A 72,089-nucleotide genomic window follows, 5' to 3' on the forward strand; every position below is an offset into this window, starting at 1 on the left:
ATATTAGGCTTTATTATCCACTTTTATATTATTTTTGGGACTAACCTATTAACCGGAGGCCCAGCCCAGAATTGTTGTTTTTTTGCCTATTTCAGTGTTTCGAAGAAAAGGAATATCAAACGGAGTCGAAACGGAACGAAATCAACTAGAGAAGTTATTTTTGGAAGGAAAGCTACCGGAAAAGCTTGGAGTGCACATCAGGAAAGAAGGGAGGTGCCCACGAGGGTGGTGGGAGCGCCCACCCCCCTAGGGTGTGCCCCCTGCCTCGTGCCCCCCCCCCTTCGGTCCACCGACGTGCTTCTTTCACCCATATATACCTACGTATCTTGAAACTTCCAGAACAGACAATAGATCGGGAGTTCCGCCGCCAGAAGCCTCCGTAGCCACCAAAAGCCAATCTAGACCCATTCCGGCACCCTGCCGGAGGGGGCAATCCTTCTCCGGCGGCCATCTTCATCATCCCGGCGCTCTCCATGACATGGAGGGAGTAGTTCTCCCTCGGGGCTGAGGGTATGTGCCAGTAGCTATGTGTTTGATCTCTCTCTCTCTCTCTCGTGTTCTTGAGATGATACGATCTTGATGTATCGCGAGCTTTGCTATTATAGTTGGATCCTATGATGTTTCTTCCCCCTCTACTCTCTTGTAATGAATTGAGTTTCCCCTTTGAAGTTACCTTATCGGATTGAGTATTTAAATATTTGAGAACACTTGATGTATGTCTTGTCGTGCGTATCTGTGGTGACAATGGGATACCACGTGATTCACTTGATGTATGTTTTGGTGATCAACTTGCGGGTTCCGCCCATGAACCTATGCATAGGGGTTGGCACACGTTTTCATCATGATTCTCCGGTAGAAACTTTGGGGCACTCTTTGAGGTTCTATGTGTTGGTTGAATAGATGAATCTGAGATTGTGTGATGCATACCGTATAATCATACCCACGGATACTTGAGGTGACATTGGAGTATCTAGGTGACATTAGGGTTTTGATTGATTTGTGTCTTAAGGTGTTATTCTAGTACGAACTCTAGGGCTGTTTGTGACACTTATAGGAATAGCCCATCGGATTGATTGGAAAGAATAACTTTGAGGTGGTTTCGTACCCTACCATAATCTCTTCGTTCGTTCTCCGCTATTAGTGACTTTGGAGTGACTCTTTGTTGCATGTTGAGGGATAGTTATGTGATCCAATTATGTTAGTATTGTTGAGGGAACTTACACTAGCGAAAGTATGAACCCTAGGCCTTGTTTCCTAGCATCGCAATACCGTTTACGCTCACTTTTACCATTAGTTACCTTGCTGTTTTTATAATTTCAGATTACAAATACCTTTATCTACTATCCATATACCACTTGTTTCACCATCTCTTCGCCGAACTAGTGCACCTATACAATTTACCATTGTATTGGGTGTGTTGGGGACACAAGAGACTCTTTGTTATTTGGTTGCATGGTTGCTTGAGAGAGACCATCTTCATCCTACGCCTCCTATGGATTGATAAACCTTAGGTCATCCACTTGAGGGAAATTTGCTACTGTCCTACAAACCTTTGCACTTGGAGGTCCAACAACATCTACAAGAAGAAGGTTGTGTAGTAGACGTCAGGGGGGTCCTCCTAAACTACTCCTGGTCGTCGTCAGCGGGCTGCACATAGTAGTAGGCACCTCTCAAGTAGTAGTAGTCGTCATCGACAGTGGCGTCTGGCTCCTAGGCTCCAACATCTGGTCGCAGCAAACGAGTATAGGAAAAGGGGAAAAGGGGGAGAAAAGCAACCGTGAGTACTCATCCAAAGTACTCGCAAGCAAGGAGCTACACTACATATGTATGCACTGGTATCAAATGGATTAAGGGTATCATATGTGGACTGAACTGCAGAATGCCAGAATAAGAGGGGGGATAACTAATCCTGTCGAAGACTACGCTTCTGGTAACCTCCATCTTGCAGCAGGAGAAGAGAGTAGATGGTAAGTTCACCAAGTAGCATCGCATAGCATAATCCTAACCGATGATCCTCCCCTCGTCGCCCTGTGAGAGAGCGATCACCGGTTGTATCTGGCACTAGGAAGGGTGTGTTTTATTAAGTATCTGGTTCTAGTTGTCATAAGGTCAAGGTACAACTCCAAGTCGTCCTGTTACCGAAGATCACGGCTATTCGAATAGATTAACTTCCCTGCTGGGGTGCACCACATTTCCCAACACGCTCGATCCCCTTTGTCCGGACACACTTTTCTGGGTCATGCCCGGCCTCGGAAGATCAACACGTCGCAACCCTACCTTGGCACAACAGAGAGGCCAGCACGCCGATCTAAATCCTATGGTGCAGGGGTCTGGGCCCATTGCCCATTGCACACCTGCACGTTGCGAACGCGGCCGGAAGCAGAACTAGCCCCCTTAATACAAGAGCAGGCTTACGGTCCAATCCGGCGCATGCCGCTCAGTCGCTGACATCACGAAGGCTTCGTCTGATACCACGACGTCGAGTGCCCATGATTGTCCCCGCGTAGATGGTTAGTGCGTATAGGCCAGTGGCCAGACTCAGATCAAATACCAAGATCTCGTTAAACGTGTTATCTTGAAATAACAGCGAACGCCGACCAAGGCCAGGCCCACCTCTCTCCTAGGTGGTCTCAACCTACCATGTCGCTTCGCCACAAAGATCCACACACAAGGCCGTCGGGAAAGTATGTCCTTCCAGCCCCCAATTCGTGAATCAACCGCGGGTACTCCTTGAGCCAACCCGACTTTAGTCATCACATGTATCATGTATAAAGTATATAGTATATACCCGTGATCACCTCCCGAGTGATCACGGCCCGATAGTATAGCATGGCAGACGGACAAGAATGTAGGGCCACTGATGATAAACTAGCATCCTATACTAAGCATTAGGATTGCAGGTAAAGGTAACAACAGTAGTAGCAAAGACAGGCTATGCATCAGGATAGGATTAACGGAAAGCAGTAACATGCTACACTACTCTAATGCAGGAAATAGAGAGAAGATAGGCGATATCTGGTGATCAAAGGGGGGGCTTGCGTGGTTGCCCTGGCAAGAGAGAGGGGTCGTCAACACCGTAGTCGTACTGGGTAGCAACGGTGTCGGTCTCGGTGTCTAGCGAGAGAAGAGGGGGAAGAAACAATAAATATTAAGCAAACAGATGCATGATGATGCATGACATGACAAAGTGTGATGCTAGGTGTGCCCTAACGCGGTATGAAGTGGTACCGGTGAAGGGCGAAAACATCTGGGAAATTATCCCGGTGTTTCGCGTTTTTGGACAGATGAACCAGAGGGGGAAAGTTACGTGTTTGCTATGCTAGGGATGTGTAGCGGACAAACGGGCTGTGTGTCCGGATTCGTCTCGTCGTTCTAAGCAACTTTCATGTACAAGGTATTTTCATCCGAGTTACGGTTTAATTTATATTAATTTTCAAAGTTTTAAATGATTTTCCAATTTCCTGGATTTATAGTAAAAAAATATTAAATAACAAAACGCTAGGTACACCCAGAAGTGTACCCAGCCAGCATATGGCAGGTGGGAGACAGTTGACTTGGTCAACTGCCCAGTCAGCTTTGACTGGTCAAAGCGAACAGTAATAGTGGGCCGAACATGTCATTGGCTTAGCTATTTTTTTAATTTAAAGTTAGCATTTTAATTACCAACAGGGGCCACATGTTAGTAGCACATCAGACTAACTAACTAATTAAATTAACCTAATGTAGACTAAAATGGGGCTGGCCCCACACGCATACACACACAGCGCCCGCCCGTGGCCACGGCTGTGCCTGCGCACAGGAGGCGCCGGTGGCCAGGACAGGGAAGGCGCAGGCGGGATGGCGCCGATGGCGGCCAGGTGCGTCATGGGGCAGGCGGCGCATTCGGACGATGCAGGCGAAGGCACAGGAGGGCGCGGCGGCGACCGGAGGCGAGGCCAGGGGCGGCCAGCGAAGGCGGTGGGGAAGGCAGCAGCAGAGCGGGAAGCGGGGTGAGTCCATGGCGGACAGGGTCGTGCATGAGTGCGTGTGGCGTCGTGGAAGCGCACGGGAGGACGGCACAGCGAGGCGAGGCTGGCCGGACGAAGCTGTGGGGCGCGGCGGTCGGGCACCAGGCGTGCCAGGCAGGGCGCGACCACGCGCTCGTTCGGGAGGCCGTGTGCTGCGAGCAGGCAATGGCGACACGGGGCGTGCAGGCCAAGGCAGAGGAGCGGGAAGGCGAGAGAGGGGAGCGTGCTCACGGGGCCCTGTAGAGGTGCTAAAGTGAGCTCGGGGAGGCGCCAGAGCTCGGGACGGCGGTGGTCGACGGCGGGGACGGTGACGGCGCAGTGAGGTGGCGGCGTTCGGGGAGGCGCGACACCAGATCGGGACGAGGTAGTTGTTGGAAATATGCCCTAGAGGCAATAATAAAATGATTATTATTATATTTCCTTGTTCATGATAATTGTCTATTGTTCATGCTATAATTGTGTTATCCGGAAATCGTAATACATGTGTGAATACATAGACCACAACACGTCCCTAGTGAGCCTCTAGTTGACTAGCTCGTTGATCAAAAGATAGTCATGGTTTCCTGACTATGGACATTGGATGTCATTGATAACGGGATCACATCATTAGAAGAATGATGTGATGGACAAGACCCAATCCTAAGCATAGCTTAAAGATCGTGTAGTTCATTTGCTAGAGCTTTTCCAAATGTCAAGTATCATTTCCTTAGACCATGAGATTATGCAACTCCCGAATACCGTAGGAGTGCTTTGGGTGTGCCAAACGCCACAACGTAACTGGGTGACTATAAAGGTGCACTACGGGTATCTCCGAAAGTGTCTGTTGGGTTGGCACGAATCGAGACTGGGATTTGTCACTCCGTATGACGGAGAGGTATCTCTGGGCCCACTCGGTAATGCATCATCGTAATGAGCTCAATGTGACCAAGTGGTTGATCATGGGATCATGCATTACGGTACGAGTAAAGTGACTTGGAGGTAATGAGATTGAATGAGGTATTGGGATACCGACGATCGAGTCTCAGGCAAGTAACGTACCGATTGACAAAGGGAATTGTATACGGGATTGATTGAATCCTCGACATCGTGGTTCATCTGATGAGATCATCGAGGAGCATGTGGGAGCTAACATGGGTATCCAGATCCCGTTGTTGGTTATTGACCGGAGAGTCGTCTCGGTCACGTCTGCGTGTCTCCCGAACCCGTAGGGTCTACACACTTAAGGTTCGGTGACGCTAGGGTTGTTGAGCTATTAGTATACGGTAACCCAAAAGTCGTTCGGAGTCCCGGATGAGATCCCGGACGTCACGAGGAGTTCCGGAATGGTCCGGAGGTGAAGATTTATATATAGGAAGTCAAGTTTCGACCATCGGGGAAAGTTTCAGGGGTAATCGGTATTGTACCGGGACCACCGGAAGGGTCCCGGGGGTCCACCGGGTGGGGCCACTATCCTGGAGGGCCCCATGGGCTGAAGTGGGAGGGGAACCAGCCCCTGGTGGGCTGGTGCGCCCCCCTTGGGCCTCCCACTGCGCCTAGGGTTGGAAACCCTAGGGGTGGGGGCGCCCCACTTGGCTTGGGGGGCACTCCACCCCCCTTGGCCGCCGCCCCCCTTGGAGATCCCATCTCCTAGGGCCGTTGCCCCCCTAGGGGTCCTATATATAGTGGGGGGAAGGGAGGGCAGCCGCACCCTAGGCCCTGGCGTTCCCTCTCCCTCCCGTGACACCTCTCCCTCTCGTTGTGCTTGGCGAAGCCCTGCCGAGATCGTCGTTGCTCCCACCACCACGTCGTCGTGCTGCTGGATCTCCATAAACCTCTCCTTCCCCCTTGCTGGATCAAGTTGGAGGAGACGTCTTCCCAACCGTACGTGTGTAGAACGCGGAGGTGCCATCCGTTCGGCGCTAGGTCATCGGTGATTTGGATCACGACGAGTACGACTCCATCAACCTCGTTCTCTTGAACGCTCCTGCTCGCGATCTACAAGGGTATGTAGATGCACTTCCCTCTCCCTCCTTGCTAGATGACTCCATAGATTGATCTTGGTGATGCGTAGAAAATTTTAAAATTCTGCTACGTTCCCCAACAGTGGCATCATGAGCTAGGTCTATGCGTAGTTTCTTTGCACGAGTAGAACACAAAGCAGTTGTGGGCGTCGATATTGTCAATTTACTTGTCGTTACTAGTCTTATCTTGATTCGGCGGCATCGTGGGATGAAGCGGCCCAGACCGACCTTACACGTACGCTTATGTGAGACTAGTTCCACCGACTCACATGCACTAGTTGCATAAGGTGGCTAGCGGGTGTCTGTCTCTCCCACTTTAGTCGGATCAGATTCGATGAAAAGGGTTCTTATGAAGGGTAAATAGAAATTGGCATATCACATTGTGGTTTTGGCGTAGGTAAGAAACGTTATTGCTAGAAACCTATAGCAGCCACGTAAAAACTTGCAACAACAATTAGAGGACGTCTAACTTGTTTTTGCAGCATGTGCCATGTGATGTGATATGGCCAAAAGGATGTGATGAATGATATATGTGATGTATGAGATTGATCATGTTCTTGTAATAGGAATCACGACTTGCATGTCGATGAGTATGACAACCGGCAGGAGCCATAGGAGTTGTCTTAATTTATTTATGACCTGCGTGTCAACATAAACGTCATGTAATTACTTTACTTTATTGCTAAAGCGTTAGCCATAGTAGTAGAAGTAATAGATGACGAGACAACTTCAAGAAGACACGATGATGGAGATCATGATGATGGAGATCATGGTGTCATGCCGGTGACAACGATGATCATGGAGCCCCGAAGATGGAGATCAAAAGGAGCAAATGATATTGGCCATATCATGTAACTATTTGATTGCATGTGATGTTTATCATGTTTTACGTCTTATTTGCTTAGAACGACGGTAGCTTAAATAAGATAATCCCTCGTAATAATTTCAAGAAAGTGTTCCCCCTAACTGTGCACCGTTTTGAAGGTTTGTTGTTTCGAAGCACCACGTGATGATCGGGTGTGATAGATTCTAACGTTCGAATACAACTGGTCTAAGCCAAATTTACACACGCAATACACTTAGGTTGACTTGACGAGCCTAGCATGTACAGACATGGCCTCGGAACACAGAAGACCAAAAGGTCGAGCATGAGTCGTATAGAAGATACGATCAACATGAAGATGTTCACCGATGTTGACTAGTCCGTCTCACGTGATGATCGGACACGGCCTAGTTGACTCGGATCGTGTTTCACTTAGATGACTAGAGGGATGTCTATCTGAGTGGGAGTTTATTGAATAATTTGATTAGATGAACTTAATTATCATGAACTTAGTCTAAAATCTTTACAATATGTCTTGTAGATCAAATGGCCCACGTTGTCCTCAACTTCAACGCGTTCCTAGAGAAAACCAAGCTGAAAGATGATGGCAGCAACTATACGGACTGGGTCCGGAACCTGAGGATCATCCTCATAGCTGCCAAGAAATATCATGTCCTAGAAGCACCGCTAGGTGGCGCACCCATCCCAGAGAACCAAGACGTTATGAACGCTTGGCACTCACGTGCTGATGATTACTCCCTCGTTCAGTGCGGCATGCTTTACAGCTTAGAACCGGGGCTCCAAAAGCGTTTTGAGCAACACAGAGCATATGAGATGTTCAAAGAGCTGAAAATGGTTTTCCAAGCTCATGCCCGGGTCGAGAGATATGAAGCCTCCGACAAGTTCTTCAGTTGTAAGATGGAGGAAAATAGTTCTGTCAGTGAGCACATACTCAAAATGTCTGGGTTGCATAACCGCTTGACTCAGCTGGGAGTTAATCTCCCGGATGACGCGGTCATTGACAGAATCCTTCAGTCGCTTCCACCGAGCTACAAGAGCTTTGTGATGAACTTCAATATGCAGGGGATGGAAAAGACCATTCCTGAGGTATATTCAATGCTGAAATCAGCGGAGGTGGAAATCAAAAAGGAACATCAAGTGTTGATGGTGAATAAAACCACTAAGTTCAAGAAAGGCAAGGGTAAAAAGAACTTCAAGAAGGACGGTAAGGGAGTTGCCGCGCCCGGTAAGCATGCTGCCGGGAAGAAGTCAAAGAATGGACCCAAGCCTGAGACTGAGTGTTTTTATTGCAAGGGAAGTGGTCACTGAAAGCGGAACTGCCCGAAATACTTAGCGGACAAGAAGGCCGGCAACACTAAAGGTATATGTGATATACATGTAATTGATGTGTACCTTACCAGTACTCGTAGTAGCTCCTGGGTATTTGATACTGGTGCGGTTTCTCACATTTGTAACTCAAAGCAGGAGCTGCGGAATAAGCGAAGACTGGCGAAGGACAAGGTGACGATGCGCGTCGGGAATGGTTCCAAGGTCGATGTGATCGCCGTCGGCACGCTGCCTCTACATTTACCTACGGGATTAGTTTTAAACCACAATAATTGTTATTTAGTTCCAGCTTTGAGCATGAACATTGCATCAGGATCTCGTTTAATTCGAGATGGCTACTCATTTAAATCTGAGAATGATGGTTGTTCTATTTATATGAGAGATATGTTTTATGGTCATGCCCCGCTGGTGAATGGTTTATTCTTAATGAATCTCGAGCGTAATGCTACACATATTCATAGTGTGAATACCAAAAGATGTAAGGTTGATAATGATAGTCCCACATACTTGTGGCACTGCCGCCTTGGTCACACAGGTGTCAAACGCATGAAGAAGCTCCATGCGGATGGACTTTTGGAGTCTCTTGATTATGAATCATTTGACACGTGCGAACCATGCCTCATGGGTAAAATGACCAAGACTCCGTTCTCAGGAACAATGGAGCGAGCAACCAACTTATTGGAAATCATACATACTGATGTGTGTGGTCCAATGAGCGTTGAGGCTCACGGTGGCTATTGTTATGTTGTCACCCTCACTAATGACTTGAGTAGATATGGGTATGTCTACTTAATGAAACACAAGTCTGAGACCTTTGAAAACTTCAAGGAATTTCAGAGTGAGGTTGAGAATCAACGTGACAGGAAAATCAAGTTCTCGCGATCAGATCGTGGGGGAGAATACTTGAGTCAGGAATTTGGCACGCACTTAAGGAAATGTGGAATAGTTTCACAACTCACGCCGCCTGGAACACCTCAGCGTAATGGTGTGTCCGACCGTCATAATCGCACTCTATTGGATATGGTGCAATCTATGATGTCTCTTACCGATCTACCGCTGTCATTTTGGGGCTATGCTTTAGAGACTACCGCATTCACTTTAAATAGGGCTCCGTCAAAATCCGTTGAGATGACACCATATGAATTATGGTTTGGGAAGAAACCTAAGTTGTCGTTTCTAAAAGTTTGGGGATGCGATGATTATGTCAAGAAACTTCAACCTAAAAAGCTCGAACCCAAATCGGAAAAATGCGTCTTCATAGGATACCCTAAAGAAACTATTGGGTATACCTTCTACCTCAGATCCGAAGGCAAGATCTTTGTTGCCAAGAATGGATACTTTCTAGAGAAAGAGTTTCTCTCGAAAGAAATAAGTGGGAGGAAAGTAGAACTTGATGAAGTATTACCTCTTGAACCGGAAAGTGGTGCAACTCAAGAAAATGTTCCTGAGGTGCCTGCACCGACTAGAGAGGAAGTTAATGATGATGATCATGAAACTTCAGATCAAGTTGCTACTGAACTTTGTAGGTCCACAAGGACACGTTCCGCACCAGAGTGGTATGGTAACCCTGTCTTGGAAGTCATGTTGTTAGACAACAGTGAACCTTCGAACTATGAAGAAGCGATGGCGGGCCCAGATTCCGACAAATGGCTGGAAGCCATGAAATCCGAGATAGGATCCATGTATGAAAACGAAGTATGGACTTTGACTGACTTGCCCGATGATCGGCGAGCCATAGAAAATAAATGGATCTATAAGAAGAAGACAGACGCGGATGGTAATGTGACCATCTATAAAGCTCGGCTTGTCGCTAAGGGTTATCGACAAGTTCAAGGGGTTGACTACGATGAGACTTTCTCACCCGTAGCGAAGCTGAAGTCCGTCCGAATCATGTTAGCAATTGCCGCATTCTATGATTATGAGATATGGCAAATGGACGTCAAAACGGCATTCCTTAATGGTTTCCTGAAGGAAGAATTGTATATGATGCAGCCGGAAGGTTTTGTCGATCCTAAGAATGCTGACAAGGTGTGCAAGCTCCAACGCTCGATCTATGGGCTGGTGCAAGCATCTCGGAGTTGGAACATTCGTTTTGATGAGATGATCAAAGTGTTTGGGTTTACGCAGACTTATGGAGAAGCCTGCATTTACAAGAAAGTGAGTGGGAGCTCTGTAGCATTTCTCATATTGTATGTGGATGACATACTGTTGATGGGAAATGATATAGAATTCTTGGAAAGCATAAAGGCCTACTTGAACAAGTGTTTTTCAATGAAGGATCTTGGAGAATCTGCTTACATATTAGGCATCAAGATCTATAGAGATAGATCGAGACGCCTCATTGGTCTTTCGCAGAGTACGTACCTTGACAAGATATTGAAGAAGTTCAATATGGATCAGTCAAAGAAGGGGTTCTTGCCTGTATTGCAAGGTACGAGATGGAGCACGGCTCAATGCCCGACCACGGCAGAAGATAGAGAAAAGATGAGTGTCATCCCCTATGCCTCCGCCATAGGGTCTATCATGTATGCTATGCTGTGTACCAGACCTCATGTAAACCTTGCCGTAAGTTTGGTAGGAAGGTACCAAAGTAATCCCGGCATGGAACACTGGACAGCGGTCAAGAATATCCTGAAGTACCTGAAGAGGACTAAGGATATGTTTCTCGTTTATGGAGGTGACGAAGAGCTCGTTGTAAAGGGTTACGTCGATGCTAGCTTCGACATAGATCTGGATGACTCTAAGTCACAAACCAGATACGTGTATATTTTGAATGGTGGGGCAGTAAGCTGGTGCAGTTGCAACCAAAGCGTTGTGGCGGGATCTACATGTGAAGCGGAGTACATGGCAGCCTCAGAGGCAGCACAAGAAGCAATCTGGGTGAAGGAGTTCATTACCGACCTAGGAGTCATTCCCAATGCGTCGGGCCCGATGACTCTCTTCTGTGACAACACTGGAGCTATTGCCCTTGCCAAGGAGCCCAGGTTTCACAGGAAGACCAGGCATATCAAGCGTCGCTTCAACTCCATTCGTGAAAGTGTTCAAAATGGAGACATAGATATTTGTAAAGTACATACGGACCTGAATGTGGTAGATCTGTTGACTAGACCTCTCCCTAGAGCAAAACATGATCAACACCATAACTGTATGGGTGTTCGATTCATCACAATGTAACTAGATTATTGACTCTAGTGCAAGTGGGAGACTGTTGGAAATATGCCCTAGAGGCAATAATAAAATGATTATTATTATATTTCCTTGTTCATGCTAATTGTCTATTGTTCATGCTATAATTGTGTTATCCGGAAACCGTAATACATGTGTGAATACATAGACCACAACACGTCCCTAGTGAGCCTCTAGTTGACTAGCTCGTTGATCAAAAGATAGTCATGGTTTCCTGACTATGGACATTGGATGTCATTGATAACGGGATCACATCATTAGGAGAATGATGTGATGGACAAGACCCAATTCTAAGCATAGCTTAAATATCGTGTAGTTCATTTGCTAGAGCTTTTCCAAATGTCAAGTATCATTTCCTTAGACCATGAGATTGTGCAACTCCCGGATACCGTAGGAGTGCTTTGGGTGTGCCAAACGTCACAACGTAACTGGGTGACTATAAAGGTGCACTACGGGTATCTCCGAAAGTGTCTGTTGGGTTGGCACGAATCGAGACTGGGATTTGTCACTCCGTATGACGGAGAGGTATCTCTGGGCCCACTCGGTAATGCATCATCATAATGAGCTCAATGTGACCAAGTGGTTGATCACGGGATCATGCATTACAGTACGAGTAAAGTGACTTGCCGGCAACGAGATTGAACGAGGTATTGGGATACCGACGATCGAGTCTCGGGCAAGTAACGTACCGATTGACAAAGGGAATTGTATACGGGATTGATTGAATCCTCGACATCGTGGTTCATCCGATGAGATCATCGAGGACCATGTGGGAGCCAACATGGTTATCCAGATCCCGTTGTTGGTTATTGACCGAAGAGTCATCTCGGTCATGTCTGCGTGTCTCCCGAACCCGTAGGGTCTACACACTTAAGGTTCGATGACGGTAGGGTTGTTGAGATATTAGTATACGGTAACCCAAAAGTTGTTCGGAGTCCCGGATGAGATCCCGGACATCATGAGGAGTTCCGGAATGGTCCGGAGGTGAAGATTTATATATAGGAAGTCAAGTTTCGGCCATCGGGGAAAGTTTCAGGGGTAATCGGTATTGTACCGGGACCACCGGAAGGGTCCCGGGGGTCCACCGGGTGGGGCCACTATCCCGGAGGGCCCCATGGGCTGAAGTGGGAGGGGAACCAGCCCCTGGTGGGCTGGTGCGCCCCCCTTGGGCCTCCCCCTGCGCCTAGGGTTGGAAACCCTAGGGGTGGGGGCGCCCCACTTGGCTTGGGGGGCACTCCACCCCCTTGGCCGCCGCCCCCCTTGGAGATCCCATCTCCTAGGGCCGGCGCCCCCTAGGGGTCCTATATATAGTGGGGGGAAGGGAGGGCAGCCGCACCCTAGCCCCTGGCGCTCCCTCTCCCTCCCGTGACACCTCTCCCTCTCGTTGTGCTTGGCGAAGCCCTGCCGAGATCGTCGTTGCTTCCACCACCACGTCGTCGTGCTGCTGGATCTCCATCAACCTCTCCTTCCCCCTTGCTGGATCAAGTTGGAGGAGACGTCTTCCCAACCGTACGTGTGTTGAACGCAGAGGTGCCATCCGTTCGGCGCTAGGTCATCAGTGATTTGGATCACGACGAGTACGACTCCATCAACCCCGTTCTCTTGAACGCTCCTGCTCGCGATCTACAAGGGTATGTAGATGCACTTCCCTCTCCCTCGTTGCTAGATGACTCCATAGATTGATCTTGGTGATGCGTAGAAAATTTTAAAATTCTGCTACGTTCCCCAACAGTGGCATCATGTAATGCCCTCGATGCGGCTATATCTCCCACGTGTCGAAGCACGACTTAGAGGCATAACCGCATTGAAAGCAATGTCGCAAATGAGGTAATCTTCACACAACCCAAGTAATACATAAGGGAAAAGATACATAGTTGGCTTACAATCGCCACTTCACACAATTACATGAATAAAGCATTACATCAACCAAATACAATCAGGGCCCGACTATGGAGCCAAAATAAAAGAAGACTACCCCAAATGCTACACAGATCCCCGATCGACCCCAACTGGGCTCCACTACTGATCAACTAGAACGTAACAACACAAAGGACAAGATCTTCATCGAGCTCCTCCTGAGCTTGGTTGCGTCATCTGCACGGACTCATCGGCACCTGCAAGCTGGTTTTGGAAGTATCTGTGAGCCACAGGGACTCAGCAATCTCGCACCCTCGCGATCAAGACTATTTAAGCTTATGGGTAAGGTAAAGGTATGAGGTGGAGCTGCAGCAAGCGACTAGCATATATGGTGGCTAACATACGCAAATGAGAGCGAGAAGAGAAGGCAAAGCACGGTCGAACAACTATGATCAAGAAGTGATCCTAGAACAACCTACGCCAAGCATAACTCCAACACTGTGTTCACTTCTCGGACTCCGCCGGAAAGAGACCATCACGGTTACACACGCGGTTGATGGATTTTAATTAAGGTCAACTTCAGGTTTTCTACAACCGGACATTAACAAATTCCCATCTACCCATAACCGCGGGCACGGCTTTCCAAAGTTCAAATCCCTGCAGGGGTGTCCCAACTTAGCCCATCACAAGCTCTCACGGTCAACGAAGGATATTCCTTCTAGCAGGAAGACCCGATCAGACTCGGAATCCCGGTTACAAGACATTTCGACAATGGTAAAACAAGTCCAGCAACACCGCCCGAATGTGCCGACAAATCCCGATAGGAGCTGCACATATCTCGTTCTCAAGGCACACTCAGATGAGACATCCTACGAGTAAAACCAACCCTCAAGTTTCCCCGAGGTGGCCCCGCAGTCTACTCGGTCGGACCAACACTCAGAGGAGCACTGGCCCGGGGGGTTAAAATAGAGCGCGACTCCCAAGGAAAAAAAGGCTAGGTGGCAAATGGTAAAACCAATGTTGGGCATTGTTGGAGGAGTTTTATTCAAGGCGAACTATCAAGGGGTTCCCATTATAACCCAACCGCGTAAGGAACGCAAAATCCGGGAACATAACACCGATATGACGGAAACTAGGGCGGCAAGAGTGGAACAAAACACCAGGCATAAGGCCGAGCCTTCCACCCTTTACCAAGTATATAGATGCATTAATTAAATAAGAGATATTGTGATATCCCAACAAAATATCCATGTTCCAAACATGGTACAAACTCCAATCTTCACCTGCAACTAACAACGCTATAAGAGGGGCTGAGCAAAGCGGTAACATAGCCAAACAACGGTTTGCTAGGACAAAGTGGGTTAGAGGCTTGGTTCAACAATATAGGAGGCATGATAAGTAAGTGGTAGGTATCGTAGCATAGGCATAGCAAAAGAGCGAGCATCTAGCAAGCAAAGATAGAAGTGATTTCGAGGGTATGGTCATCTTGCCTGAGATCCCGCAAGGAAGAAGAACGAGTCCATGAGGAAGACAAACAGACGTAGATGAACGAATCCTCACAAACGCGACGTTACCGGATTACCGAGAAGAAGTACACCGGAAAGAAAGCAAACAACATAGTAAACAACCACCACATAAGCATGGCACGATGCGCAAACAAGTATGATGCATGTCCGGTTTAATGAGGCATGGCATGGCAAAGTGCACAAACAATCCTACAAATTAAGTGGAGCACATTATGCAACGGAGTTGCATATTGAAGAAAACACCACATGACTTATTTAGTTCTCTCTCGTTTATGTACCCAACAAAATTAAATGTTGTTAACATGGCAAGAGGTGAAGCAAAGTAAAACTACCTATCTAGTCAAGTTTAAATGAGACCAGAAGCAACGAACAACAATTCCGGTATATCCCCATATGCATATATTGGTTTGGTACTGTTCTGCCCTAAACATAATTTTAGAGTCATTAAACATGCAAAGTAAAGCCACCATGTTAAACTAGGCATTTTTGTACCCCAAATACATATAAAGTTTATTAAAATCGGAGTTACGGTTATTTAGTTATGAAATAAAGCATTTTAGCCAGTTATTTAAGAAAATTTAAACAAACAACATTTTAAACATTTCAAACATAGATGAAAGTAGGATATTATTGTTCTACACAAAATTCTAACCAACTTTCATATATAATTTGTTTTAATCCGATGCACGGTTGTGGAGATATTAAATGCATGATCTAGAGGGACTAATCTGCAAAACTGCAGCTCACTGGATAAAAAGACAAATTCGCAGAACAGGAAAAAAATATACCATGCTAAATCTAAGGAGAGGCCCAGTAAGGCAATAGGCGCAACATAGCTATGAGACGCACATGCACAAAATACCGGAGGGACCGGGCTATGCTCACATCGGGCCATTGGGCCGAAAGTGGAGAAGCGGCTGGACCGGTTATGGTGATGAGAAGATGTTGCTGGGCCACGGCGCCCTCATGGCCCAGGCACAGGGACGATTCAAGGGCTGGTCAACGCGCAGGGAATCGCGGTGGACTTGGCGCTGGGGTTCGTGCTTGCTCGTTCGACAGGGAAACAGCGGTAGCAGCGGACCCGGCCGAGAAGAGGCCTGTAGGCGGCGGGTCCGGGCAAGGGCAAGGTCCACGCGGGCGCGACGGATCCAGCCAGTCCAAAGGTCAGGGAGGCGATGCTGCTGCTTTCTGTTTGACAGGGAAGGGGAGAGCAGGGGAGGTCAGAGCAGGCAAAAGAGGGAGAGACGGGGACGTGCGACGACGGGGTCTCACCGGCGAGGTCCGGCTTGGGATGGTGCGGACGGGGGCCATGTGGACTGGGAGTGGCTGGACTGTGGCCGATGGAAGTCGGACTTGGCGAGAACTCCCGGCGACGAGGCGTGAGGCAGGGGAGGCAGACGAGGTCCCGTACGGGCGACGGTGATGCAACAGGAACTCGCCGGCATTGGGGATGATGGTCGGGCACAATGCGAAGCACCAAGGGGCGGCCATGGATGTCTCTCGTGGTCGCCGACTCGCCGGAGACGCGGGAACTGCGGCTGCCTGCGTGGGTGCCCGTGGCAGGGGCTTGAGGGCGCGCATGGTCGGGCTCCAGGAGGTGGTCGAAGCAGGGGATCCAGGGGCACGGATCCCATTGGAGCTCGAGGGCGAGGGCCGACCTTGGCGTTCCTATGAGTGAGAGAAAACGTGAGGGAGAGGCAGGGAAAAGAGAAGGACGAGCAGGGAACAGGGGAGGGACGCGGCGGTCCTGCTGGTGCTCTGGCAGTGGCGTCCTGGTGGTTGAGGCCGCCGGCGATGAGCGAAAGGCAGCACTGCTCCCAATCCATCCTGGAAGGGCTTGGCGCTCGGGACTGTCGCTGATGCTCTGGATCGAGAGGAGGGGATCTGGGGTGTGGGTGGTTGGCTCGGGTGAGATCCCGATGGGGATTTGAGTGTGACGGCGGCAGGGACAAGACTCCTAGATTTTAGGGTTTGGTCTAGATTTAGACTAGGGAGGATATATATATAAGGAAAGAGGGGGAGTTTAGGGGCTAATCCATCCCTCCAATTAAAATCGAGCGGTCGAGAAAAATAGACTAGGAAGTCCAAATAAAGAAACGGTGATGTTTTGTAGATGTTTGGGGATGATCCGGACCCAATGGTGATGACTACCCGGGTCGGGTCCGGGACAGCTTTCAGACACGCGCGCGAGGAGGGACGCGGTGTGACGAGAGAGGTTAGGTTGGACCTGGCTGTAGGTAGTGGGCCGTGCAGAAAGCCTTGGGCTAAGAGAAGAGAAGAGAGAGACCCGGCGACTGTTTTCGGAGACCGAAAACGTCCGACGTTTTGACCGACTATATTGTCGCTATAGTTAACGGTTGGGCTATCAAACGGACTCTGAACGCGATGAAATTTGACTGGCGGTCTTCCTACACTAAAATAAGACCGCACGCCAACTTTCAACCCATTCCGAGAACATTTTCCGGCCACTTATAAAATAATATATCGGACATGCCGCGGGCGCGTGCGAGTGTGCTTGGGCTCAGAACGGACAACGGACGGAACTGGGGGAACCCGGACGGATGCAAGTTTTGAAAACATGATGATGCAATGCACATGATGACATGATGAAATGCAACACGCAGGAAAATGACATGGCAACAACAGCGAATAACTGGAAGACACCTGGCGCATCGGTCTCGGGGCGTCACACATCATGAGCTAGGTCTATGCGTAGTTTCTATGCACGAGTAGAACACAAAGCAGTTGTGGGTGTCGATATTGTCAATTTACTTGCCGTTACTAGTCTTATCTTGATTCGGCGGCATCGTGGGATGAAGTGGCCCGGACCGACCTTACACATACGCTTACGTGAGACTGGTTCCACCGACTGACATGCACTAGTTGCATAAGGTGGCTAGCGTGTGTCTGTCTCTCCCACTTTAGTCAGATCAGATTCGATGAAAAGGGTCCTTATGAAGGGTAAATAGAAATTGGCATATCACGTTGTGGTTTTGGCGTAGGTAAGAAACGTTCTTGCTAGAAACCTATAGCAGCCACGTAAAAACTTGCAACAACAATTAGAGGACGTCTAACTTGTTTTTGCAGCATGTGCCATGTGATGTGATATGGCCAAAAGGATGTGATGAATGATATATGTGATGTATGAGATTGATCATGTTCTTGTAATAGGAATCACGACTTGCATGTCGATGAGTATGACAACCGGCAGGAGCCATAGGAGTTGTCTTAATTTATTTATGACCTGCGTGTCAACATAAACGTCATGTAATTACTTTACTTTATTGCTAAAGTGTTAGCCATAGTAGTAGAAGTAATAGATGACGAGACAACTTCAATAAGACACGATGATGGAGATCATGATGATGGAGATCATGATGGTGGAGATCATGGTGTCATGCCGGTGACAACGATGATCATGGAGCCCCTAAGATGGAGATCAAAAGGAGAAAATGATATTGGCCATATCATGTCACTATTTGATTGCATGTGATGTTTATCATGTTTTACATCTTATTTGCTTAGAACGACGGTAGCTTAAATAAGATAATCCCTCGTAATAATTTCAAGAAAGTGTTCCCCCTAACTGTGCACCATTGCGAAGGTTCGTTGTTTCGAAGCACCACGTGATGATCGGGTGTGATAGATTCTAACGTCCGAATACAACGGGTGTAAGGCAAATTTACACACGCAATACACTTAGGTTGACTTGACGAGCCTAGCATGTACAGACATGGCCTCGAAACACAGAAGACCAAAAGGTCGAGCATGAGTCATATAGAAGATACGATCAACATGAAGATGTTCACCAATGTTGACTAGTCCGTCTCACGTGATGATCGGACACGGCCTAGTTGACTCGGATCATGTTTCACTTAGATGACTAGAGGGATGTCTATCTGAGTGGGAGTTTATTGAATAATTTGATTAGATGAACTTAATTATCATGAACTTAGTCTAAAATCTTTACAATATGTCTTGTAGATCAAATGGCCCACATTGTCGTCAACTTCAACGCGTTCCAAGAGAAAACCAAGCTGAAAGATGATGGCAGCAACTATACGGACTGGGTCCGGAACCTGAGGATCATCCTCATAGCTGCCAAGAAAGATCATGTCCTAGAAGCACCGCTAGGTGACGCACCCATCGCAGAGATCCAAGATGTTATGAACGCTTGGCACTCACGTGCTGATGATTACTCCCTCGTTCAGTGCCGCATGCTTTATAGCTTAGAACCGGGGCTCCAAAAGCGTTTTGAGCAACACGGAGCATATGAGATGTTCGAAGAGCTGAAAATGGTTTTCCAAGCTCATGCCCGGGTCGAGAGATATGAAGCCTCCGACAAGTTCTTCAGTTGTAAGATGGAGGAAAATAGTTCTGTCAGTGAGCACATACTCAAAATGTCTGGGTTGCATAACCGCTTGACTCAGCTGGGAGTTAATCTCCCGGATGACGCGGTCATTGACAGAATCCTTCAGTCGCTTCCACCGAGCTACAAGAGCTTTGTGATGAACTTCAATATGCAGGGGATGGAAAAGACCATTCCTGAGGTATATTCAATGCTGAAATCAGCGGAGGTGGAAATCAAAAAGGAACATCAAGTGTTGATGGTGAATAAAACCACTAAGTTCAAGAAAGGCAAGGGTAAAAGAACTTCAAGAACGATGGCAAGGGAGTTGCCGCGCCCGGTAAGCAAGCTGCCGGGAAGAAGTCAAAGAATGGACCCAAGCCTGAGACTGAGTGTTTTTATTGCAAGGGAAGTGGTCACTGGAAGCGGAACTTCCCGAAATACTTAGCGGACAAGAAGGCCGGCAACACTAAAGGTATATGTGATATACATGTAATTGATGTGTACCTTTCCAGTACTCGTAGTAGCTCCTGGGTATTTGATACCGGTGCGGTTGCTCACATTTGTAACTCAAAGCAGGAGCTGCGGAATAAGCGGAGACTGGCGAAGGACGAGGTGACGACGCGCGTCGGGAATGGTTCCAAGGTCGATGTGATCGCCGTCGGCACGCTGCCTCTACATTTACCTACGGGATTAGTTTTAAACCTCAATAATTGTTATTTAGTACCAGCTTTGAGCATGAACATTGTATCAGGATCTCATTTAATTCGAGATGGCTACTCATTTAAATCCAAGAATAATGGTTGTTCTATTTATATGAGAGATATGTTTTATGGTCATGCCCCGCTGGTGAATGGTTTATTCTTAATGAATCTCGAGCGTAATGCTACACATATTCATAGTGTGAATACCAAAAGATGTAAGGTTGATAATGATAGTCCCACATACTTGTGGCACTGCCGCCTTGGTCACATAGGTGTCAAACGCATGAAGAAGCTCCATGCGGATGGACTTTTGGAGTCTCTTGATTACGAATCATTTGACACGTGCGAACCATGCCTCATGGGTAAAATGACCAAGACTCCGTTCTTAGGAACAATGGAGCGAGCAACCAACTTATTGGAAATCATACATACTGATGTGTGCGGTCCAATGAGCGTTGAGGCTCGTGGTGGCTATCGTTATGTTCTCACCCTCACTGGTGACTTGAGTAGATATGGGTATGTCTACTTAATGAAACACATGTCTGAGACCTTTGAAAAGTTCAAGGAATTTCAAAGTGAAGTTGAGAATCAACGTGACAGGAAAATCAAGTTCTTGCGATCAGATCGTGGGGGAGAATACTTGAGTCACGAATTTGGCACGCACTTAAGGAAATGTGGAATAGTTTCACAACTCACGCCGCCTGGAACACCTCAGTGTAATGGTGTGTCTGAACGTCATAATCGCACTCTATTGGATATGGTGCGATCTATGATGTCTCTTACCGATCTACCGCTGTCATTTTGGGGCTATGCTTTAGAGACTGCCGCATTCACTTTAAATAGGGCTCCGTCGAAATCCGTTGAGAAGACACCATATGAATTATGGTTTGGGAAGAAACCTAAACTGTCATTTCTAAAAGTTTGGGGATGTGATGATTATGTCAAGAAACTTCAACCTGAAAAACTCGAACCCAAATCGGAAAAATGCGTCTTCATAGGATACCCTAAAGAAACTATTGGGTATACCTTCTACCTCAGATCCGAAGGCAAGATCTTTGTTGCCAAGAATGGATACTTTCTAGAGAAAGAGTTTCTCTCGAAAGAAATAAGTGGGAGGAAAGTAGAACTTGATGAAGTATTACCTCTTGAACCGGAAAGTGGTGCAACTCAAGAAAATGTTCCTGAGGTGCCTGCACCGAATAGAGAGGAAGTTAATGATGATGATCATGAAACTTCAGATCAAGTTGCTACTGAACTTTGTAGGTCCACAAGGACACGTTCCGCACCAGAGTGGTACGGCAACCCTGTCTTGGAAATCATGTTGTTAGACAATAGTGAACCTTCGAACTATGAAGAAGCGATGGCGGGCCCAGATTCCGACAAATGGCTGGAAGCCATGAAATCCGAGATAGGATCCATGTATGAAAACGAAGTATGGACTTTGATTGACTTGCCCGATGATCGGCGAGCCATAGAAAATAAATGGATCTATAAGAAGAAGACAGACACGGATGGTAATGTGACCATCTATAAAGCTCAGCTTGTCACTAAGGGTTATCGACAAGTTCAAGGGGTTGACTACGATGAGACTTTCTCACCCATAGCGAAGCTAAAGTCCGTCCGAATCATGTTAGCAATTGCCGCATTCTATGATTATGAGATATGGCAAATGGATGTCAAAACGGCATTCCTTAATGGTTTCCTTAAGGAAGAATTGTATATGATGCAGCCGGAAGGTTTTGTCGATCCTAAGAATGCTGACAAGGTGTGCAAGCTCCAACGCTCGATCTATGGGCTGGTGCAAGCATCTCGGAGTTGGAACATTCGTTTTGATGAGATGATCAAAGTGTTTGGGTTTACGCAGACTTATGGAGAAGCCTGCATTTACAAGAAAGTGAGTGGGAGCTCTGTAGCATTTCTCATATTGTATGTGGATGACATACTGTTGATGGGAAATGATATAGAATTCTTGGAAAGCATAAAGGCCTACTTGAACAAGTGTTTTTCAATGAAGGATCTTGGAGAAGCTGCTCACATATTAGGCATCAAGATCTATAGAGATAGATCGAGACTCCTCATTGGTCTTTCGCAGAGTACGTACCTTGACAAGATATTGAAGAAGTTCAATATGGATCAGTCAAAGAAGGGGTTCTTGCCTGTATTGCAAGGTACGAGATGGAGCACGGCTCAATGCCTGACCACGGCAGAAGATAGAGAAAAGATGAGTGTCGTCCCATATGCCTCGGCCATAGGGTCTATCATGTATGCTATGCTATGTACCAGACCTCATGTAAACCTTGCCATAAGTTTGGTAGGAAGGTACCAAAGTAATCCCGGCATGGAACACTGGACAGCGGTCAAGAATATCCTGAAGTACCTGAAGGGGACTAAGGATATGTTTCTCGTTTATGGAGGTGACGAAGAGCTCATCATAAAGGGTTACGTCGATGCTAGCTTCGACACAGATCTGGATGACTCTAAGTCACAAACCGGATACGTGTATATTTTGAATGGTGGGGCAGTAAGCTGGTGCAGTTGCAACCAAAGCGTTGTGGCGGGATCTACATGTGAAGCGGAGTACATGGCAGCCTCGGAGGCAGCACAAGAAGCAATCTGGGTGAAGGAGTTCATTACCGACCTAGGAGTCATTCCCAATGCGTCGGGCCCGATGACTCTCTACTGTGACAACACTGGAGCTATTGCCCTTGCCAAGGAGCCCAGGTTTCACAGGAAGACCAGGCATATCAAGCGCCGCTTCAACTCCATTCGTGAAAGTGTTCAAAATGGAGACATAGATATTTGTAAAGTACATACAGACCTGAATGTGGCAGATCCGTTGACTAGACCTCTCCCTAGAGCAAAACATGATCAACACCAGAACTGTATGGGTGTTCGATTCGTCATGATGTAACTAGATTATTGACTCTAGTGCAAGTGGGAGACTGTTGGAAATATGCCCTAGAGGCAATAATAAAATGATTATTATTATATTTCCTTGTTCATGATAATTGTCTATTGTTCATGCTATAATTGTGTTATCCGAAAATCGTAATACATGTGTGAATACATAGACCACAACACGTCCCTAGTGAGCCTCTAGTTGACAAGCTCGTTGATCAAAAGATAGTCATGGTTTCCTGACTATGGACATTGGATGTCATTGATAACGGGATCACATCATTAGGAGAATGATGTGATGGACAAGACCCAATCCTAAGCATAGCTTAAAGATCGTGTAGTTCGTTTGCTAGAGCTTTTCCAAATGTCAAGTATCATTTCCTTAGACCATGAGATTGCGCAACTCCCGGATACCGTAGGAGTGCTTTGGGTGTGCCAAACGTCACAATGTAACTGGGTGACTATAAAGGTGCACTACGGGTATCTCCAAAAGTGTATGTTGGGTTGGCACGAATCGAGACTGGGATTTGTCACTCCGTATGACGGAGAGGTATCTCTAGGCCCACTCGGTAATGCATCATCATAATGAGCTCAATGTGACCAAGTGGTTGATCACGGGATCATGCATTACGGTACGAGTAAAGTGACTTGCCGGTAACGAGATTGAACGAGGTATTGGGATACCGACGATCGAGTCTCGGGCAAGTAACGTACCGATTGACAAAGGGATTGTATACGGGATTGATTGAATCCTCGACATCGTGGTTCATCTGATGAGATCATCGAGGAGCATGTGGGAGCCAACATGGGTATCCAGATCCCGTTGTTGGTTATTGAGCGGAGAGTCGTCTCGGTCATGTCTGCGTGTCTCCCGAACCCGTAGGGTCTACACACTTAAGGTTCAGTGACGCTAGGGTTATTGAGAAATTAGTATACGGTAACCCGAAAGTTGTTCGGAGTCCCGTATGAGATCCCGGACGTCACGACGAGTTCCGGAATGGTCCGGAGGTGAAGATTTATATATAAGAAGTCAAGTTTCAGCCATCGGGAAAGTTTCGGGGGTAATCGGTATTGTACCGGGACCACCAGAAGGGTCCCGGGGGTCCACCGGGTGGGGCCACCTATCCCGGAGGGCCCCATGGGCTGAAATGGGAGGGGAACCAGCCCCTGGTGGGCTGGTGCGCCCCCCTTGGGCCTCCCCCTGCGCCTGGGGTTGGAAACCCTAGGGGTGGGGGCGCCCCACTTGGCTTGGGGGGCACTCCACCCCCCTTGGCCGCCGCCCCCCTTGGAGATCATCTCCTAGGGCCGGCGCCCCCTAGGGGTCCTATATATAGTGAGGGGAAGGGAGGGCAGCCGCACCCTAGCCCCTGGCGCCTCCCTCTCCCTCCCGTGACACCTCTCCCTCTCGTTGTGCTTGGCGAAGCCCTGTCGAGATCGCCGTTGCTTCCACCACCACGCCGTCGTGCTGCTGGATCTCCATCAACCTATCCTTCCTCCTTGATGGATCAAGTTGTAGGAGACGTCTTCCCAACCGTACGTGTGTTGAACGTGGAGGTGCCGTCCGTTCGGCGCTAGGTCATCGGCGATTTGGATCACGACGAGTACGACTCCATCAACCCCGTTCTCTTGAACGCTTCCGCTCGCGATCTACAAGGGTATGTAGATGCACTCCCCTCTCCCTCGTTGCTAGATGACTCCATAGATTGATCTTGGTGATGCGTAGAAAATTTTAAAATTCTGCTACGTTCCCCAACAGTAGTGGCGTCCGAGGCGTCGCGGCGAGGGGGGGGGCTTCGGGAGGAGGCCAATGCTTCTGGCGAGGTGGCACCGGCGGAAGGGCGGCGGCAGGGGCACCAGGTAGGTGGCGCCAAGGACGAAATCGGGCTCGGACCCGATCCAATTGAGAGGAGGGGAGCGAGAGGAAGACGTGGGGGAGTGGGACGATTCGTCTAGATATTTTCGGTGCGTGGGGGGATAAGGAAGAGGGAGAAGTGGGCCGGCCAGGGTGGTGGCCTGGTGGGCCGAGGCCGTCCAGCCAAGTTGGGCCACGACCCAGTGGGGGGTGGGTTGCCTGCTTTTTATTTTTGTTGTTTTGTTTTGTTTTCCTTTTCTGTTTTTTAATCCTTAATTGCTTTAGTTTAAATAAAGCACAATAAGAGTCTCTAAATTAGCGTTACTAAATGTTCCACTTCCACAAATAACTTGGCACATTAATCAAAGTAGTTTGTATTTGTTTATTAATTTAAGAGCATTTAAATAATAGTTTTGCCATTGTTTTATTTATTTTAGTGCATTTAACTACTTTATAAAAGTGTGAATTCTCCACCATAATTTCCTTATGCACTATTTGGCTCACTCCGAACATTTTAGATTTTATATTTGAAAACTTTTATTGTTTGCTTGATTGTGATTTTGAATTCGAACCGGTTTCGAACTAACGCAAGATTAGCAACAGTAATCAAGGTGACATGGCATCATTAGTAGAAGTTTACTGTAGTCTAATTATCCGGGCATCACAATTCTCCTCCACTACAAGAAATATCGTCCCGAGATTTAAGGCGTGGAGTAAGGGGGAAAGACTCGGGAAGGACGGAGCTCAAAACATGATAGGTACGTGGGGCCATCTCAGTGAACGTGACATAGGGCAAGTGTCGAGTTAAAGTTCAATAAATTCATCAAGAGCGAGGTAAGAAGGTGTAATAAGAAGCTTTAAGTGGGTAGGCAATCATTCATTGCCTGAAACACAAAGGGGGTGAAAGGGGTTCAAGGCAATGGGATTAAGTATTGCGTCTGGTACTAGAATAGATCACTAGGAAGGTGGCCCGTGAATTACATACGAAGTCAAACGTGAGGAATAACTTTGACAACAAGGTGTACAGGAGAGTCAGGTTTCGATCCTGTGGAACTGTGGGTTATGGGCCCGCCATGTGGGTTAAAAGTAGGAAGGGGGTGACGTCTTGCATGATCATGTAAGCAAGGCATGTCAGAGGATAGACTATCGATTATGTCGGCAACAACCATTGGTACCAAGGGCGAGGGACGAAGAGAACCATTTTCCTGCTCATTGAACGAGGCGGACCAATAGGCAAAGTTCTCGTCCATCGGTGGTTACTGGAATGCTATCAAAAAAAGCAACGGGGTCTTACTGACACGGTTGTACACCAAGGTGTTTACATAGGCAGAAGAATATTACTGCTTAGATCATATAGATCACCAGAAAGGTTAAACCAAACAATGGAGAGAAAAATATGATTATCAGATTAAACAGGACAATGGAAAGGAAAATGTGTTTAAACACATATTTCAAGGGTATATCCTTCCCAAGGACAAGCAGAGCACGATATCCATGACAGGATATAATGTAGAAAACTCTTTAGGTAGGGGAGAGAAATTCCATGACATTACCCATACAATGGTGTTTGGATAATTGAGCGAGAAACATTTAGCATTGGACTTCGAATGTTCTTGTTGAAAAGCGGATTACCACAGACATGCCTCGGGATAGCATTGACATGGTCTGCAAGCAAAGGTCAGACTTTGGATACACAAGGGATCCATCAGGGACAACTCATAGAATAAGTCTTACAATTTACTTATGGAAGAATGGATAACCTTGCTAACAAGGAAACTATAACAATAGGGCCTCCGGCCAGGTGTGCTAGGCATGACATCACCTTACCGGGTCATATAAAGACCAATGTTATAACTCTTGGAAATATGTTCCAACCATCATATCTGACTGAGATTCAGATATGACTGGTGTCAGGATAACTCAGACTCAGGATGCCTGAGAAGAAAGGTGCAATACAAATTGACGAGATGACATTATAAGATTCTCGGGAATTGAACTATGGAAGCAAGTTGCAAAACAAGAGTTCATCATTAAACCAATGATAGGATGAGGAGGTGGCTGATGAACTCAACGACAATTCATTGAGATTTCCAAAAGATGGATTTCCACAATTATGTGAACAAAGAGATAGCATTTGTCGGATCAAATGATATAATGAGGTATGCTTGAGGAAAACATACACAATTAAACATTAGTTGAAAGGTGCACCCGAAATATGGGCTTAGGTAGCATGATCAATGTTAGAATGGCGATTCAATAACCAAAAGACTTAGAATGAAGCTACTGACCATTCACTTCAAACAATAGGGTTGCTAAAAAAATTTGAATTCACACATCATAGTTCAATTGTTGGTATTCCGGTTAGAAACAACACAGGGACCAAGAAAGAATGGTGATGGCGAGAAGTATCACTTTACCAAGAATTCTTAAGAGGTGGAGCAATCTCATGACATTCCTGACAAAAAAATGGTAATACTCCACGATACTGAAGAACTAAGGCTGGATAGCAAGGAACTCAAGGTATAACACCAAACACGAACAAGTTTGTGTTGGTGGGAAGGCAATAAAATGGTCGATGGTAATACAAATCATCAAGGGCAAGGATGGTATTTCTCATCCTGAATTCAATTGACATCCTAGAAGATCTCAGAATGTTGATCATCATCACGACACAATTGTCGAGAGATTTCATGAAGATGTAACCGACCGGTGATGACATCAAGTCACAGGAATGATGAAGCGAAAAGTTATTGGAACCAAGGGTACGACACAAACTCGAAATCAAGCTTGTTGTTCAAGGCGAAATGATATGACGAGGTGATGTCTACTACACAACCTTCTTCTTATAGACATTGTTGGGCCTCCAAGTGCAGAGGTTTGTGGGACAATAGCAAATTTCCCTCAAGTGGATGACCTAGGTTTATCAATCCATAGGAGGCGTAGGATGAAGATGGTCTCTCTCTCAAGCAACCTTGAAACCAAATAACAAAGAGTCTCTTGTGTCCCCAACACACCCAATAGAATGGTAAATTGTATAGGTGCACTAGTTCAGCGAAGAGATGGTGATACAAGTGGTATATGGATGGTAGATAATAGTTCTTGTAATCTGAAAATATAAAAACAACAAGATAACGAATGATAAAAGTGAGTGTAAACGGTATTGCAATGTGTTGAAACAAGGCCTAGGGTTCATACTTTTGCTAGTGCAAGTTCCCTCAACAATACTAACATATCTGGATCACATAACTATCCCTCAACATGCAACAAAGAGTCACTCCAAAGTCACTAATAGCGGAGAACAAACGAAGAGATTATGGTAGGGTATGAAACCACCTCAAAGTTATTCTTTCCAATCAATCCGTTGGGCTATTCCTATAAGTGTCACAAACAGCCCTAGAGTTCGTACTAGAATAACACCTTAAGATACAAATCAACCAAAACCCTAATGTCACCTAGATACTCCAATGTCACCTCAAGTATCCGTGGGTATGATTATACGATATGCATCACACAATCTCAAATTCATCTATTCAACCAACACATAGGACCTCAAAGAGTGCCCCAAAGTTTCTATCGGAGAATCACGATGAAAACGTGTGCCAACCCCTATGCTTAGGTTCATGGGTGGAACCCGCAAGTTGATCACCAAAACATACATCAAGTGAATCACGTGGTATCCCATTGTCACCACAGATACGCACGGCAAGACATACATCAAGTGTTCTCAAATCTTTAAAAACTCAATCCGATAAGATAACTTCAAAGGGGAAACTCAATCCATTACAAGAGAGTAGAGGGGGGAAGAAACATCATAGGATCCAACTATAATAGCAAAGCTCGCGATACATCAAGATCGTATCACCTCAAGAACACGAGAGAGAGAGAGAGAGAGAAAGATCAAACACATAGCTACTGGTACATACCCTCAGCCCCGAGGGAGAACTACTCCCTCCTCGTCATGGAGAGCACCGGGATGATGAAGATGGCCACCGGAGAAGGATTGCCCCCTCCGGCAGGGTGCCGGAACGGGTCTAGATTGGCTTTTGGTGGCTACGGAGGCTTCTGGCAGCGGAACTCCCGATCTATTGTGCGTTCTGGAAGTTTTAGGATACATAGGTATATATGGGTGAAAGAAGCACGTCGGTGGACCGAAGGGGGGGCCACGAGGCAAGGGGCGCGCCCCCACCCTCGTGGGCACCTCCCTTCTTTCCTGACGTGCACTCCAAGCTTTTCCGGTAGCTTTCCTTCCAAAAATAACTTCTCTAGTTGATTTCGTTCCGTTTCGACTCCGTTTGATATTCCTTTTCTTCGAAACACTGAAATAGGCAAAAAAAACAGCAATTCTGGGCTGGGCCTCCGGTTAATAGGTTAGTCCCAAAAATAATATAAAAGTGGATAATAAAGCCCAATATTGCCCAAAACAGTAGATAACATAGCATGGAGCAATTAAAAATTATAGATATGTTGGAGACGTATCACGAGGAAAGCCGACCGGAGGCGAGGCCAGGGGCGGCCAGCTACGGCAGTGGGGAAGGCAGCAGCAGAGCGGGAAGCGGGGTGAGGCCACAGCGGACAGGGTCGCGCGTGAGTGCGTGCGGCGTCGTGGGCGCGCACGGGAGGGCGACACAGCGAGGCGAGGCTGGCCAGACGAAGCTGTGGGGCGCGGTGGTCGGGTGCTGGGCGTGCCAGGCAGGGTGCAACCACGCGCTCGTTCGGGAGGCCGTGTGCTACGAGCAGGCAATGGCGACGCGGGGCGCGCAGGCCAAGGAAGAGGAGCGGGAAGGCGGGAGAGGGGAGCGTGCTCACGGGGCCCTGTAGAGGTGCTAAAGTGAGCTCGGGGAGGCACCAGAGCTCGGGACGGCGGTGGTCGACGGCGGGGACGGCGACGGCGCTGTGAGGTGGCGGCGTTCGGGGAGGCGTGGCACCAGATCGGGACGAGGCAGTGGCGTCCGAGGCGTCGCGGCGAGGGGGGGCTTCGGGAGGAGGCCAATGCTTCTGGCGAGGTGGCACCGACGGAAGGGCGGCGGCGGGGGCACCGGGGTGGTGGCGCTGAGGACGAAATCGGGCTCGAACCCGATCCAACTGAGAGGAGGGGAGCGAGAGGAAGACGTGGGGGAGTGGGACGATTCGTCTAGATATTTTTGGTGCGTGAGGGGGATAAGGGAGAGGGAAAAGTGGGCCGACCAGGGTGGTGGCCTGGTGGGCCGAGGCCGTCCGACCAAGTTGGGCCACGGCCCAGTGGGGGGGGGTTGCCTGCTTTTTATTTTTGTTGTTTTGCTTTGTTTTCCTTTCCTTTTTTAATCCTTAATTGCTTTAGTTTAAACAAAACACAATAAGATTCTCTAAATTAGCGTTACTAAACATTCCACTTTCACAAATAACTTGGCACATTAATCAAAGTAGTTTGTATTTGTTTATTAATTTAAGAGCATTTAAATAATAGTTTTGCCACTGTTTTATTTATTTTAATGCATTTAACTACTTTATAAAAGTGTGAATTCTCCACCATAATTTTCTTATGCACTATTTGGCCCACTCCGAACATTTTAGATTTTATATTTGAAAACCTGTATTGTTTGCTTGATTGTGATTTTGAATTTGAACCAGTTTCGAACTAACACAAGATTAGCAACAGTAATCAAGGTGACGTGGCATCATTAATAGAAGTTTACTGTAGTCTAACTATCCGGACGTCACAGTGCGCGAGGACGCCGCTGAGCGTGCGGCCCGGGACGCCCGACCACAGGCGGCGGCCCTCGCTGTTATTGCGGATGCGCGGCGTCGGCGCGTTGTTGGTGGAGGTGAGCCGCTCCTCCTGCCGGCGTTTGAAGTACGCCGCCCACACCGCGTGGTTGCCGGTGGCGTACTCCGGGAGCGCCCGCTCCGCGACCGTCAGGGACGCCCGCGCACGCTCGATCTCGGCGTGGAAATATGCGGGCGTCTCGGGGACCGGCAGAGGAGGGACAGGGACCCCGCCGACGCCGAGCCTCCACCGCGACGGAGCGCGTACGTCGGGCGGCGCGGGGTAGTTGGCCTCGTGGAGGGGGTAGGCCTCCCACTCATGCAGCGAGCGGCGGCCGAAACCGTTGGCCGCTGCCGCGTTGCCGGGGTACCTCGCGCTCATGGTTGCCGGGAGGAAAGGGAGGGGCTCGAACGACCGAGAGAGGGAAGGAAGTGCGGCGACGAGGAGGGGGAGGACTGCCGATGCCGATGGATGGGTGCCTCACCGGCGCGGCCAGGGGTGCCTTTTATAGCGGCTCAGGGGCGGCCACGTGCGAACGCATGGCGGAAGGCGGGGCGGCGTCACCGCACTTCGCCGCCCGTGAATCAATGGCAGGCTGACCGGCGGCAGCCTTGGCATTGATTTCTCACGGGAAAACCGAGACGATGAGGACGACCAGCCTTCGTCTCGCTGACGCGTTGGTCCCGCCACTCTTTCGCGCCAAAACGTTCGCGCCGGCGCCCCGCAGCGCGCCGGGTTTGGGTTGGGTGCGCCGGCGTCAATTTCGGCTTAATCCGGCAAAAAACAGGCTCTTGAAGACGTGATTGGGTCGATTTTTCGATGCCGGCACTAAAAAACGGCTTTGAGAGGGTCTGTTGGGGGCGCAGCTGGACATGCTCTTAGAGTCTAGAATAAAATGAAGCTTTCTCAGGACGTCTGGTTCTGGGCTGTTGGATTAAAAGGCCCATGAACTCACGTGGCCCAGTCCGCTTTCGCGTAAAAAAGTGAGCGAGCGAGCGGCGACCGGGCGAGCGCTCGGCCGGTCGTCCGCAGGGAAACGTTTCCCTATCCTAATACACAACTGCCTCATCAACGTATCCGCACGTTACACTGTCGCCAGTCGTCCATGCTTTTCTACCCTGCGTAGATTTGGTATCCAGTGTAGCCAAAAAGAGTCGTTGCAGAACAATAAAACCCATTTAACCGCGGTAGAAAATCCCCGCGACATTTCAAAATCCAGGCCCCGATTTACCATGTCGTTCTCATTCAATGCCAAGAGGATCATCATGGGGCACTCTGACAGGCATCCCATGCCGAATTTAAAACACGCATTTACTTTGCCCACCCCACCAGTATCCCAGCCTCACCCGCAGCCCCAACCCGCCCCCTCACCCCTCTCCCTGACGCCCCGACCGGCCCCCTGCGGCCCCACCCGACAGCCACACGGAGAAAAGTAGCCCATCGGTGCCCCCAAAGTCCCAACCCCGCAGCCAGCCGCGGTCGCTGTCGCCACCCCCTGCCCCCGGATCCCACCACCGGTTTCGTGCCGCGGTTGCCCACATCACACCACACCACACCACGCACGGCCGCTCGCGTGCGTACCCAACCGGGGAGATTTCGGGGGCCATCCAGGGGCGGAAGGGTCATTTCCCCTGCCCCCATTAATCAAGTCCACACGAGCCGCAGCCTCACGCCCCACGCCGCCTTCGCTAGCGGACGAGCCCGCCCTCCCCAAACTGCCCCTCGCACCGTCGCCTCCAAAACCACCTCCGCCTTCCTCCTCACTCAGGCCCCTCCGCTCAGCCCCGCACCGCGCCGATGGCCGATTCGCCGAACCCTAGCTCCGGGGACCTCCCCTCGCCCGCCGGGAGCTCGCCCGACAAGCCGTACCCCGCGGATCGACGCGTCGCGGCGCTCGCCGGCGCGGGCGCGAGGTACAAGGCCATGTCCCCCGCGCGGCTGCCGATCTCGCGCGAGCCCTGCCTCACCATCCCCGCCGGCTTCAGCCCCTCCGCCCTCCTCGACTCCCCCGTGCTCCTCACCAACTTCAAGGTGACTGCCGCCTCCCTGTACTGTACCTCTCGCCTCTCGCCTGCTGTTACTACTTGTTACCGCGGGATCTGCGGGCTGTACGGCGTCCGTGTCATGCTGAGGTCAATTTGAGCTGGGGAAAAGGAGGGATTCCGATGCGCATTAGCTCCGCGCTCTAGTTTATGAGACAATTGCGCCGGGGAATTAATTGGCTCGTGGCCTCGGAATAACGCGCTTTCCCTGTGCGCTTTCGCATTTCCGGCCATGCCATGAAGCTTCTGGAACTTCCTTTTCTGCGGGGGTTCTTCGTGATATGTTTGTTTTCCCCCCGCTTCTTCTTTTGGAGCGTCCCCGCGCCGTCTACTTGCTGTGGAGTGAGGGGGATGCTGTTGCTTGTGCGTCTGCAGGGAATTATTCTGTTAGTTATGCACACACTTGGTGGCTACGAGAACAAATCATCATTTGACATTCCTTCTACGGGGGCTCTGTAGGGCCTTATTTAAGGAAACGCCCCCTCGGCCCTGGCCGGTTATACTGGTGGTGTGCTAAGAGATGGTGCTCGTTCATAAGGACATCACCAAGTAATTGTGTTCGGGTTGACCGTTTGGTTGTTATTCTTCCTCGGGATTGGTTGTAGAAGTGGTATTTGTTTTCCTGAGTCCTCTTGCTGGCAGCGTACAAACTGAAATGGCCCTTGCTTGCTGGGCCTAATCACTTGCTTGCAGCATCATTGTTGCTTTCTTTGTCTTGCTCTGTTATTCTTGCCGGCCTTCTTCTTCATGTTTCCTCTTTCAAGCATAGGAGAAAATGATTGGCAAACTTGTTACTTTTAAAGAAAAATATTTATTAAGGTGGCATTTATTTCAGAGGGCGAGGTACTTCATATATGCAATCTGCAGGCTATAGTAAAGAAAAATATTTATTAAGGTGACATTTATTTCAGAGGGCGATGTACTTCATATATGCAATTTGCAGGCTGTAGTGTTGTTGTACTTCCTATTTTGCGTTCGCAAGTATTCAGAGGTCTTAAAGCGTGGTGGACACTGAAAATAGTTAACAAAAATTTCTTTCAGGTTGAACCTTCACCAACAACTGGTAGTCTGAGCATGGCTGCAATTATGCACAAGAGTGCTCATCCAGACATACTGCCTTCGCCACGGGATAAGTCTTTTCGAGCCCATGAAGATGGGGGTTCTAGGGATTTTGAATTCAAGCCTCATCTGAATTCGTCTTCTCAATCAGTGGTACACAACCTTTAATTTTCTTTTCTCTGTGTCCTATAGAGATTAATGTACTTTATCTTGCAGAACATCAAAAGAAAATTTAAGCATTTTGTTTCTATACGACCCCACAAATATATCTGGCCTTTATTGTGCATATTATAACCATAATTCGGCTAGGTTCTTGAATTGTTGCATAATTCATAATCTTGCCTATCATTTGTAAATGCATGTACGAACTTACCTATTTTATTCTGATCTTCTTTGGAGGGTAGGAAGGTAACACTATCCCAGATGCATGGCAAATCTCAGTATAGAACTCATTAACTCAATATCCATATGTAACATTACTTCTTTCACATGTAGTGGAGAAGTTTCTTTATAAATAGTAGAGTTTGAAAAAAGCACTTTGAATGACAGTTTGGGGAAAAACTATGGTACATATGTAGTTAGATCTATCTGTGCTTGCTATGTTAGTCACATTCTTTCTTAATTCCTGTTGACTTGTTTTTGCATATTTTGTTTTGCATCGTGTAACATTTGTAATGCTCATATTTTGTACTGCAGGCTCCTGCTATGAGTGATCTAAAAAAACACGAGCATTCTATGCAAAATCAGAGTATGAATCCCAGCTCATCATCTAGCAATATGGTGAATGAAAACAGACCTCCCTGTTCACGCGAGTCAAGTCTTACAGTGAATGTAAGTGCTCCGAACCAACCTGTTGGAATGGTTGGTTTGACTGACAGCATGCCTGCTGAAGTTGGTACTTCTGAGCCGCAGCAGATGAATAGTTCTGACAATGCCATGCAAGAGCCGCAGTCTGAAAATGTTGCTGACAAGTCAGCAGATGATGGCTACAACTGGCGCAAATATGGGCAGAAGCATGTCAAGGGAAGTGAAAACCCTAGAAGTTATTACAAGTGCACACATCCTAATTGTGAAGTAAAAAAGCTATTGGAGCGTGCGGTTGATGGTCTGATCACGGAAGTTGTCTATAAGGGGCGCCATAATCATCCTAAGCCCCAGCCTAATAGGAGGTTAGCTGGTGGTGCAGTTCCTTCGAACCAGGGTGAAGAACGATATGATGGTGCGGCAGCTGCTGATGGTGAGATGTTTGTCATGATTTCTTGGAAATACTGCATCAGGTCCCTATAGTTTGGAGCTTGGCATGCTGCATTCTTGTATCTAGCATGGAAGTAAAAATGTATCGACATCTATGGTTGAATTTTAGGATCCCATTGCTGCTTTTCCCTCCTCTCGAGTAGCTTCCTATTTTTTATGAACTTAATATAGTTGTAGTAAAAACCATCAGTTCAAAATTGTAAAATTCTTGGAAATGAATCCCTTGAAGTTACAAAACTCAAATTTAATTCTCACTCCAATCTATATTAATTGTCGCTGATTTAGTACATATGAGTTTCCCTGAGTTGAACGTGGGCATCACAATAGATATATATTGACCAGTCCGTACACAAAAGGAGAGCTTGTGGTAGAAATGCTTTAATTTTCTTGTAGTCATTGTTTTCTTGCTATCTCAGACTTCTATCTTTTTTGCAGATAAATCTTCCAATGCTCTTAGCAACCTTGCTAATGCGGTAAATTCGCCTGGCATGGTTGAGCCTGTTCCAGTTTCAGTTAGTGATGATGACATAGATGCTGGAGGTGGAAGATCCTACCCTGGGGATGATGGTACTGAGGAGGAGGATTTAGAGTCAAAACGCAGGTATGCTTGGTTTGAACTTGGTAAATTTACACTTTAAAGAATCATTCCTGTCAAGTGACAAGTGCTAATCTTCTTGTCTACAACTATCAAATATGAAAACAGGAAAATGGAGTCTGCTGGTATTGATGCTGCTCTGATGGGTAAACCTAACCGTGAGCCCCGTGTTGTCGTTCAAACTGTAAGTGAGGTTGACATCTTGGATGATGGGTATCGTTGGCGGAAATATGGACAGAAAGTTGTCAAAGGAAACCCCAATCCACGGTAAGTATTTATTTTCTTCATTAGTTGCTTTTTATCCTTTTATTGTCTGGCTCTTGAGAAGATTGTCATTGTAATGGTAAATATCTACTCTGGCTAAGAACTTTTTGCACTTTGTATTTTGCGACATGTCTATGCATAATTGTATTTTATATGCTTTCTCAGTCACGTGTCATGCATGTGTTGAGTTTTATCCCTAACATAAGAGAGCCTGTGATTAAGATGATACTGGTTAAATGTAATATCTTTCAATCATAAATTTGTTGTAGAAGGCTGATAGAAATGAAATAAAATGGTCATTGAACAAGTATTCTACTTCACACCTATGCTCAAGGTTTTATATGAATGAATAAGTGGACATCTGGTGAAGACATGTGGTAGATGAAGATGAAATATATGTTACTTCACCTTTATCACTGATTCACTGTTGGTGATCACATGCGGATATGGAAGAATTCCTATTCCGTACTACAATCAGCACATGTGTCTTGAAGGCCGCTCAAAGCTAGACCGCGTTTAGTCCGTCATATAGTTTTTACCATCCAGTTCTACCCCCTCCGTTCCAAAATACTTGTCGTGGCTTTAGTTCAAAATTGAACTAAAACCACGAGAAGTATTTTGGAACGGAGGGTGTATTATTTATGTGGGCTGGTACAGAGGTCCATTAGTTTTGTTATATGATGAGTTTTCCCCCTTCTGGTGAAGGATCACATTTAAAGGCAGATATGCTATTGAGAATCATATAACATATGATATTGAGAATCGTATAACATATAATGCAAAACAAAAACACACACACTTCATTTGTGTTATGGCACATGATTATATTGATGTATCATGTATGTATGCGTGTATACGATGAGCCCTGCAACACTATAGTTAGCAGAGATAATAAAACTAGAAAGCAATGCTCCACTCTTAAATTATACTACCTCTGTAACTAAATATAAGACGTTGAACTGGAAAAACGTCTTATATTTAGTTACAGAGGTAGTACTATATAAAATATTATCCCTAAGCATACAAAGTGAAGGCAATTGATTGGCTGGTGTATGTCTGTTTTAGTAAGGGTGATATTTGGCCCCAAGTCCATGTGTGCAGCCAGTTTATTTATGCATGGGGTGCAAGGCTTTAGAATAGTCCTTTGCAGTTTGAGTTGCTAGCTAGTCAAAGACGCCCTTTTCATGAGGGAGAAAAGACTAGCTACATAAATGTTTGGTTTGAAGCTAATGGTTGCGTAAGAATTGCTAGTGTTGAAAATGTATTGTCATGCATTTGCTTTGCTGCCTAAGTTTTGACTTCAACTCCTGGTTCTTTTTTGGCCAAATATTCACGGGCATGACCAGAATTTTCGCAAACATTAGCAGTGGAAACTTTGACAACCAAACAGATTATACTGGTGTGCTTGCATGTATTTGTATGCCATGGCCTTTCACTACTCCTTCCGATCTGAATTAACTGACGCGGCCTCGGAGGGAGTACTTCATTTTATAGAGGCTGCGTCAATTAATTTGGATCGGAGGGAGTACTTCATTTTTAAGTATGTTAAAATGGCAATGTTGTACGGATACACTGTGCCATATGAAATGCTATTCCCATGTATACCAAAGGGAGGCATTTAATTTGTAGTCCAGTCTTTTTAGCCCCTCGAGGGCTATATCCACCCATGCATCACCGTCCGATAGATGTGTTGTGATCTATATGGCCATTGTGCTTGCAGATTGCTTTAACTTCGCGCATTTATTTATAGTTTGCTAATGAACACACCAATGGGATGTCGTACAGTTTACATGTCAGATCGGAGTCAACGCATCATCAACTTTCCCTGCACCTCCTCCAAGAGGCAAATGAATTCATGGTCTGGGAAAACTTTTGCACTAATTGACAAACAATTTTCTTGTCTAATAAATTATTCTGTTTGGATTACATGCACAACTGTCCCAAAACGTAAGCAGAATTAGAGTTTGCATTAATTGGTTGGGTCGTGCTGATCACACACGGAAACAAAGTGTAAGAGGTACCCATAATGCAGGTCCGAACTCCAAAAAGCTCACCTTGTAACATACTTGATCAAATGCAAATGATGCCACAACTCCCACTTATTCCAATAAAAGAATGTGGCTCAACAAGGATTCCTACAAGCGTAGATCTTTCACGAAGGATGGATGTTCTATATATACTAATATACTTTTTTATTCTATTTTATTTATCTTATAAATTGGAGTTAGTGGTGATCGTGGTGAGTTCACTCCCACCACTCCAGCCCAATTTCTCTCATCCATCCAGGACCCACCAGGAAAGAAGGAAAATGATAAACAAAACAGTAATATAATGTAATTATGGACCCCAGACCTGCTGCTAAACATAGATCAGTCAAACCAGCAAGCCACTGCCTTACTAATATTTTTTGAATGAGAAAATACTTTACAAGTGCACGAGCGTACACTTCTTTTTCCACTGCAACACAAGCCAGCCAGTCGCTGGCTGGCGCTCCCTCCTTCCCAATCCATGTCCTCCGGCCTCCCAGTATCCATTTATAGTTATGGTGTATTACCTTTTATGGTGTTATGCTTAGCAAGTGCATTGGTTGTTGTATACTGCTACTAATCTAATACTCCCTCTGCGGAGTGATCTAAACGCTCTATATTTCTTTAGAGGGAGTACAACTGTAATCATTTTTGTGGTTGCGTAATAACACACTGACATTATGCTAGTCCTTATAACAAATAAGATGGGATCATTCGAATGCATGTCTTCTTAAAAACAAAGCTATGAGCATTAAATGTTCCGGCCTTTTTCTTTTAGGACAGCTAGGCAGCAAATTTTCCACTCCCTCCGTCCCGAAATGTAAGACGTTTTCGATACTATGGTAGTGTCAAAAAGCGTCTTACATTTTGGGACAGAGGGAGTAGTAAAAAAAGCAGTTCAACCACTGGTTAATCACACTGCTACACTCATTCAACCTGACCACACGCTGGCAGCACCAAGTAATAATGAACCATAACATACAGCACCAAGTAATAATGAGCCACATGAGCATGCATTTTTTTGGATGATAATTATGTGAGTCAGGCTTTTAAGGGCTTGATTGATTCTGGTGATTGATGTTTCGAAAAGTCAACCACATGGATCGCACCGCGACCTAAATTTGTATCACCTTGTGAATGGATTTATATGTAGCTAGTAGCTACTAGTTTGTTATGTGAGCCATTGCACTCTTATATATTTTCTGTTCTTGACTGCAGGAGTTACTACAAATGCACAAGCACAGGATGCCCTGTGAGGAAGCATGTTGAGAGAGCATCGCATGATCCTAAATCAGTGATAACAACGTATGAAGGAAAACATAACCATGAAGTCCCTGCTGCGAGGAATGCAACCCATGAGATGTCCGCGCCTCCCATGAAGAATGTCGTGCATCAGATTAACAGCAATATGCCCAGCAGCATTGGCGGCATGATGCGAGCATGCGAAGTCAGGAACTTCAGCAACCAATATTCTCAAGCCGCTGAAACCGACAATGTCAGTCTTGACCTTGGTGTTGGGATCAGCCCGAACCACAGCGACGCCACAAACCAAATGCAGTCTACAGGTCCTGATCAGATGCAGTATCAAATGCAACCGATGGCTTCGATGTATAGCAACATGAGACATCCATCAATGGCAATGCCAACGGTACAAGGGAACTCTGCTGGCCGCATGTATGGTTCCAGAGAAGATAAAGGTAGCGAAGGGTTTACTTTCAGAGCCACACCGATGGACCATTCAGCTAACCTATGCTATAGCGGTGCTGGGAACTTGGTCATGGGTCCATGAGTGGAATGATGAGAGTGTCTGCAAATGCTTATAGCTCCATGAATCATATATTACAAACAATGCTTTTGTAACGACAATCTCTTCAGCAAGATTCTTAATTGTGTATCGGTTACAAGTCAGTTCCAGCCGGAGGCAAGTAAGCTATAAGCTATACCTGGGGGACTGCAGCAAATGCGCATGTGTCTTTTTAAGTGCGGAAAAGGCCCCTGCTGTATGTAGCGCTGCAGCCCTACATTCGTTGTACAGCGAACCTAATATGATTAGTTAATTAGATTATGAGAATTTGGTTTTGTGAACTGTCTTATCTTCTGTACTGGAATATTGACAGAAATATAGATCCATCGTAATTTTCTTTTACCGTTAAGACAACTGTTATTTATGGATGCTTGTACAGCAATCATTTTTGATTGGGTTTTAGGTTTACTTTGTGCTACTCAATTACAAGTTCCAACCCTACTCCAAAAAGGGCATGGACAACCAGAAGTGCATCAAGAAGCATGGGTGGTCGAAACCTCCTGAGAGTTATGTTAAATTGAATATTGTTGCTGCCTTGAGCCTTCAGGAGGAGATTGGTGCTACTGGAGTACTGATCAGAGATGACCGTGGGCATTTTGTTTTGCGGCGAGTAACAGTAGAATAGATCATGTAAACTCGGCACCTACTGCAAAAGCGAGAACTTTCATGGATGGTCTAATCCTTGCAGGACAGGTTGGATGCGAGAATATCATAATTAACTCGGACTGTATGGAAGTGGTTTAGTCTATGCATGATGGTGGCTATTCAACAACCAAAGCTTCGGCAATTTACGAAGAGTGTGTGCTCTTAGCGAGGAATTTTTCTCGACGGGAGATCCTCCGACTTTTGTTTTGTATATCTAGCCTGGTGGATTATGTTACCATGTTCGAAAATTAATAAAATCGTCGTGATGGCTTTCCCTCAAAAAAGAAAAAAAGATCTCCAAAGGCACCAACACCCATCATCTCAAATCATTTTAGTTACTTGGCAGTGCTGATTGAGACTTACTTAAATGCAATTACATTAAGATTAGACGTCTGAAACTGAAACATATACTGTAGCCCTCGAACTTGTACCACTACTACATCTCATCAGCCTCTTATCCAGGCCTAGACCTAAGTTCGGCGTTACAACAGCCGGTTACCTGGGAGCTATTCTTCTCCACAGCAGCAGCAGCAGCAGCAGCAGCATCCTAGAGTCCAACAAAGCATGCATCTAGATTCGCCTACGAGCAGCGAGGTCACAAAAGCAGTCACACCACAGCACTAGTGCCATGCGGAGGAGACGACGAGGGGCTTGCTCTTCCAGCCGAGGTAGAGCGCGCCGTCCCGCTCGGCGAGCTTGTAGTTCTCCGAGTAGCTCTGCAGCAGCGTGCTGATGGTGGCGTTCACCAGCGCGCTGAGCGGCGACGGCCTGAAGCCGGCCATGGTGAGGCGCGCCTTCCACTTGCCGAACACCTCGTGCCGCTCCACCCGCTCCGCGCCCTCGCACGCGATCAGGTTCACCACCTCCCGCGCCAGGCAGTGCTGCTCCATGTTCACCCGCTCCCTGTCGTCCCTCGGCAGCGTCAGGTCGATGGACTCGAAGATGGCCGCGTAGTAGTCGAGCGTCTCCGCGAACCGCTGCGGGAACGGCGCCGTGTTGGTGTTGGACTCCTGCTCCACCAGCGTCAGCACCCTGGGCCGCAGCCCCTTCACCAGCCGCAGGATCCGGTCCCGGTGGTTCGCCGTGCTCACCGTCTCGTCCGGGATGTGGTGCAGCTCCAGCGTGAAGTTCACCGCCAGCGCCTCCCCGGGGACGACCCCGAGGTGCGCCTCCTCCACCTCCTCGCCGGCCATGGCCACCGAGTGGAACTCGAAGGGGACCTTGCAGAGCCCGGCGATGTGCGACAGCCTCCTCCCGACAAGGTCCAGCCCGCCGCCCCGCGCGTAGGCCGACACCGTGTCGTCGATGCCGGTGATCCTCACCGTCGGCGGCCCGCCGGGCCTGGCCGCGAGGGCCTGGAGGAGGGAGATCCACTGCGCTCCCTGGGCGATGTGGAAGTCGATAATGTGGATCCGGTCCTCCCCCTTGACGGCCTCCGCGATGGCGCCGTTGGCCGACATGTAGCCGAACTTGAAGTAGGGGCAGGCCTCGTAGAGGAAATGCATGTAGGAGAGCAGGTCGGAGCTCTTGGGCTCCTTGCACCTCAGGGCCTTGTAGATGGAGTGGCCGGAGGAGGCGAGCCTGGCCACCAGCCCTTCCACCATGTAGGCTCCCAGCCTCTCCAGCGGCGTGCCGGAGACCGAGACCATCTTCCTCAGCTCCGGCACCATCACATCCACCGCGTACATGTTCTTCTCCTCCACAGCTCTGGCGCAGGCGAGCAGCAGCTCCTTCAGGTCGCCCCTGGGGAAGTCCATCATCTGCGCCCACTTCTCCGGCTCCAGCGACAGCTGCTTCGCGACGGAGCTCTCGAGGCTGTTCACTATCTCGGCGTCCGGCCCGAGCATTTCAGCCTCAAGGTCCTTGAGCTTCTGCTTCAGATCGTTGGGATCCTCGGTCGTCACAGTGACGCATGAAGCACTCACCGGAGACCCGTTGGTGGAGTCGGAGCGGCTGTCGTCGTGGGACGACGGGCTGCCGCTGCCGCTCCTGATGGACGGAGGAGTGAAGCTATGGCTGGATGGCGAGTCGTGCCTCATGCAGCCGGCTGCCGCCGAGGAGTCCAGAGTGTGCTTCATCTGAGCGACCTGGTTCTCATAGCTAGCGTCTGATGAGTGGGACTTGAGGCTGTAGAGGTGCTGTGGCACGACATGGGTGTCTGGAGATGGCTGATAAGGGCGGCAGGGATGCTGTGGGTTGTCCGAGTACTGGAACTGGAACTGCTTCGGGTTCTGCCTCTGCATGTTGCTGAAGGGGTGGATCATCCGGGAGGTTGGAGTATCGGCCATACTTGTTCTGTGAAGGATCTGACGCACTATTCACTGCATGGATCTATCTTCTAGCCCAGAAATCCAGATGAAACGAGAAATCTGAAACAGGAGAGTAATAAGACTGTAAGAAGAAAAGCACACCGAGTTACTAACTCCAAAGGTAAAACTGGTAGCCAAGCATACACTTCCAGTAACAGAGATAGAATTGGTGTATTGTATACATGGAATGGAAACACCATCTCAATCCCAGACACAGGAAATAATAACATACTGTATCTGAAAAAAGACATGTAAAAGTACAAGAGCCTAACAATCACAAGCGATCATACTTTTACTAGTGATGAAAAGTAATAGTACTAGCACTACAAGATGGCATACAAGGCATATATAAACAGATGATCAAGTTAGTCTGAAGAAAACACTTTGAGTAGTACCGAACCAACACAAACAACCAGTAGGCATCCTACAGTTAACAAGAAGCAAGTGAAGGGAGGAGCATGGTGCTGACCGAAGAAGATCGTCACGATTACATCGCCAAGACTCCCAGTCCGGGCAAAGAAAAAACAGCCGTAGTACTACTAAAGTGGGAGTATGACCTGAGCGCGCGCAAACAAAAGAGGGGCCTGTAGACGACTACAACGGGTCGTAAAGTAATCCCCACCTCATCATAATTTTCCTGCAGTGCACCAAACCGGCAGCAGTTTGACCCGCCCGTCGGCACAACCAAACCAACCACACCCCCTTTCCCGTCCCGGCGCAGGGACAGGATTAATTAACTGACATCCACTGAAATAAATATACACAAGATCGCACGGGTCAATGGTCAAAAGCCCCTGGATCTGCTTGTTTTGGCGGGCGCAAATCGAGAGGTCTAATCTATCACCAACCTCCATTTGACGCGGTCTGAGGAAATTCTCCGTAGCTCGCAAGCTTGGTCATGGCCTAGTAGGCTGGCTAGTACCGAGGCCGTACGGGTGGTGTGGTGTGCGGCTGCGCCGACTAGGCTTGCAAGCAAAATACGCCGACTGTCGCACAAAAAGTACTAGCCAAAAACAAAAACAAAAAACTACGGAAGCAGCTTCTTCCTCGCTTGAGCGACTGCCAATCTCACGAGAAAACTAACGAACTGGGCATGGATTCATGGGAGAAAACCACTGGCCGCGACCAAACATCAAGGGCCCCCTAGCTAACCGTGACCCGGAACGAGCAAGGGCAGGCCATGGCCTAGCCTAGCATCCGCCTTCATTTTGTTCAAGCGCTCATGAAGCTCAAAACTGGCCTAGCTTCCTTCGTAGCTGCTACAGAGAAGGAACGAGGAAGGGAAGTACCTCTACCCGGGTAGCTCCGGCCGGTGGCTCTCGGTCGAACCCTTGAGCTGAAGTCGGGGGGAGGAGGATTCGTGCGGCGATGGTGAAGAGCTAGCGCCGGGAGAAGAGAGAAGAGAGATCGCGAAGGGAGGGAGAGGGGAAGAGAAAGAGGAGAAGAGAGGAGGTGGGCGTTGGTGGCTCTGGTGCTGTGGTTGTGGGGGGAGTGCGATGTTGTTTCCTGTAGGGGGGTCTGGGCTGAGCTAGTGGATGCTCCGGGTGGCCGTTGCTATTTCTACCCCGGGGCCGCGCGGGGACGCGTCGTCCGCGGTTTGTGCCGTCGTGAGGCGTGACGCGCGGGCGGGGTCGGGGTCGGGGGGCGTTCAGACCGCGCCTGCGTGCGTGGCGCGCACCGGGCACGGGGATGGATCAAATATCTCAGCACTGCCCCCCACGCGAGTCGCGACCAACCTCGCGCTCGTGCGCGCTCGTGCGTCGTGCATCGAATACTTGACGCGCTACGCGGCTGGACTGCGGACTGGATGGAGGTTGGACCGTGAGACTCCACGAGGCTCCACTCCAGCGCCAGGTATTTGCTTGCTTGCTTGCTCGGGAGTCGGGATAACTGTGCTGTGCGTGATGCGCCGGGATGACGACGACGGTATACTTGTCGTAGCAACTGTCGCCGTCGTCGTGCAAGGAGAGATCATCACGTGCTGCTGGGACTAGACGATGCTTCGTCAAGGTGTATTTTCGATAGATATTTTTCGCTTCGTGCCATCAAATTGCCTGCTGACACTCGCCAAAAGGTGAGCTAAACAACGGGCTGATGAACAGCAGCCTGCTCCCAACACGCCTCCGTCGCCTTCCTGCCACTTTTCACCGTGTCTCCTTGGTCTCAACACACGTATGTGTCGTATGCTATGTCGGTGTTGAACACGAACTGAAAGTTCAGAAACAAGCGAAGCGAGCTCATGGTTTTGAGGAGCTCTCTTTCTATGTCTGCCACACACGCGGAGCATCTCCAATCCGTTCCGTCCCGTTCCGTCAAACAAGATTTTACGCATGCTTATCCTGGCTTTTCCACCACATGACCAGCACGTACTAGATATTCCGCGTCTACACAGATATGAAAAGGCCGGGGGGTCCTAGTCACGCTGCGGTTTGCATCATTTCCTCTTTCAGTGGCATCATTTCTCATGTCTGTCCCCGGGAAATTATCATCCACGTACCGCCTTTCTCGCTTTTGACAACCCATCCTTTGGCGTCCAGCGACCTTTTCCTTCCCTTTTAACTCCAAGATCGCCACGCCCAAGCTTAGCTGCGGCTGATACTTCTAACATGATAACGCCACTGCCGTTATCATAGACATGAGTGCTCGGTATCTTTTCTGATGTGTCGGCTGTCGCGCTGCTGTTCCATCATATTATGAACGCCTTGTATGAATTGGTTGATTTCCAAGGGTCTACGTTCCTTCTTCGCTAGAGTACCCGGTGGATGGCATGCCTCCAGAATTGTGGATGGCATGCATGCGGTGACTAGGACTGATTGTGCAATCTTCACTCCTACGGGTACTTGTAGGAAAAGCAACGCTGCCGGAGTCATTGTGGATTGTATAATAGGAGTAGTATATTATTGAGATTATTGATATAGTACCAGACTTCTACTTTGGCACAAATGTCACACCTTGTGCCACTGACAAGCGGTCTCAGCCTCCACCTGTCGGTGGTACAAGCTGTATCACTCATCTCTCTAGTTACTAAGGGCATCTTCAACGTCGACCCTCAAATTTGCTCTGACATTTATCCGGATAGGGGATTATTTCGCGGACACTTGTGCCAGAGGCAACGATGCCGCATATATTTCAACAACTATTGAAACAAAACAGACGAAATTCATGCAAGCTGGGCAAACTTCAATAAAATTGGGAAGAGATTTATGCAAACAAAGTGGATTTTATATAAATTGAACGAAATTCATTACATTTCGGACATACTTCAACTAAAAGTGGAGCTCGTCCGAGTCCGGAGGTATAATTTCGGACATACTTCTATTCTAAACCTAATCTATATGATCGACGGCGCTCGTTTCTCATGTCCGACCATGAGCCCCGAGAACTGAAGCTCTTGTGCTTGCCTTCGCTTTCTCCAGTTCCGCATCAGCGCTCTTCAGCTTTGCCTCCGCAGCCTCCGCCACCATAGCTTGAGTGAACGATTGTCGGCCTGCCAAGCTTGTCTTCAGGCGGAGGGGAAGAGCGGTGGCTTTCCTATGACCCGACCAGCGGCGACCTACCATGCACTACTCTTCCTCGCTGCTGACGGCGCCGGTGGACGTGCCGACTTCATGGTCGTGGCGGCGGGCGCGGCCTTGGCGGTGTCCTCGTCGTCGTCGGTCTTGCCCCGCACCGCGTCCGCCGTCTCGTCGAACTCCTTGTAGTTGGCTTCCAGTTTCTCCTGACGTTGGCAGTGCCGCCTGATGGTGTCCTGGATTAGGGGGTGCACACCACGTTGGCCTGCCGATCATGGGCTGGGCCGAGGACTCGTCCACAACTGAAGAATAGGCCACACATACCCTGGCCCTTGATACGTCTCCAACGTAATAATAATTTTTGATTGTTTCATGCTATTACATTATCAAATTTAGATACTTTATATGCAATTTTATATCATTTTTGAGAACTAACCTATTAACTCGGTGCCCAGTGTCAGTTCTTGTTTTCTGCATGTTTTTGTTTTTTCACGAAATCAATACCAAACGAAGTCCAAACACAATAAAACTTTACGATGATATTTTCAGGACCAGAAGGGACCCTAGGAGCCTCGGGAGGAGATCAGGGGGGCTATGAGAGAGCCACAAGCTCACCAGGCGCCCCCCAAGGGGGCGCACCCTAAGCTTGTGGCACCCTCGTAGCTCTGTTTGCCCTAATTCCAACTCCATAAATTCCCATAAATCTTGAAACCAATAGAGAGCCACCCGAAACACATTTTCCGCCGCCGCAAACTTCTGTTCTTCTGTGATCCCATCAGGAGGCCTTTTCCGGTACTCTGCCAAAGGGGGAATCGATCTCAGAGGGCTTCTACATCAATCCTTGTTGCCCTTTAATGATGCGTGAGTAGTTTACCATAGACCTATGGGTCCATATCTAGTAGCTAGATGGCTTCTTTTCTCTCTTTGAACTTCAATACAAAGTTCTCCATGATCTCCATGGAGCTCTATCCGATGTAATCTTCTTTTGCGGTGTGTTTGTTGGGATCCACTGAATTGTGGGTTTATGATCAGATTATTCATTGAAAGTAATTGAGTCTTTGTTGTACTTTATTATGCATGATTGTCGTAGCTTTGTATTTCTATTCGAGCTATCCGTTTGGGTTGACCAACTAGATTGATTTATCTTCAGTGGGAGAGATGCTTTGTAATGGGCTCTCAATCTTGCGGTGTCCTCACCTCGTGACAAAAGGGGTAGCGAGAAACGTATTTGTATTGTTGTCATTAATGGTAAAACGACGGGGTTCATTCATACTGCTTGAGTTTATTCTGTCTACATTATGTCAACTTGCTTCATGCATTACTTCGTTTGTTATGAACTTAATATCATAGATGCATTCTGGATGGCGGTCGATTGGTGGAGTAATAGTAGTAGATGCAGAGTCGTTTCGGACTACTTGTCATGATGTAATGCCTATATGCATGATCATTGCCATGAATAACATCATGACTATATGCTTTTCTATCAATTTCCCAACAATAATTTCTTCACCCACTGTATGCTATGTTTCAAGAGAGAAGTCTCTAGTGAAAACTATGGCCATCGGGTCTACTTTTATCATATTACAAAAACTAAAAAAATACCTTACTGCAATTTATGTACTTTTATTTTGTTTTGCAATTTATATATCTACCACTACCAGATTTAGGCCCTGCAAGTAACGAGTTCAAGGGGATTGCCAACCCTTTTGCCCGCATTGGGTGCTGACGTGGCTAGACTGCGTCGGTATTTCTGCAAAGAGGAAGGGATGATGCAACAGCTATGGTAAGTATTTTCCTTAGTTGTGAAATCAAGGTATCAATCCAGTAGGAGAACCAAGCAACACTATGTAAACGGTATCTGCACACAAAGAACAAATTCTTGCAACCCGACGCGTAAGAGGGGTTCTCAATCCCTCCTTGCGAAAAAGATAGATTGGTTTGTATGAGTTTGGGTAAATAGATCTCGCAAAAATACAAAATAAAATAAGTAAATAAAAAATGCAGCACAATATTTTTGGGTTTTTGGAATAATAGATCTGAAAGTAAATGCGGCAAAAAATAGATCGAAAAGCAAATATGATAAAAGATAGACCCGGGGGCTGTAGATTTCACTAGTGGCTTCTCTCGAGAAAATAGCACACGGTGGGTAAACAAATTACTGTTAGGCAATTGATAGAAGACAAATAATTATGACGATATCCAAGGCAATGATCAATACATAGGCATCACGTCCAAGATTAGTAGACCGACTCCTACCTGCATCTACTACTATTAGTCCACACATCGACCTCTATCCAACATGCATCTAGTGTATTAAGTTCATGAAGAAACAGAGTAATACAATAAGAACGATGACATGATGTAGACAAGATCTATTGTCACACCCTAGCTAGTTCAAGCATTAGAGTGTGCATCATGTTTAAATTCCTCTTAAATTTGAAATGGGGAAGGCAGAAACCCCCAACACCCCCCTGGAAACAATTAGGGTTTACTAAAATTATTTTCAATGAACCTGAAATGTCCTTCTAAAAAGTTCACCCTCTTTGTCTTGGGTTAGAACCCCTGGCAAAATTGGTGCACAATTTTCTAGGTCAACAGAAGGTCATTGAATTAAATCATAAGTATTTGAATTTGGGCATTTAAATGCTATAAAATAATTTAAATGCTCAAATAATTCTGGAAATAAATGTTTGCTGTTGGAAATATTCTAAACAGAGCCCACAATTATTTTCAGGATTTTTGGAAACGTTTTAGTATTTTTAATAAAGCCCAACAGTTGCAGTTTAATAGAAAAAGAAAACAATCAGAAAAAAGAGAGAGAGGGAAGCCCACCTGGGCCTTACCTGTGCTGGCCCAGCCCACCTGGCTCGGCCCAGCCGACTGGCCTTGCCAGTCGTCGTTCTCCTCCCGCTAGAAGGACGAGGAGCGCGTGGCCGGCGCCCGCGGCCACACGCCGGCCACCTCCTGCTTCTGCCGACGCCCTGGAGACGTCCAGGGATGCCACGCCGACCCCCACGTCCCCCTCTAATCCTCCCTCACTCTCCCCCTCGTCTCCCTCACCCTCTCTCGCGATGGCCGAGCACGATCCTCGCCGCCGTTCACCATAGACGTCACCAGCGCCACCCCCTCGCCCCTCCGACAAGCCCAATAGCTCCGCCTCGTCGCCCTGGACCTCTCCGCTGACCCACGCGACTCCAAACGCCACCGAACGCCGTCTTCGCCCTCGTCTTCAACCTCGGGCACCCGAGCCGTCTCCGGTCGATTCGCCGCCGCCAGGACCTCCCCGAGCTCGCTGACCCCCTCTCCGACCCCGCCGTGAGTTCCTCTTCCTCTCCTCCTAGCTCCCGTGCTCATTTGGCCTCTATAGTCGCCACTTCCACCGCACCCGAAAGCTCCCCGCCGCCGGCCATTGCGCCGTCATGGCTAGAGCCACAGTGGCTCGAAGCCAAGCTCATCGTTGTGCTCAGCACAGCACCAGGAGCCCGTAGCCACCACCAGCTCCTTCTCCCGTGCACCGTAGCGTCGAACCCAACCCCGTCCGAACTCCGGCCGCCGCTGTCGAGCTCGCCGGCGTCGTTTCCGGCGTCCCCGTGTCCAACCACTTGCACCACTGGATGCGGCAGCTCCCTAGCTACGCGTAACACGTCTCCGCCGTCGTTTTGGTTGCCGAAGCACGAAACCCGCAGCCCTCCGCCGCGTCTGGCCTCGTCGGCGGCTAAACGCCGACAGGCTTTGACCCGTTGACCGGTGGGTTTGACCGCTGACGTGGACTGGGTGGGCCCAGGTTGACTCCCCTGAGTCAATGACAAGTGGGCCCCCCTCTGCTAACTAAATCAAAATAGTTTTAACTAAAAATAATTAGTTTAATTAACTACTGACACGTGGGACCCACCAGTCAGGTTTGACCTGGACGTCCCCGTTGACCACTGACGTCACCCTGACGTAATGCTGACGCAGTAATTAAATTACTGGAATTATTCTTATACAGGAAATTTCAGAAAATAGTCAAAACTACTAAAAATCATAGAAAATCAACCATAGCTCCAAATGTAAAGATTTATATATATGAAAAATGATCAGAAAAATTCAATCTATCCATCTGTAATGGTTTCATGCATGACAAAACAAGTTAACCTTGCTGTTTAAGCAGAATAAGGTAATGCACTAATGTGGCTATGTTAAATGAACTAACATTTGAACCTTTGGTTCAAATAAGCACATTCCTTTCTGTTATAGCTTGCATTAGGCCAAGACACATTCATATTGCCATGTCATAGCATGCATCATATTGTTGCATATCGTCATGTGTTGATTGTGTTCCGATGTGTTCTTCGTGGTAGGTTCTGCCTCCGAGGATATTCACGAGTATCCAACTGAAGGGCAGTATCCCACTACCACTCCATCAGGCAAGCAACCCATTGATCATTCCGATACAAACCCATGTTCTCGCTTCTGCTCTTGTTTACTGCATTAAGACAACGCGATTCAAACTGCTATGTGCTACGGTAGCTGAACCCTTATCCTCTGCATGACCTGTCATTGCCACAGTAACTAGATGAAACCCACTAGCATGTGTAGGAGTTGATTGAGCCATGTATGTGATTCCTACCTTGCTATGCCTGCTATGCTTAGAGTTGTGTCAGGTCTGGTTCATCTGGGTGATGGGCTAGAGTGAAATGCTTATGCCGGTAATGTGAGGGATGTGTTGAACATGTTTTGGTAAAGGTATCGATGAGAGGCCATGTAGGAGTACATGGTGGGTTGTTTCATTGAGGCCGTCCATAAGAATTGAGATCTGTATGTGTGATTTAAGATGCAGTTACTACCGTACATTGGGCCCGAAACCAATGGACCCTCTCGGCTTCTTAATCACCCTAGTACTCTGTCCAGGAGTTGCAAATAGTTTCTGGTGTTTGTAGGTTATGTGTTGGCGGCCGTGCGTAGTGCTGACCCTAGGGGTGGGCTATGTTGCGGTAGATACACCGTGGCACGGTGTACCGAGTCATCCGTTTGGTGTCTCGGGAACCCTGTTCACATCGTTCGGGGCCGTAAGTGGAAACCTCGGCCGGACTCCCTGCGGATAGAACCTGGATAGGCGATAAACCTGGACTAGAGACTTAAGTTTTTAGGTAGGCCGTGGCCGACACCCTCGCTGGGCTTCCGCTTGAAGGTTGCCGAGTACATGTCGTGTAAACGACGGTAAGTGGTGAAAGCGTGTATGAAGAAGTACACCCCTGCAGGGTATAAAACTATTCGAATAGCCGCGTCCGCGATAAAGGACTACTTGGTTGCCTATGCAGTTCATAGACAGGGTATAAAAGACTCAAGATAAGTGTGAGTACCGAGGATGGCCCTCTCGTAGGATGACGAGGGAGGATCCCCGGTGGAGTATTGTGTTGGTGAGTAGTGGACTCGTGTGCGAAAACTATTTTACTGGTGGAGTTCCGTAGGATAGCTTAGCCAAGAGTCAAAGCTGGCTTGCTGCAATAACCCCACCACCTTCTTGAGAATAAGCATGTATAGTAGGTTCTGATGTAAGACTTGCTGAGTACCCTTGTACTCATGTTTGCTTAATTACTGTTTTCAGACGACAACACCGCCCCCTCCGATGGGTTCTACGTAGACCTTGACGTCGACGAGTGACTAGCCACCCAGGTGGTGATCCTGGCCATGGAGGGCCCTATGTAGATAGACAGGCTTCGAGAAGCCTTCTTTCTTTCTAGAGTCTGTACTCAGACTAGTTGCTTCCGCATGTGCTTGTATGATTGTATGACTTGAGTGTCGGGTCATGTGACCCCTATCTGTATGAACTTGATATGTATGGCTCCCTGGAGCCTTTAAATAATGTACTTGAGTTGTAGAGTTTTGTTGTGATGCCATGTTGTATGTACTCATATCGGGCATATTGTGTGTATGATTGAAATGCTTGGTATGAGTGGGATCCGACAATCTAGTTGTTTATCCTTGGCAGCCTTTCTTATGGGGAAATGTAGTCTAGTGTTCCTCGAGCCATAGTAGTCCGCTACAGCCCGGTTCACCGGAGTCCTGCTAGCCCAGCACTACTGTTCAGGACACTTGACTAGCCGGCATGTGTTTCACTTTGTTCCTATGTCTGTCCCTTTGGGGAAATGTCACGCGGTGATATCCGGAGTCCTGTTAGCCCAGTGCTACAGCCCGGAATCACTCGCTGATGACCGACATGCTCGATGTGATTCATGTATGCCTGTCTCCATAGGTCTGTGCCGCTTTGGGTTCACGACTAGCCATGTCGGCCCGGGTTCTCTGTCATATGGATGCTAGCGATACTATCATATACGTGAGCCAAAAGGCGCAAACGGTCCCGGGCCATGGTAAGGCGACACCCGTGGGATACCGTGCGTGAGGCCGCAAAGTGATATGAGGTGTTACCAGCTAGATCGATGTGACTTGGAATCGGGGTCCTGACAGCGTTGGTATCAGAGCCGGACTGCCTGTAGGTTCGTTGAGCCAAACTGGTCGATGTCGAGTCTAGAAATGCTTTAGTTATATGTAGGGGAATTGATTGTGGGAGGGAACGTAAGGCTCTTTTACTCCTTTACCCTATGCCTCTGATCTGAGTCATTCTCTTCTCATTCAACATGGGTTAAGGACTAGGCTCTCTTCTTCTATCAGGTTCACGTGTTACTAATCCGTAGTAGCTTATAGGATTGTTGTTACAAGCCCCAGTTTAGTTTCTACTATTTTAGTATGTTGCTAATTGGATCAGAACCTTGATATGATGTTGTTGAGTGGTATTGCGAACTGTTGTGGATGTCTCAAATCTTTTTCTGAGCATTTACAGCTGTTATGCTGTCCAATTTTCCCTAGAAATTCTGATGTCTTTGCATTGTGGTTGTGCTTTCAGACGGCCAACCGTGTTCAAAACCAAGTGGTTCGCCTGATCCGATGCCTCGACGTGCCCGGTCATACTGCTATGTTAGTCCGGGTAATGATCGAGACGGGTTACCGTTGGTATCCTGAATACACCGTCGAAGAGCAATTCCGAGACTTTAATCAAAGCCAATATTTCTGCACCGTCAGGATATTTCCTTCTTATCCTGGATCTACCGAGCCCCTTCACTGTTCCTATGGACTCGGGGTTACTGTTGAGATGGCTATGCAGGATGCTGCCTATTCCATGATGACCATCATGCGAGTCCGGACTGGCCTGCTTCAGAACACCGACTTCCGTTACATGCCAACCCCCTTCCAGACCTTGAGGATGTTCCGATAGTCCGAGACTTTCCGGATGTCTTTCCAGAAGAACTGCCAGGTGTTCCACCTGACAGGGATGTCGAGTTTGTGATAGACCTTGTTCTAGGAACCGTTCCAATTTCTAGAAGACCCTACAAGATGGCACCCTTAGAACTAGCCGAGCTTAAAAACCAACTCGATGAGTCCTTGAAAAAGGGTTTCATCCGTCCTAGTTCCTCTCCTTGGGCTTACCCCGTCCTCTTCGTCAAGAAGAAGGATGGAACGGATCGAATGGTTGTAGATTATCGACCTGTCAATTTGGTCACCATCAAGAACAAATATCCGCTTCCCAGGATCAATGATCTGTATGATCAGCTCGCTGGATCCTCAGTCTTCTCCAAGATGGATTTGAGGTTGGGCTACCATCAAATCAAAATCAGAAACGGGGACATTCCCAAAATGGCCTTTGTTACTCGTTATGGCCAATACGAGTACACCGTTATGTCCTTTGGTTTAACCAATGCCCCAGCTACCTTCTCCCGGTTAATGAACTCAGTTTTCATGGAGTACTTGGATAAATTCGTCGTAGTATACCTCGATGACATACTCATCTACTCCAAGAATGAAGAGGAACATGCCGAACATCTAAGGCTGGTATTGATGAAACTTCGAGAGCATCGCCTTTATGCCAAATTCTCCAAGTGTGAATTTTGGTTGCCAGAAGTGACCTATCTAGGCCATGTAATCTCTGGCAAGGGTATTGCTGTCAATCCCGAGCGAGTTCAAGCCGTCCTTGATTGGACTCCACCTGAGACGGTCAAGCAAGTTCGGAGTTTCCTTGGCTTAGCGAGCTATTGCCGCCGCTTCATTGAGAATTTCTCCAAGGTTGCTAAACCTCTAACTGAACTCCTCAAGAAAGATAAAAGGTTCGAGTGGACTCCACAGTGCGAGTTCAGCTTTCAGGAACTGAAAAGACGCCTGACATCTGCTCCCGTACTGGTACCACCAGATTTCTCCAAGGACTTTATTATCTATTGCGACGCCTCGCGACAAGGACTAGGTTGCATACTCATGCAAGATCGTCAGGTAATTGCCTATGCTTCACGGCAATTACACCCACATGAGGAAAATTATCCCACACATGATCTAGAGCTTGCAGCTGTAGTCCATGCACTTAAAACTTGGCGACATTACCTCCTCGGTAATCGTTGCGAGATCTTCACCGATAACCAAAGTTTGAAATATATCTTCACCCAACCAGATTTGAATCTCAGGCAAAGACGTTGGGTCGAGTTGATCTCGGATTACGACTTAGGAATAACTTACACCCCGGGAAAAGCCAATGTCATGGCTGATGCGCTAAGTCGTAAGTCCTATTGTAACAACCGGATGTTACAACAAAGTCAACCACTTCTTCATGAGGAATTTCGTAAGCTAAATCTTCACATTGTTCCTCGAGGATTCCTATCCACCCTGGTGGCGAAACCTACCCTTACGGATCAGATCATCAAGGCACAGAAGGTAGATCCGGGAATCTCCCATATTAAGAGAAACATTAAGAAAGGAGTCGCGAATTGTTTCTCCATTGATGATCAAGGTGTCGTATACTTTGGAAATCGCCTAGTGGTTCCAAAGGCACGAAACCTGAGGCGGCTGATCCTTAAGGAAGCTCATGAATCCCCTCTCACCATTCATCCCGGTAGTACTAAAATGTATCAAGACCTACGCCAGAGGTTTTGGTGGACTAGGATGAAGAGAGAAATCGCTCAATACATTGCTAATTGCGACGTTTGTCGTCGTGTTAAAGCAGAGCATCAACGGCCTGCTGGCACCCTTCAACCTTTGGCTATTCCTGAATGGAAATGGGATAAAATCAGTATGGATTTCATCACTGGGTTTCCCAGAACCAAGAGAGGGAATAATGCAATCTTTGTCGTGATCGACCGACTTTCCAAAGTAGCCCATTTCCTACCTGTTCGTGAGAGTATCACCGCTAGCCAGCTAGCCGATTTATACATCTCCCGAATAGTGTCTCTTCATGGTGTCCCATTGGAAATTAACTCAGACCGTGGAAGTCTCTTCACCTCTCGATTTTGGGAAAGTTTCCAAAATGCTATGGGAACTCGTCTCTCTTTTAGTACCACCTTCCATCCTCAATCAAGTGGTCAAGTAGAACGAGTTAATCAAATTATGGAAGATATGCTCCGAGCTTCTGTTATCTCGTTCGGAATGAGTTGGGAGAAATGCCTTCCATTCGCGGAGTTTGCTTATAACAATAGTTATCAAGCCAGCTTGGGCAAGGCGCCTTTCGAAGTTCTCTATGGACGAAAATGTCGAACGCCTCTTAACTGGTCAGAAACCGGGGAAAGACAACTCTTTGGCCCGGATATGATTCAGGAAGCAGAAGAGCAGGTTCGCGTTATTCGTGAGAAATTGAAAACAGCCCAATCTCGTCAAAAGAGTCAATATGATCGTAAACATAAGCCTATGACTTATGAAGTTGGCGAGAAGGCTTACCTTTGGGTCACTCCGTTAAAGGGAACCCATCGTTTCGGTATCAAAGGCAAATTGGCTCCTCGTTACATTGGACCCTTTCGCATTCTTGCCAAACGAGGAGAAGTTGCCTACCAGTTGGAACTACCTTTGCATCTTTCCAGAGTTCACGATGTCTTCCACGTTTCTCAACTCAGGCGTTTCTTCGCGGATCCTATCCGTGGAGTGGACCACGAAACGCTTGATCTACAAGATAACCTCTCCTATCGAGAATATCCCGTTCGTATCCTTGATCAAGCCGAGCGTACCACTCGACGTCATAATATCAAGTTTCTCAAGGTTCAATGGTCACACCATTCCAAGAAAGAAGCCACTTGGGAAAGGGAGGATCGTCTTCGACTCGAGTACCCCACCTTCTTTCCAGAGGATCCTAAATCTCGGGACGAGATTCTTTTGAGTGGGGGTGAGTTGTCACACCCTAGCTAGTTCAAGCATTAGAGTGTGCATCATGTTTAAATTCCTCTTAAATTTGAAATGGGGAAGGCAGAAACCCCCAACACCCCCCTGGAAACAACTAGGGTTTACTAAAATTATTTTCAATGAACCTGAAATGCCCTTCTAAAAAGTTCAGCCTCTTTTTCTTGGGTTAGAACCCCTGGCAAAATTGGTGCACAATTTTCTAGGTCAACAGAAGGTCATTGAATTAAATCATAAGTATTTGAATTTGGGCATTTAAATGCTATAAAATAATTTAAATGCTCAAATAATTCTGGAAATAAATGTTTGCTGTTGGAAATATTCTAAACAGAGCCCATAATTATTTTCAGGATTTTTGGAAACATTTTAGTATTTTTAATAAAGCCCAATAGTTGCAGTTTAATAGAAAAAGAAAACAATCAGAAAAAAGGAGAGAGAGGGAAGCCCACCTGGGCCTTACCTGTGCTGGCCCAGCCCACCTGGCTCGGCCCAGCCGACTGGCCTTGCCAGTCGTCGTCCTCCTCCCGCCAGAAGGACGAGGAGCGCGTGGCCGGCGCCCGCGGCCACACGCCGACCACCTCCTGCTTCTGCCGACGCCCTGGAGACGTCCAGGGATGCCACGCCGACCCCCACGTCCCCCTCTCATCCTCCCTCACTCTCCCCCTCGTCTCCCTCACCCTCTCCCACGATGGCCGAGCGTGATCCTCGCCGCCATTCACCATAGACGTCACCAGCGCCACCCCCTCGCCCCTCCGACAAGCCCAATAGCTCCGCCTCGTCGCCCTGGACCTCTCCGCTGACCCACGCGACTCCAAACGCCGCCGAACGCCGTCTTCGCCCTCGTCTTCAACCTCGGGCACCCGAGCCATCTCCGGTCGATTCGGCGCCGCCAGGACCTCCCCGAGCTCGCTGACCCCCTCTCCGACCCTGCTGTGAGCTCCTCTTCCTCTCCCCTAGCTCCCGTGCTCGTTTGGCATCTGTAGTCGCCACTTCCATCACACCCGAAAGCTCCCCGTCGCCGGCCATGGCACCGTCGTGGCTAGAGCCACAGCGGCTTGAAGCCAAGCTCACCGTTGTGCTCAGCGCAGCACCAGGAGCCCGTAGCCACCACCAACTCCTTCTCCCGTGCACCGTAGCGTCGAACCCAACCCCGTCCGAACTCCGGCCGCCACTGTCAAGCTCGCCGGCATCGTTTCGGGCGTCCCCGTGTCCAACCACTTGCACCACTGGATGCGGTAGCTCCCCAGCTACGCGTAACACGTCTCCGCCGTCGTTTTGGTTGCCGGAGCATGAAACCCGCAGCCCTCCGCCGCGTCTGGCCTCGCCGGCGGCTAAACGCCGGCAGGCTTTGACCCGTTGACCGGTGGGTTTGACCACTGACATGGACTGGGTGGGCCCAGGTTGACTCCCCTGAGTCAATGACAAGTGGGCCCCCCTCTGCTAACTAAATCAAAATAGTTTTAACTAAAAATAATTAGTTTAATTAACTACTGACATGTGGGACCCACCAGTCAGGTTTGACCTGGACGTCCCCGTTGACCACTGACGTCACCCTGACGTAATGCTGACGCAGTAATTAAATTACTGGAATTATTCTTATACAGGAAATTTCAGAAAATAGTCAAAACTACTAAAAATCATAGAAAATCAACCATAGCTCCAAATGTAAAGATTTATATATATGAAAAATGATCAGAAAAATTCAATCTATCCATCTATAATGGTTTCACGCATGACAAAACAAGTTAACCTTGCTGTTTAAGCAGAATAAGGTAATGCACTAATGTGGCTATGTTAAATGAACTAGCATTTGAACCTTTGGTTCAAATAAGCACATTCCTTTCTGTTATAGCTTGCATTAGGCCAAGACACATTCATATTGCCATGTCATAGCATGCATCATATTGTTGCATATCGTCATGTGTTGATTGTGTTCCGATGTGTTCTTCGTGGTAGGTTCTGCCTCCGAGGATATTCACGAGTATCCAACTGAAGGGCAGTATCCCACTACCACTCCATCAGGCAAGCAACCCATTGATCATTCCGATACAAACCCATGTTCTCGCTTCTGCTCTTGTTTACTGCATTAAGACAACGCGATTCAAACTGCTATGTGCTACGGTAGCTGAACCCTTATCCTCTGCATGACCTGTCATTGCCACAGTAACTAGATGAAACCCACTAGCATGTGTAGGAGTTGATTGAGCCATGTATGTGATTCCTACCTTGCTATGCCTGCTATGCTTAGAGTTGTGTCAGGTCTGGTTCATCTGGGTGATGGGCTAGAGTGAAATGCTTATGCCGGTAATGTGAGGGATGTGTTGAACATGTTTTGGTAAAGGTATCGATGAGAGGCCATGTAGGAGTACATGGTGGGTTGTTTCATTGAGGCCGTCCATAAGAATTGAGATCTGTATGTGTGATTTAAGATGCAGTTACTACCGTACATTGGGCCCGAAACCAATGGACCCTCTCGGCTTCTTAATCACCCTAGTACTCTGTCCAGGAGTTGCAAATAGTTTCTGGTGTTTGTAGGTTATGTGTTGGCGGCCGTGCGTAGCGCTGACCCTAGGGGTGGGCTATGTTGCGGTAGATACACCGTGGCACGGTGTACCGAGTCACCCGTTTGGTGTCTCGGGAACCCTGTTCACATTGTTCGGGGACGTAAGTGGAAACCTCGGCCGGACTCCCTGCGGATAGAACCTGGATAGGCGATAAACCTGGACTAGAGACTTAAGTGTTTAGGTAGGCCGTGGCCGACACCCTCGCTGGGCTTCCGCTTGAAGGTTGCCGAGTACATGTCGTGTAAACGACGGTAAGTGGTGAAAGCGTGTATGAAGAAGTACACCCCTGCAGGGTATAAACCTATTCGAATAGCCGCGTCCGCGATAAAGGACTACTTGGTTGCCTATGCAGTTCATAGACAGGGTATAAAAGACTCAAGATAAGTGTGAGTACCGAGGATGGCCCTCTCGTAGGATGACGAGGGAGGATCCCCGGTGGAGTATTGTGTTGGTGAGTAGTGGACTCGTGTGCGAAAACTATTTTACTGGTGGAGTTCCATAGGATAGCTTAGCCAAGAGTCAAAGCTGGCTTGCTGCAATAACCCCACCACCTTCTTGAGAATAAGCATGTATAGTAGGTTCTGATGTAAGACTTGCTGAGTACCCTTGTACTCATGTTTGCTTAATTACTGTTTTCAGACGACAACACCGCCCCCTCCGATGGGTTCTACGTAGACCTTGACGTCGACGAGTGACTAGCCACCCAGGTGGTGATCCTGGCCATGGAGGGCCCTATGTAGATAGACAGGCTTCGAGAAGCCTTCTTTCTTTCTAGAGTCTGTACTCAGACTAGTTGCTTCCGCATGTGCTTGTATGATTGTATGACTTGAGTGTCGGGTCATGTGACCCCTATCTGTATGAACTTGATATGTATGGCTCCCTGGAGCCTTTAAATAAAGTACTTGAGTTGTAGAGTTTTGTTGTGATGCCATGTTGTATGTACTCATATCGGGCATATTGTGTGTATGATTGAAATGCTTGGTATGAGTGGGATCCGACAATCTAGTTGTTTATCCTTGGCAGCCTTTCTTATGGGGAAATGTAGTCTAGTGTTCCTCGAGCCATAGTAGTCCGCTACAGCCCGGTTCACCGGAGTCCTGCTAGCCCAGCACTACTGTTCAGGACACTTGACTAGCCGGCATGTGTTTCACTTTGTTCCTATGTCTGTCCCTTCGGGGAAATGTCACGCGGTGATATCCGGAGTCCTGTTAGCCCAGTGCTACAGCCCGGAATCACTCGCTGATGACCGACATGCTCGATGTGATTCATGTATGCCTGTCTCCATAGGTCTGTGCCGCTTTGGGTTCACGACTAGCCATGTCGGCCCGGGTTCTCTGTCATATGGATGCTAGCGACACTATCATATACGTGAGCCAAAAGGCGCAAACGGTCCCGGGCCATGGTAAGGCGACACCCGTGGGATACCGTGCGTGAGGCCGCAAAGTGATATGAGGTGTTACCAGCTAGATCGATGTGACTTGGAATCGGGGTCCTGACATCTATTCATGAAGGAATAGACCCCATCTTGTTATCCTTAATAGCAATAATACATGCGTGCCTCGCTGCCTCTTCTGTCACTGGGAGAGGACACCGCAAGATCGACTATACTTTCACATTCCACAGCTAGCCGTATCCACGGGTATCGCCCATACCAACACTTTTCAAGGAATTTATTATTTGACAACATGACGTAAAAAATTCATTCCGGGACTGGGCATCCCTATTACCGACGTACTCTTGTGCAATGAAAAGTGAATAAACACTCATCTTTCGAATAAGACATCTAGCATGGAAAAATATTGGCCATACAAATAATTATGACGATGGCACATACAAATTTACTTAGAACGTCACGGAAATACCGCATGTAGGTAGGTATGGTGGACTCATATGGCAAAACTGGGTCTAAGGATTTTGGATGCACAAGTAGTATTTCTATTTAGTACGAGGAAAGGCTAGCAAATAGATTGAGAAGCATGCAACCAAGAAACTAAAATTCACATAAGCGAGCATTGAGCATAATTAATACCGAATAATGCACCACAAGTAGGATGTAATTTCATTGCATAACTATTGACTTTCGTGCTTGCATAGGGAATCACAAACCTTAACACCAATATTCTTACTAAAGCATAATTACTCACCAACATGACTCACATATTACTATCATCATATCTCAAAAATATTACAAAGAATCAAGTTTATTTTGTCCAATGATCTTCATTAAAGTTTTTATTATATCCCTCTTGAATATCTATCACTTTGGGACTAATTTCATATTTTGCAATTGCTTTTGATAATCTCAAACAAATTTAAGTGAAGAACATGAGCATAAAAATTTTCATCTCTCAAAATAATTTAAGTGAAGCATGAGAGAATTTCTTTGAAAATTTACTAACTCTCAAATAAATCTAAGAGAAGGATGAGAGTATTTCTTCAAAAATATTAAAGCACACCGTGCTAAAAAAGTATTAAAGCATGAGAGAATTTCTTCAAAAATTTACTAACTCTCAAATAAATCTAAGTGAAGCACTAGAGCAATTGTGTAGCTCAAAAATTTAAGTGAAGCATATAGAGCAATTCTAACAAATCATAACATAATTTGGCTCTCTCAAATAGGTGTGTCCACCAAGGATAATTGGGACAAACTAAAACTCGAAACAAACAAAGACTAATATAATACAAGACGCTCCAAGCAAAACTCATGATATATGACGAATAAAAATGTAGCTCCAAGTAAAATTACCGATGGTTGTTAGAAGAAATAGGGGATGCCTTCCAGGGTATCCCCAAGCTTAGTTGCTTGGTTCTCCTTGAATATTAACTTGGGGTGACATGGGCATCCCCAAGATTAGGCTCTTTTCACTCCTTATTCCTTCATCCATCGTGATCTCACCCAAAACTTGAAAACTTCAATCACACAAAACTTAACAAAACCTTTGTGAGATCTGTTAGTATAATAAAGCAAATCACCACTCTATTACTACTGAAAACCCATTCATATTTTATTTTTGCATTATAACTATTGTATTCTAAATTTTCCATGGCTTATACCCTCCAATAGAATCCATAGATTCATCAAAATAAGCACACAATGCAAAGAAAACAGAATCAGTCAAAAACAAAACAATTTGTAGTATTCTGAACTCTAATCATACTTCTGTAACTCCAAACATTCTGAAAAAATAGGAGAACATAGGCAATTTGTATATCAATCTTTTGTAAAAAAATAGAATTTTTTGCCCCTGCTGTGAATTTAAACAACTCTATTATTGGACGCAAAAGGTTCTATTTTTCAACAAGATCAAATCAACTATCACCCAACATAACCCCAAAGGCTTTACTTGGCACAAACACTAACTAAAACATAAAAACACAATCGTAATAGTAGCATAATTGTGCAAACACTCAAGAACAGAAAGAAAAAGGAAAAATAAATTTTATTCATTGGGTTGCCTCCCAACAAGCGTTATCGTTTTATGCCCCTAGCTAGGCATAATGCATAGGTTCGAGTATTGTCATCTTTCCTCCTTTTTCCATAGATGTGTTTTTGTCAGGAGGTTTTGCAAAAATAACTTGAAACACATTATCCATAGAAATTTTAGCATTATCAAGTTGCCCATCTACGTACCCCCTTTGATTTTCGGCCACAATCCAAGAATATTGTTGATGAACATCATTGAAAACTTGTTGTATCACATCTAAAACGGGGATTTCCTTTTGAAAGTTTTCATAAAAAAATGATTATTTACAAGCAAATGTCTCAACATATAATCACTATTGTAAAGGATCTCATCTATCCCCGGTTTTTCACGGCTCATACCAGAAAAATAAAAAAATTCCCTAGTTTCCCGTACTATGTGATCAAATTCATTCATAAGAACAAGCGTAGCTATCTTTTTAGCTTTAGGATCTTTTATAACTGGTAGCTCATAAAACAATCTTTGCAAGGTAGGATGGGTATGAATAAATCTATTTTCAAGTTTCAGAACTAGTGCTGAAATAGCCTCCGCATAAGTTTTAGTTCTTTTAAGTATAGGAGCATCATCGAAAGTCAAATTTCCAAAACAACTGATAAGTTCTTGGATATGTTCTTTTCTATAACATTCCCTTGCCCCAAAACAAAAGTTTTAGCATCCGGATTGCGAGATCATCCAATTTTAGGAGTTAGGCCATCATCTGTTTCTTCCATACCCAAGTCACTCATGATGATGAGTTAGAGCAAACAAAAGATCAGAGGAGAAAACGGCGAACGAAAAAGAGGGCGAATAAAAATGGCAAATTTTGTGAAGTGGGGGATATGAAAACAAGAGACAAAGGCAAATAAGTAAATTGCAAGGAGATGCAATTTGTGATTAGGAACCTAATAGACGTTGATGATGTCTCCCTGGCAACGACGCCAGAAATTCCTTTGATGTGGCTAGACTGCGTCGGTATTTTCCCAAAGAGGAAAGGGTGATGCATCACAGCTACGGTAAGTATTTCCCTCAGTTGTGAAACCAAGGTATCAATCCAGTAGGAGAACCAAACAACACTATGTAAACAGTACCTGCACACAAAGAACAAATACTTGCAACCAGATGCGTAAGAGGGGTTGTCAATCCCTCCTCGGGAAAAAGATAGATTGGTTTGTATGAGTTTGGGTAAATAGATCTCGCAAAAACACAAAATAAAATAAGTAAATAAAAAGTGCAACAAGGTATTTTTGGATTTTTGGAATAATAGATCTGGAAAATAAATGTGGCAAAAAATAGATCGGAAAGCAAATATGATAAAAGATAGACCTGGGGGCCGTAGATTTCACCAGTGTCTTCTCTCGAGAAAATAACACACGGTGGGTCAACAAATTACTGTTGGGCAATTGATAGAAGAACAAATAATTATTATGATATCCAAGGCAATGATCAATATATAGGCATCACATCCAAGATTAGTAGACTGACTCCTACCTGCATCTACTACTATTACTCCACACATTGACCGCTATCCAGCATGCATCTAGTGTATTAAGTTCATGGAGAAACGGAGTAATGCAATAAGAATGATGACATGATGTCGACAAGATATATTCATGTAGGAATATACCCCATCTTGTTATCCTTAATAGCAACAATACATGTGCGCCTCGCCCATCACAAAGCACCTCTTCCCATTGCAAAATCAATCTAGTTGGCCTAACTAAACCAAAGATTCGGAGAAGAAATACGAGGCTATAAATAATCATGCATATAAGAGACCAAAGAAGAGTCAAATAATATTCATGGATAACAGTATGATCATAAACTCGGACTTCATCGGATCCCAACAAACACACCGCAAAAAGTCAATACATCAAATAGATCTCCAAGAGACCATTGTATTGAGAATCAAAAAGACAGAAGAAGCCATCTAGCTACTGCCTATAGACCCGTAGGTATATGGAGCACCAATGAGGATGATGAACCCCTCCGTGATCGTGTTCCCCTTCGGCGGAGTGCTGGAATAGGGCTCTAGATTGGATCTCGTGGTTCTGGAACTTGCGGTGGCTGGAATAGTTTTTCATCGACTCCCCTAAGGTTTCTGGAACATTTGGGTATTTATAGAGCCGAGAGGAGGTGGAGGGGACCCCTGTGGGCCACTGTGACGCCCGATTTGATCGTACACTAATCATACACGCAAATGTGCACGATCAAGACCAGGGACTCACGGGAAGATATCACAACACAACTCTAGACACAAAATAAAATAATACAAGCTTTATATTACAAGCCAGGGGCCTCGAGGGCTCGAATACATAAGTTCGAATACACAAGAGTCAGTGGAAGCAATAATATCTGAGTACAGACATAAGTTAAACAAGATTGCCTTAAGAAGGCTAGCACAAAAGTAGCAACGATCGAAAAGGCAAGGCCTCCTGCCTGAGACCTCCTAACTACTCCTCGAAGTCGAACTCCACATAGCATCATCCTCGGGATCCTTTGGCTCCTGGACTCCAGCATATGATTGCGATAACCAGGTATAGAAAGGGGGAAAAGGGGGAGCAAAGCAACCATGAGTACTCATGCAAAGTACTCGCAAGCAAGGATCTACACTACATATGCATAGTTTTCAATGAAATGGGTAGTATATGTGGACTGAACTGCAGAATGCCGGAATAAGAGGGGGATAGCTAGTCCTACCAAAGACTACGCTTCTGGTAGCCTCCATCTTGAAGCATATAGAAGAGAGTAGAAGGTAAGTTCACCAAGTATCACCGTATAGCATAAACCTACCCGGCGATCCTCTCCTCGTCGCCCTATGAGAGAACGATCACCGAGTTGTATCTGGAACTTGAAAGGGTGTGTTTTATTAAGTATCCGGTTCTAGTTGTCATAAGATCAAGGTACAACTCTGGGTCGTCCTTTTACCGAGGGACACAACTATTCAAATAGATAAACTTCCCTGCAAGGGTGCACCACATTTCCCAACACAGTCGATCCCCTTTGGCCGGACACACTTTCCTGGGTCATCCTCGGCCTCGGAAGATCAACACGTCACAACCCTACCTAGGCACAACAGAGAGGTCAGCACACTGGTCTAAATCCTATGCACGCAGGGGTCTGGGCCCATCGCCCATTGCACACCCGCACGTTGCGTACGCGGCCGGTAAGCAGACCTAGCCTCCCTAATACAAGAGCAGGTGTTCCAGTCCAATCCGGCGCGCGCCGCTCAGTCGCTGACGTCAAGAAGGCTTCGGCTGATACCATGACATCGAGTGCCCATAATTGTTACCGCATAGTTGGTTAGTGCATATAGGCCAGTGGCCAGACTCAGATCAAATACCAAGATCTCGTTAACCGTGTTAATTGATGTAACCACGGCCGCCGACCAGGGCCATGCCCACCTCTCACCTAGGTGGTCTCAACCTCCCTGTCGCTCCACCATAAAGTAACAGTCGGGGGCCGTCGGGAACCCAGGCCCACCACTACCGGGATGGAACCACCTGTCCTTTCAGCCCCCACATCGAATCACTTGCGGGTACTCTACGAGCCGACCCGACTTTAGTCACCACATGTATCATATAATATGTATGTAAGTATATACCCGTGATCACCTCCCGAGGTGACCACGGCCCGATAATATAGCATAGCAGATGGACAAGAATGTAGGGCCACTGATGGAATACTAGCATCCTGTACTAAACATTTAGGATTGCAGGTAAGGGTAACAACTGTAGCAACAATGACAGGCTATGCGACAGAATAGGATTAATCGAAAATAGTAATGATACGTCTCCAACGTATCTATAATTTTTGATTGTTCCATGCTATTATATTATCAACCTTGGATGTTTTATATGCCTTTATATGCAATTTTATATGATTTTTGGGACTAACCTATTAACCTAGAGCCCAGTGCCAGTTTTTGTTTTTTCCCTTGTTTTAGAGTATCACAGAAAAGGAAAATCAAACGGAGTCCAATTGACCTGAAACTTCACGGAACTTATTTTTGGAAGGAAAGCAACCCGGGAGACTTGGAGTCCACGTAAGGGAAGCAACGAGGAAGCCACGAGGCAGGGGGGTGCGCCCTCCACCCTTGTGGGCCCCTCGTGGCTCCCCTGACGTACTTCTTCCGCCTATATATCTCCATATACCCTAAAACGATCGGGGAGCACAATAGATCGGGGAGTTCCGCCGCTAGAAGCCTCCGTAGCCACCGAAAGCCAATCTAGACCCATTCCGGCACCCTGCCGGAGGGGGCAATCCCTCTCCGGTGGCTATCTTCATCATCCTGGTGCTCTGCATGACGAGGAGGGAGTAGTTCTCCCTCGGGGCTGAGGGTATGTACCAGTAGCTATGTGTTTGATCTCTCTCTCTCTCTCGTGTTCTTGATTTGGCACGATCTTGATGTATCGCGAGCTTTGCTATTATAGTTGGATCTTATGTTTCTCCCCCCTCTACTCTCTTGTAATGGATTGAGTTTCCCCTTTGAAGTTATCTTATCGGATTGAGTCTTTAAAGATTTGAGAACACTTGATGTATGTCTTGCCGTGCGTATCTATGGTGACAATGGGATATCACGTGATTCACTTGATGTATGTTTTGGTGATCAACTTGCGGGTTCCACCCATGAACCTATGCATAGGGGTTGGCACATGTTTTCGTCGTGATTCTCCGGTAGAAACTTTGGGGCACTCTTTGAGGTTCTATGTGTTGGTTGAATAGATGAATCTGAGATTGTGTGACGCATATCGTATAATCATACCCACGGATACTTGAGGTGACATTGGAGTATATAGGTGACATTAGGGTTTTGGTTGATTTATGTCTTAAGGTGTTATTCTAGTATGAACTCTAGGGCTGTTTGTGACACTTATAGGAATAGCCCAACGGATTGATTGGAAAGAATAACTTTGAGGTGGTTTCGTACCCTACCATAATCTCTTCATTTGTTCTCCGCTATTAGTGACTTTGAAGTGACTCTTTGTTGCATGTTGAGGGATAGTTATATGATCTAATTATGTTATTATTGTTGAGAGAACTTGCACTAGTGAAAGTATGAACCCTAGGCCTTGTTTCCTAGCATTGCAATACCGTTTGTGCTCACTTTTATCATTAGTTACCTTGCTGTTTTTATAATTTTAGATTACAAAAACCTATATCTACTATCCATATACCACTTGTATCACCATCTCTTCGCCGAACTAGTGCACCTATACAATTTACCATTGTATTGGGTGTGTTGGGGACACAAGAGACTCTTTGTTATTTGGTTGCAGGGTTGCTTGAGAGAGACCATCTTCATCCTACGCCTCCTATGGATTGATAAACCTTAGGTCATCCACTTGAGGGAAATTTTGTACTGTCCTACAAACCTCTGCACTTGGAGGCCCAACAACGTCCACAAGAAGAAGGTTGTGTAGTAGACATCAAGCTCTTTTCTAGTGCCGTTACCGAGGAGGTGAGTGCTTGAAGGTATATCTTTAGATCTTGCAATCGTATCTTTTTGTTTCTTGTTTTAGCACTAGTTTAGTTTATAAAAGAAAATTACAAAAAAAAATGGAATTAAGTTTGCCTCATACGCTTCATCTTTTTAATATCTTTCGTGAGTATGATGGAAAGGAAAATTGTGCCAAAGTGTTAGAAGAAGAATGCATTAAAATGTTTGGCACTAAATATTTGAATGATGAGCATGATTGCAATGTTGTTAGTATGAATTCCTTGAATATCAATGATGCTAATGATATGCAAAGCCACAAGCTTGGGGAAGCTATGTTTGATGAAGATGATATTTTTTGTCCCCCAAGTTTTGATGAGCAAATTTATTATGATGAAAGCATGCCTCCTATTTATGATGATTATATTGATGAAAGTGGATTTGGAGAGGTCATGACTTTATTTTGTGATGAATCTACTATTTCGGAAGAGGTTCCAATTGATTATGAGAACACAGTTGCTATCTATGATGATTATTGTGATGACTCGTATGCTATAAAGAATAATGATATCCATGAAACTTGTCATCATGATTTTAGTTTTCAATTGGATTATGCCTCACATGATAGTTATTTTTTTGAGTTTTCTCCCACTATTATTCATGAGAAGAATTTTGCTTGTGTGGAGAGTAATACAATTTCTATGCTTGTAGATCATGAAAAGAATGCTTTAGGTGCTGGTTATATTGTTGAATTCATTCATGATGCTACTGAAAATTATTATGAGGGAGGAATATATACTTGTAGGAATTGCAATAATATCAAGTTTCCTCTCTATGTGCTTAAAGTTTTGAAGTTATGCTTGTTTTACCTTCCTATGCCAGTTGATTCTTGTTCCCACAAGTTGTTTGCTCACAAAATACCTATGCATAGGAAGTGGGTTAGGTTTAAATGTTCTAGTCATATTCTTCATGATGCCCTCTTTATGTTACAGTTCTTATCTTTTATGTGAGCATCATTGAAATCATCATGCCTAGCTAGGGGCGTTAAACGATAGCGCTTGTTGGGAGGCAACCCAACTTTATTTTTGTTCCTTGATTTTTTCTGCTGTTTAGCAATAAATAATTTATCTATCCTATGTTATTATTGAGTTTTTATGTTTAATTTAGTGTTTGTGCCAAGTAGAACTGTTGGGAAGACTTGGGGAAAGTCTTTGCGATCTTGCTGTAAAAAACATAAACTTTAGTGCTCACGAGAATTGCTGCCATTTTTTATTGTAGAGTGATATTTAGTTAATTATTTTTGCATATTATTAATAGATAAATTCCTCACGTCCAGAAATTTATTTTAGAATTTTTGGGGTTCCAGAAGTGTGCATTAGTTACAGATTACTACAGACTGTTCTGTTTTTGACAGATTCTGTTTTTCATGTGTTGTTTACTTATTCTGATGAATCTATGGCTAGTAAAATAGTTTATAAACCATAGAGAAGTTGGAATACAGTAGTTTTAACACCAATATAAATAAAGAATGAGTTCATTACAGTACCTTGAAGTGGTGTTTTGTTTTCTTTCGCTAACGGAGCTTACTAGTTTTCTGTTAAGTTTTGTGTTGTGAAGTTTTCAAGTTTTGGGTAAAGATTCGATGGACTATGGAATAAGGAGTGGCAAGAGCCTAATATTTGGGATGCCCAAGGAACCCCAAGTCAATATTCAAGGACAACCAAGAGCCTAAGCTTGGGGATGCCCCGGAAGGCATCCCCTCTTTCGTCTTCGTTCATCGGTAACTTTACTTGGAGCTATATTTTTATTTACCGCATGATATGTGTTTTGCTTGGAGCATCATTTTATTTTCTTTTGTTTTGCTTGCTATTTGAATAAAATACCAAGATATGAAATTACTAAATGTTAGAGTCTTCACATAGTTGCATAATTATTCGACTACTCATTGATCTTCACTTTTATCTTTCGGAGTAGTTTGTTGTTTGCTCTAGTACTTCACTTGTATCTTTTAGAGCATGGTGGTAGTTTTATTTTGAAGAAATATATGAACTCTCATGCTTCACTTAGATTATTTTGAGAGTCTTAAATAGCATGGTAATTTGCTTAAATAATCCTAATATGCTAGGTATTCAAGAATAGTAAAAACTTTCATATAAGTGTGTTGAATACTAAGAGAAGTTTGATGCTTGATGATTGTTTTAAGATATGGAGGTAATAATATTAAAGTCATGCTAGTTGAGTAGTTGTGAATTTGAGAAGTGCTTGTGTTGAAGTTTGCAAGTCCCGTAGCATGCACGTATGGTAAACGTTATGTAACAAATTTGAAACATGAGGTGTTATTTGATTGTCTTCCTTATGAGTGGCGGTCGGGGACGAGCGATGGTCTTTTCCTACTAATCTATCCCCCTACGAGCATGCGCGTAGTGCCGAGGTTTTTGATGACTTGTAGATTTTTTCAATAAGTATGTGAGTTCTTTATGACTAATGTTGATTCCATGGATTATACGCACTCTTACCCTTCCATCATTGCTAGCCTCTTCGGTATCGTGCATTACCCTTTCTCACATTGAGAGTTGGTGCAAACTTCGCCGGTGCATCCAAACCCCGTGATATGATACGCTCTATCACACATAAACCTCCTTATATCTTCCTTAAAACAGCCACCATACCTACCTATTTTGGCATTTCCATAGCCATTCTGACATATATTGCCATGCAACTTTCCACCATTCCGTTTATCATGACACATTCATCATTGTCATATTTCTTAGCATGATCATGTAGTTGACATAGTATTTGTGGCAAAGCCACTGTTCATAATTATTTCATACATGTCACTCTTGGTTCATTGCATATCCCGGTACACCGCCAGAGGCATTCATATAGAGTCATACTTTGTTCTAGTATCGAGTTATAATCATTGAGTTGTAAATAAATAAAAGTGTGATGATCATCATTTTCTAGAGCATTGTCCCAAGTGAGGAATAAAAAAAAGAGAAGGCCCCCCCAAAAAGAGAAATGACATAAAAAAAGAGAAGGCCCAAAAAAAGAGAGAAAAAGAGAGAAGGGACACTGCTACTATCCTTTACCACGCTTGTGCTTCAAAGTAGCACCATGATCTTCATGATAGAAAGTCTCTTGTTTTGTCACTTTCATTTACTAGTGGGAAATTTTCATTATATAACTTGGCTTGTATATTCCAACAATGGGCTTCCTCAAATGCCCTAGGTCTTCGTGAGCAAGCAAGTTGGATGCACACCCACTTAGTTTGTTTTGTTGAGCTTTCATACATTTATAGCTCTAGTGCATCCGTTGCATGGCAATCCCTACTCCTTGCATTGACATCAATTGATGGGCATCTCCCTAGCCCATTGATTAGCCGTGTCGATGTGAGACTTTCTCCTTTTTGTCTTCTCCACATAACCCCCTCATTATATTCTATTCCACCCATAGTGCTATGTCCATGGATCGCGCTCATGTATTGCGTGAAGGTTTATGAGTTTGAGATTACTAAAGTATGAAACAATTTCTTGGCTTGTCATCGGGGTTGTGCATGATGAGAGCATTCTTGTGTGATGAAAATGGAGCATGACCAAACTATATGATTTTGTAGGGATGAACTTTCTTTGGCCATGTTATTTTGAGAAGACATGATTGCTTAGTTAGTATGCTTGAAGTATTATTATTTTTATGTCAATATTAAACTTTTGTCTTGAATCTTATGGATCTGAACATTTATGCCAAAATAAAGAAGAATTACTTAGAGAAATATGTTAGGTAGCATTCCACATCAAAAATTCTGTTTTTATCATTTACCTACTCGAGGACGAGCAGGAATTAAGCTTGGGCATGCTGATACGTCTCCAACGTATCTATAATTTTTGATTGTTCCATGCTATTATATTATCAACCTTGGATGTTTTATATGCCTTTATATGCAATTTTATATGATTTTTGGGACTAACCTAGTAACTTAGAGACTAGTGCCAGTTTCTATTTTTTCCTTGTTTTAGAGTATCGCACAAAAGGAAAATCAAACGGAGTCCAATTGACCTGAAACTTCACGGAACTAATTTTTGGAAGGAAAGCAACCCGGGAGACTTGGAGTCCATGTAAGGGAAGCAACGAGGAAGCCACGAGGCAGGGGGTCGCGCCCTCCACCCTCGTGGGCCCCTCATGGCTCCCCTGACATAGTTCTTCCACCTATATGTCTCCATATATCCTAAAACAATCGGGGAGCACAATAGATCGGGAGTTCCGCCGCCAGAAGCCTCCGTAGCCACCGAAAGCCAATCTAGACCCGTTCCGGCACCCTGCCGAAGGGGGCAATCCCTCTCCGGTGGCCATCTTCATCATCCCGGTCCTGTCCATGACGAGGAGGGAGTAGTTCTCCCTCGGGGCTGAGGGTATGTACCAGTAGCTATGTGTTTGATCTCTCTCTCTCTCGTGTTCTTGATTTGGCACAATCTTGATGTATCACGAGCTTTGCTATTATAGTTGGATCTTATGTCTCTCCTCCCCCTCTACTCTCTTGTAATGGATTGAGTTTCCCCTTTGAAGTTATCTTATCGGATTGAGTCTTTAAAGATTTGAGAACACTTGATGTATGTCTTGCCGTGCGTATCTATGGTGACAATGGGATATCA

General features: G+C 46.5%; 2 protein-coding genes across 2 annotated transcripts; one reads left to right on the top strand and one right to left on the bottom strand.

The window, feature by feature from the left end:
• Positions 1 to 31,896: 31,896 nt before the first annotated feature.
• Positions 31,897 to 39,678, top strand: LOC125536474 (WRKY transcription factor SUSIBA2). The gene is made up of 6 exons (XM_048699700.2): positions 31,897 to 32,322; positions 33,375 to 33,545; positions 34,089 to 34,629; positions 35,082 to 35,247; positions 35,350 to 35,508; positions 38,751 to 39,678. The coding sequence occupies exons 1-6, from the start codon at positions 32,089 to 32,091 to the stop codon at positions 39,319 to 39,321; spliced, it is 1,842 nt and encodes a 613-aa protein (XP_048555657.2). The 5' UTR covers positions 31,897 to 32,088; the 3' UTR covers positions 39,322 to 39,678.
• A 619-nt stretch (positions 39,679 to 40,297) lies between these two features.
• On the bottom strand, positions 40,298 to 43,839 carry LOC125536473 (chitin-inducible gibberellin-responsive protein 2). The gene is made up of 2 exons (XM_048699699.2): positions 43,580 to 43,839; positions 40,298 to 42,350 (listed from the first exon to the last, which is right to left on the bottom strand). The coding sequence occupies exon 2, from the start codon at positions 42,267 to 42,269 to the stop codon at positions 40,602 to 40,604; it is 1,668 nt and encodes a 555-aa protein (XP_048555656.1). The 5' UTR covers positions 42,270 to 42,350; positions 43,580 to 43,839; the 3' UTR covers positions 40,298 to 40,601.
• Positions 43,840 to 72,089: the final 28,250 nt, after the last annotated feature.

This window comes from Triticum urartu, chromosome 2A (assembly GCF_056163025.1).
Source record: "Triticum urartu cultivar PI428250 chromosome 2A, HENAU_Tu73, whole genome shotgun sequence".
Classification (NCBI taxonomy): Eukaryota; Viridiplantae; Streptophyta; class Magnoliopsida; order Poales; family Poaceae; genus Triticum; species Triticum urartu.

Bases quoted from the DNA above. Each gene is read 5' to 3' on its own strand.
- LOC125536474 (XM_048699700.2), top strand. From the start codon at position 32,089: ATGGCCGATTCGCCGAACCCTAGCTCCGGGGACCTCCCCTCGCCCGCC. The intron at 33,546-34,088 runs GTACACAACCTT...TTTGTACTGCAG, and splicing joins ATTCGTCTTCTCAATCAGTG to GCTCCTGCTATGAGTGATCT. The intron at 35,509-38,750 runs GTAAGTATTTAT...TCTTGACTGCAG, and splicing joins AAAGGAAACCCCAATCCACG to GAGTTACTACAAATGCACAA.
- LOC125536473 (XM_048699699.2), bottom strand. From the start codon at position 42,269: ATGGCCGATACTCCAACCTCCCGGATGATCCACCCCTTCAGCAACATG.